Genomic DNA, 71,033 nt, shown 5'->3' on the forward strand with positions numbered 1-71,033 from the left:
AAGGGAAACTTGGTTCTTCACCGTGTGCGAGCAACATGTAAGCATACTCCTCCCGATAGGGAATCCTGGATATAATTAATCATATTCCTCCCAAAAGGGAAGTTCAATCCACCATGTGGAATACATTTTGTTTGGCTCAGCCCTTGATTCTGCTCTCTCGCTGCATCAATTCCCGAATCCTTCCCTGGGAGATGGGTGACTCTGGTCTTGGGCAAGTCACTTCACCATACCTCAGTATGATCATCTGTAAAATGGGGATGGAATACCTGTGAGTCCCATGTGGGATAGGGTCTGTGTCTGACCTGATTGTGCTAAGAACTAGGTAGGTATAAGACAGTGTTTGGCAAACAGTAAGCACTTAAATACCACAGGTATTAGGAATAGTTTGTGCCCCTGTTCCCTTGGATAATTGTAGTGAGATTTCAAAGAGCAGAAACAGAAAGAAAATGTGGGCAGGGAATGTGTCTACCAGCTCTGTTGTATTGCACTCTCCCAAGAGCTTAGTATAGTCCTCTACACACAGTAAGTATTAAAAGAATACGATTAAAAAGACATTGAACCAAACCAAATGACCTTTATTCTTCCTGCCAGAACAGTGAGTCAAAGGCTGGCTTCATTGTTCAATACATGCTCTTACTGGAATTCCAAACATTCCACCTGAAACTTTTCCTGACAAAGCCCCAGCTGACAACTTGGCTGACCCTCACCCTTCAGAGCCCTAGGAAGCAGTGGGAAGCCACTGTGAGCCTGGAGGAACCAGTCAAGCCTTGGAATCAGCCATAGGGCAGAGAGGGACCAGGCCTCAGTCATAGGGCTCTCCAAGTCCCATACCTTTGATGCTCAAAGGACGGACTATTCCCAGGATTCTGAGGAAACAAAAATCTTTCTTCCGGGAACTACTGGGCACACACCAGTTGCCCTTCTGGACCCCAAATCCCTGGATGAGAACACTTTCCCCAAGGGAGGCACGAAGCAGCTGCACAGCCATGAGCAGGTCAGGGCCGGCCTGGCCAGTAGGATAGTGTGGAGTGGGCGGGAGCGAGGATGACCTAGGGAAAGAGCAATGCCCAGGAAGCGGGTCTTCCAGGCCATGGCAGGACTGGGCAGTGTGGTTGTGTTCCCTGTGGCCCAGAGTTGAGCACTCGCTGCTCTTCACACTCCGGGAACTGAACCTTGGCTGGCCCAGACCTCTCACCCAAGGCAGCAGAAGCAGAGCACAGAACCAGAGCACTCTAGGAGCTGGGATACCCAAGATCAAGCTCAGGGAAGACTTCTTAGGAAACTGAAGCGTTTAGCTTTCCAGTGGTCAGTCGACAAAATATACATCTTTTACCAAATGCATTCAAAATAGTAAAGCGCTCTAAAGGAAACAATAGCAAAGGAATAGCCATCTCCATAGATCCCATCCAACTTTTCTCTCCTTTTGCAGAGGAAGTGTTTACTGATCATCTCATTTCAGCCTGTACAGGTATCTGGGGGAGCTTTAAAAAAATTCCTTGGGGAAATTCGTTGCCTGTCATTGACCAAAGGGGTAGGGGTCTAGATTTTGACTGCCTGGCTGCTTGTATTCCAGTCACCAGGGTTTGCACCCCGACCCTTGCCTTAAGCTTTATAATCGGTTTCTCAGCCAGAAAGCTGCCTGTTCTCCTGGCTAGACAGAAACGAATACTGGAGAAAAGGCAGAGAACCATCACCAATTCTGATCAGTGTTTGTCTCTAGTTAATCCCCCTTTCAGTTTCAAATAGAGTCAGTTTAAATCAGATGGATGAGCTTCTAGTGAACCATTAATTGGGCCTCAAAAGCCTGAAATACATATTCCCCGCATTCTCCTTTCTGCCAACAAACTGTTTGCCTTTCCTCTTTAGATGTCGGAAGCAGAAGTTTAATCTCTTCAGTGCAGATAAACACAACCACGAGGGGATTAGATTGTAGAAAAGGTCAGTTATACAACTGCAGGGTCTGCCCTGAATTTAGTGAGAAGGCATCAGAGCAGGTTAGCCAGCAGACTGAGTGATCCCAGGTGGCCCAGGGGCAAGCTGCAGGGGGTGGAGGGATGAGAAGGGCTTGGCCTTCTACAGCTCAAAAGCTGGAAACTTGGCTTTGGGTGGTACCAGCATGTCTGCAAGGAAGTAGATCGTTCCGGCCATTCCTGGGGAGAGATAAAGAGAAAATCAGAGTCATTCTCTGTCTCCATTCTCAGTCTCCTTCGCAGGCTCCTCCTCTACCTCCTACCACCTAACTCTGGGGGTCCCTCAAGGTTCAGTTCTAGGTCCCCTTCTATTCTCCATCTACAGTCACTCCCTTGGAGAACTCATTTGTTACCATGGCTTCAACTGCCATCTCTATGCAGACAATACCCAAATCTCTATCTCCTACTCTGATCTCTCTACCTCTCTCCAGGCTCGCATCTCCCTTTGCCTTCAAGACATCTCTACTTGGATTTCCTTGGATGTCCAAAACAGAGCTCCTTATCTTCTCAGCCAAACCCTGTTCTCTCCCTGACTTTCCCATTACCATAGATGGCACCTCCCTCCTTCCCGTCTCACGCCTGTAACCTTGGTGCTATCCTTGCCTCATTTCTCTCATTCCACCCACATATTCAATCTGTCACCAAATCCTTTCGGTCCTGCTTTCACAACATCGCTAAAATCTGCCTTTTCCTCTCCATCCAAATTGTTACCAAGCTAATAGTTCATCCTATCCCTCCTAGATTACTCCATCAGCCTCCTTACTGACCTCCCTACCTCTTATCTCTCACAACTCCAGTCCAAACTTCACTCTGCTGCCTGGATGATCTTCCTACAGAAGCGTTTAGGATGTCACCCCCGACCCTCAAAAATCACCAGTGGTTGCCCATCCACCAAATAAATCAACCAAACCCAAACTCTACATCATTGGCTTTAAAGGACTCCACCATCTTGCCCCTTCCTACCTCACCTCACTTCTCTCCTTCTACTATCCATCCTTCCTTTAGTGACAAACTTCACACTGTGCCTCTGTCTTGCCTGTCTCTCCACCAACCCCTAACCCACATCCCTTTTCTAACCTGGAAGGCCCTTCCTCCTCAAATCTGCCAGAAAATTACTCTTCCCCCACCTTCAAAACCTTTATTGAAGGCACATCTCCTCCAAGAGGCCTTCCTTGATTAAGCTCCATTTTTCCTCATCTTCCACTCCCTTCTGCATTTCCCTGACTTGCTCCCTTGGCTCTTCCCCCCGCTTTCCAGCCCCACAGCACTTAAATATATATCTGTAATTTTATTTACTTGTATGTATCAATATGCCTGCCTTCGCCCTTCTAGATTGCGAGCTCATTGTGGGCAGGGAATTTCACAGTTTACTATGGTATAGTGCTCTGCACATAATAAGAGTTTAATAAATATGAGGTCACACAGCAGACAAGTGGTGGAGCCAGGATTGGGACCCAGGTCCTTCTGACTCCCAGGCCTGAGCTCTACCCATTAGGTCACACCTCTCCTCCATACAACGTCTTCCCTAACCCCGCGTTCCTGCGCTTCAGGAGATGGAGGGGTGTGGGGTGGCGAGGCAAACCTACCTTCAAAGAGAGAGAATGGAGTGTCTGGAGTCCGACAACCATGTTCCCCGTAATCCAGGCACCATTCTGCAAACTGAGCAACCAAGGTGAGCAGTCAGCTCATTGTCTTCGCTGTTTCCCATTATCGGCAGAACCCTTTCCCATCCCGTCCCTCAAGCGCTGTCGTAGCCAGAACCTGCTTCCCCTGCATTCATTCAACTGTATTGAGCACTTACCATGTGCAGAGCACAGTACTAAGTGCTTGGAAAAGTACAATATAACTCTAAAGAGACACATTCCCTGCCAACAGTGAGCTTACATCATATGGACACAGTGGGGAGAAGAGAGGCTCAAATAGCTTCTGGGAGAGGAAAGTGGCACAAATGCTGTCAATTGTCACTTGAGAAGTGGCATGATCTAGTGGAAAGAGCATGGGCCTGGGAGTCAAGAGTCCTGGGTTCCAAACCTAGCTCTGGCATTTGCCACTGTGTGCCTTTGGGCAAGGGAATTCACTTCTCAGTGCCTCAGTTTCCTCATGTGTAAAATGGGGGTTCAAAACCTGCTCTCCCTATTTTGAATGTGAGCCCCATGGCTCACGTGTTCTGATTATCTTGTATCCACCCAGTGCTTACTTCAGTACTTGGCAGCTACTAAGCCCTGAATACCAAAATTATTATTATTATTATTATTATTATTGTCTGAGTGGCAGAAGGAAAGAGGTGCAAATGAAAGCCACAAGAAGACTGCCCGGTGCCTCGTCTTTCCCACCCTCCTGCTGGTCACGATCACCTACTTTTCTCCATAACTAGTTCAATCGGAAGCGGCCACTCCGGGCCCTTCCTGGTTTGGGTTTTCAGGGCCGATGAATCGAGAGGCACTCCAAAGGCGAACGAGACAGGGACTTCCTTATTGGACACTGACCTTGCAAGCCCTGTAGAGGAACTTGACATCCTGGGTCAGGTTGTAGAGCGCCAGGAAGGCATAAGCGTTGCCCGCGGCCCCGTGGCACAGCCCGTAGCCTTTCTTCAGCAAACCAAACTTCCAGATGACCTCGGAGCACTGCAGTGCGTCGCTGAGATACTGCGGCTCATTGAACACCTGGGAGGAAGGGGCGAGAGGGGGGAAAAAGAGATGCCCCAGCCGCAATGCCAATGTCTCCTTGAGGCCCGCCCGCAATCCTCCCTTGTGGCACAAGCCGGTGGGGGCGTTTCTGGGACGCATTTTGGGAAGGCTGAGACAAAGTCCCCAACGGTCCTTGGCTCGCCTTGCTAGGAATAAACGCCAGTGGGTCTGGTCAGGAGAACGGCACGAACACCACTTAATTCCCAATTAGCTGTCACGGGCAGCAGCCGCCGCCACCTTTTCCATGCTATAGAACCCGCGGCTGATTCCTTGAGCCCCAAGACGGTGCTCATCCGGCTCTGAGGCCGAGGGTGGAGGTAGCGCTTCTCCAGCTGGTGAGCGCTAAAGCGACGTTAGTTGTCAAGTGTCACTTGGGCATGACCCCTCCATGCCAATTCAGGCCAACCTCACTGCAAGGTCTGGATCTGGGGCCCACGCTGGGGCAAGGCCAGGCTCATGGGTGTGGTGCTAGTGGCCCCCTCCTTGCCCCCTTGTTCAAAGGAGCGGTCTCTGGGGCTTGGGGTGAGACTGAGTCGAATCCCCAAAGACCCCCAGTCCCGATTATTGGACGCAAAGACTTTGGTCCCCAACCAAGATGTGTGCCCGCCTTGCAGCTGGTTACCCTTCCCTGGAGGGAAGTGGGAAGGAGGGGCTGAGGTGGGGTCCTTTGCCCGTGGGAAGAACGGAGCCTATCACTTCCTGAGAGGAGTGAGCTCCTCTGCCCATTTCCTCCAGAAAAAAGCATTTTCAGGACATAGAGGTCAGATTTAAACAACTGGTATTGTTGACATTTTGCCCTTGCCCTACCCTTCTCACCTGCAGGACCGTGGTGTGTTGCCATTACGCTCCCCACCTGCGACCACTGCGATACGTTGTGGGAGGCTGGCGGTGAGGCCATTCCACTCCGCACTCCCCGGAGCCACTGTGGGACACTGCTAATGTTGACATTATGCCCCCGACCTGGGGCTACCGTCAGACGTCGGCAGTGTTGACGTTTTGCCCCTCACTTGGGGACACTGTGGGGCACTGGCAGTGGTGACATTATGCCCCCCCTTCCCTCCTAGGGGCTACTGAGTTAGGAGTCGGTGTGGCAGCAGCCGGTGCTGCCTGGCGGGCAGCCTCGTCCAGGCAGTGGGGGAAGTTGGGGCCCTGGTGCGGCTGCTTTTCCTTAGCCTTCTTAAGTTTCCAAGAGACCCATCCCTACTCTTAGGGGCAGAACTAGGGTGGCTTCACCAGGGGTGAAATACCTCGCCTTCCCTCTTCCCTAAGGGAGGTGCAAGAAACATATTCTCTCGATGCTGAGGCCCACCCTTTTTTTTCCAGTGTAGCTACCTGGGCCCGGGACAGTGGTCCAAATTCGTTGTCCCTGAATGCCGCTCTAAGAGCCGCTTCCAGTGAGGGCCTGGTCCGCGGGGAGGGGCTGGGGGTCCGGTACCTTGTAGGCCTGGGCCAGCATGTAGACCACCCCAGGGGCCCCGTGGCACCAGTGGACAAGTTGATCCCTGGTGTCGCCGACGCAGGGTGGGTAATTGCCGGAAGGGAATTTGAGTCGGCAAACGTAGTCCACGCTGGGCTTGACCACGTTGTGCAGCTTCACCTGGCTCACCCGGAGGCAAGGCTGGGGCAAAAGTGAGGAGGGGAGAGGGGGAGTGACACAGACAGACAGATGGCATCAGAACAGAAACATCTTGCCTTTCTGGAGCCCAGAGATCAGAAGCAGTTCATGTTGAGAGATCGGGGTGGGGTCGTGCCCACATTTTGACCTCTCAGCGGTTCTCTGTGCACCCCCAACCGGGTGCCAGCACCCCCAGAGGGTTCTGCCCCTCGCACCCATGGGCCGCTGGCTATCTGAATGGAAACTTCTGACCTGCTCCAGGAGAGATGAGTCCGTGCTCCAAGATCCCGTGACTGCAGGGGAGGTGTGAGGGCAGGGGGCATGGCCAGACCAACAAGAAAATGGAATCCCTGAGGAAATGCCCAAGCATGGGCCCCCTGAGTTGCTCCCTTCAAGCAAATTGAGAAACAGTGTGGCCTAGTGTATAGAGCACAGGCTTAGGAGTTGGAAGGTTCCAGGTTCTAACCCCGGACCACCACTTGTCTGCTGTGTCACCTTGGGCGAGTCACTTCACTTCTCCATGCCTCAGTTAAATCATCTGTAAAATGGGGATGAAGACTGAGAGCCCCATGTGGGAACTGGACTCTGTCCAACCTGATTACCTTGTATCTACCCCAGTGCTTAGAACAGTGCCTGTAAATTGGAGAAATAATAATACTGATACTTTAGTGCTTTCTATGTGTCAAGCACTGTTCTAAATGCTGTGGTAAATGCAAGATAAGTTGGGCACAGTCCCTGTCCCACATGGGGTGCACAATCTTGGAGGGAGAACAGGTTTTGAATCCCCATTTTTACAGTTGAGGAACCTAAGGCACAGAAGTTAAGTGACTTGCCCAAGATTACACAATATAAACAAATGGCCGAGCCAGGATTAGAACCCTGGTCCTCTGACTCCCATGCTCTTTTCACTAGGCCAAGCTGCTTCTCAACAGGTATCCCAATTTTTCTGACAAGGAAACTGGGGCCCATTAGAAAGAGCACAGACCTGGGAGTCAGAGGCCCTGGGTTCTAGTCCCGGCTTTTAGGCGAGTTACTTCACTTCTCTGTGGCTCAGTTGCCTCATCAGTAAAATGGAGATTAAATCACCAGTTCTTACTACTTCTTTGATTGAGCACCCCTTTCAGCTGGGATTGTGACCAGAATCTACCCCAGTGCTTAGTATATTTGGCACACATAGTCAGCATTTAACAAATACCATAGTTTCTAAAAGCAGGGTGGTCTAGTGAAAAGAGCAGAGGCCTGGGAGTCAGGAGACCTGCATTCTAATCCCGGCTCCCCCATTTGCTTTCTGGGTGACCTTGGGCAGGTCACAACTTCTCTGTGCCTTAGTTTCCTCATCGGTCCAATGGATTTTAAACCTCTCCTCTCCCACTTAGACCGTGAACCCCTTGTGGGACAGGGACTGTGCCTAATTATCTTGTATCCATCCCAGTGCTTAGTGCTAGTGCTTGGCCCAAAGCGAGGGCCAAAAATCCCCCAAATTCATGTTATTATTGTAGGTACCCCGGAACTTATTCATTCATTCATTCAATTGTATTTATTGAGCTCTTACTGTGTGCAGAGCACTGTACTACCGTGCTTGACACCAAGTAAGTGCTTAATAACTACTACCATTATGATTATCAACTAATTGATCAACAGTATTTGAGTCATGTGTAAAACACTGTACTAGGTGCTTGGGAGAGTACACTAGAACAAAGTTGGCTTACACATTCCCGACCCACAACGAACTTTATCATTATGATTATCATCATTATTATTATGTGACTTATCCAAAGGTGCCCTGCAGACCACAACTGCGTTGGGCCAAGAACACAGTCTCTGAACCCCCAGTCCCATGGGTCTTCCATCAGACCAGGCCACCCCGCAAAACTGGTGGTGCACTGCTGAGCAGATATACCTGGCCCAGACCCTGACTGTCAACATCCCCCTGGAATTCTCTGCTCTGCCCAGTTCAGGTGACGGAAGAAGATATAAAGAAAATTAAGGGTGAACTGTGCAGGTGGTCCCCCGATACTGCCCTCCGCCCCCTGTAACTTGTCTGCTCTGTGACCCTGGGCAAGGCATTTAACTTCTCTGTGCCTCAGTTACCTCATCTATAAAACGGGGATTAAGACTGTGAGCCCCATGTGGGACAACCGTGTATCTCCTCCAGTGCTTGGCACATAGTAAGTGCTTAACAAATACCATAATTATTATTATTACTGTCCCCCTCCTCCCATTCAACACAGTTACCCCAGTGTATCAGAGCAAGGCACAGGGTCTCTGAAAACGCCATGTACTTGACACCTGGCCCCTCTGGGTGACTGCTAGGCCGGGAGTCTCTCCAGGCTGCTCTCCAGGGTGTCGCGGGGACCTAGGTGGTGGGCTCCTGGGGTTGATGAGAAGGCAATGGGAGGCAGAACTGGCTGCTGGGCTCCAGGTGGTCATCAGAAAACTGGATTCTAAATGCCCCCAGCCCTCCCCGCTCACCTGCATCAGGTAGTAATAGATTCCAGCCAGGCCATGGGCAGCCCCGACGTAATACTCCTGGTACCACTCATACATCAGGGGGGTCTTGGCTGTGAAGTTCCTCTTTTTGGCCAGGTTCTCCCCAGACGCCAGGATCATGTCACACACCTGTAGGGGAAGATGGGGTGGAATCAGCTGGGGAGAGTTCATTCATTCATTCATTCATTCAATCATATTTACTAAGGGTTTACTGAGTGCAGAACACTGTACTAAGCGTTTGGGGAAAGTACAATACAACGGTAAACAGTGACATTCCCTGCCCAAAATGAGCTCAGAGTCTAGAGTGGGGCTATAGACATTAATAAAAATAAATAAAATTACAGATATGGACTTAAGTGCTCTAGAGTCAGGGTGACACAGAAGGGTGTGGGAGATGAGGAACAGTGGGGCTTAGTCTGGGAAAGCCTTTTGGAGGAGATGAGCCATCTATAAGGCTTTGAAGAGGGGGGAAGAGTCATTATCTGTTGGATTTGAGGAGGCAGGGAATTCCAGGCCAGAGGCAGAAACGTGGGCCAGGGGTGGGTGCGAGATGAAGGCACGTGAGAAGGTTAGCACTAGAGGAGCAAAGTGTGCAGGCTGGGTTATAGAAGTAGAGAGGCCAGGTGAGGGAGGAGGGGGCAGAGTGATGGACTGCTTTAAAGCCAAGCACTCCACTTGGGGGAGATGTTGCAGGGGGTGGGCAGAAGAGGGCACGGGGATTTGGACACTGTCCTGCTCATCCAGCAAAAGGGAAGTTCTCTGAGTGGAGGGTCTGGGCCTTTTAATTTTTATTCTACTCTCCCAAGAGCATAATATAGAGCTTTACACACAGCAGGTGCTCGGTCCAGTGGGTCACACACAGCAGGACCCCAAAATAGTGGTCTGTACACAGTAGGAGTCCAGTACGGTGCTCCCCACACAGTGGGTATCCAGTACAGTATACTATTAAGTGACTAGCAAGGCCCGGCCCCTTTGTGTTCTAGGTGTTTGGAAGCAGCTGACATGCTTTTCGGTCCAGAACAGGAGCTGGGGGGAGGCATGCAGGTCCTTGAGTTCTGCAACCTGGAAGTCGACGAGGGGGAACCCATCAAAGGATCTGATCTCTGTTCCCTTCCGCCGCCACCGCCAATGATGCCGGCAGGATGTCTCTCTCGTTTGGGCCCAGACAGCCTCCCCGGGAAGTGGGGGGTGGCCAGATGGGGCAGCGGGGTGGGGGAACCTGCCCCTCGGGGAAGGGCTGGGGCACGGCGGCGGGATGGAGGGGCGGTGCGACCGCGGTACCTGCTGGATGTGGCTTTGGGGGACCCTCTCCTGTCCGAAGCTCCGGTTGACGAAGAGCAGAGCGTAGATGTAGCCCACCCGGCCGTAGAGCAGCTCGTCCGCCGCGCGGGGATCCAGCTTGTTCAGTTGCAGCAGGCTGCAGGCCAGGAACACACACCAGAGGGGGCGTTGGACGGCGCAGGGGTCAGCCTCTCGCCCGGGGGTTGCCCCACTTCTTTGCTCATTGCCCCCTCTAGCACGCAGCACTCATCCGGGTTCCTGGTGCATTGGGGAGGTACTCCCCTAGGGTTGCCCCTTGCCCAAATGAGGCTTGGTTTCCTGAGGAGTGACCCCTCCCCCCTCACCAAAGACCAAACAGAACACTAGACGGCCAGCCGATGGCAAGAGCAGGCCGGCATCCCCCAGGGCCCAGAAATCGGTTGGCTTCAGCTCTGGCTTGATGCCAGTGGGTGGAGCGAGGGCCGAAGATGTCTGCCAGGAGGGAAGCTCCTCTTCCAGGCCACCATATGACTGACATTCCCCAGGGAGTTCTTCCTTCGAGTCAGCCAATCTGGCCAATCAAGAAGCCCAAAGAGGAGAAGCAGTGTGGTCTAATGGAAAGGACAGGGGCCTGGGAGTCAGGAGGACCTGGATTCTAATCTCCACTCTGCCACTTGTCTGTGTGTGACTTTGGGCAAGTCACTTCACTTCTCTGGGCCTCAGTTCCCTCAAATGTAAAATGGGGAGTAAGACCTTGAGCCCCATGGGGGACAGGGACTGTGTCCAACCTGGTTAGCCTGCATCTACCCCCATGCTTAGTATGGTGTCTGGCACATAGTAAGCACATAGTGAATAACATTAAAAAAAAGATATTTACGTTTCTAATTTGGGGCATGAGAGAAGGAAACACAGGTGAAATTTACGACGAGTACCAGACTAGGGCTAATCTGTGCTCAATCCACAATCTGGGTTAAAAATCTGGTCCCAAATTGCTGTTGCTGTTAGTTTAAGGACATTTTAAGAGTCTGACTTTGATACTCTTGCATAGAGGGTAAAGATTTTTGATCTCTTTATCTTCCGAGAGGGCGTCTGAATTCTGTTGGGAATTTCACGGATAGCACATTACTACTTTGGCGAGGGGTCTGAGCTAATAGGCTTTCTTCCTTACTGGCTACTGAATTCACTAGGTGGGGGGCCAGCAGCAACCCCCCTCAACTCCACCCCCAACAAAACATCCCATGCCCCAGGGGCCGATCTCGATCAAGACATGGGGCAGTGACAGGAAATTACATGGACATTACTGGGCTGAAGCTTTTTCAGGATGGGAGAACAAAGACGAAGCATCTGAGTGTCCCCTCCTCCTACCCACTTTCCCCCTCTCCTCCTCCCCCTCTTACCCAGGATAACTCTTCTGACCAGGAAGACCAGCTGACTGCAGGCTGCAGCCTGGCAGTAGAGTCTGGAGGGATTGGGTTGAAGCTCCCCCTAAGCCCCATCGATCCTACAAGGAGCAGACCCGTGTATTTCTGCCTCAAATATCCCCTGCAAGCCACTGTCCAACACCTCCTGTATGTGCCCAGGTGTTAAACTTGGAGCAAAACTCCTCTACTTAAGGTTATAATAATAAGGATGGCATTTGTTAAGCACTTACTAAGCACTGTTCTAAGCGCTGGGGCAGATATAAGGTAATCAGGTTGTCCCACGTGGGGCACAGTCTTAATCCCCATTTTACAGATGAGGTAACTGAGGCACAGAGAAGTTAAGTGATTTGCCCAAAGTCACACAGCTGACAAGTGGCGGAGCCAGGATTAGAACCCACGACCCACTTCCAAGCCCGAGCTCTTTTCCACTAAGTCATGCTACTTCTGGACACACCCTGGGTAGAGGCAGTGGGGCTTTACTTCTCTGTGCCTTGACTCTGGGGGCGCCCAGTGTCAGAAAGAGGACAGGACTGAAGGTTACAAAACTATGAAAGGCTGCGGGCAAAGCAAAGACAGGATTGTTGCTCACCAGGATGAGGGGGTACCCATTGACGGCTAAAGTTGGCAGGTTCACAACAAACTAAAGGAAATGATTCTTCACTCAGGGGAACTCTTGCAGGGAGAAAATACCAGGGTTGGGTAAATTCATGGGCAAGTGTCCAGAATAGGGATGTGGAATAGTACGATCGATCAATCGTACTTATTGAGCTCTCGCTATGTGCAGAGCACTGTATTAAACCCTTGGGAGAGTACAATGTAACAATATTAGCAGACAAGTTCTCTGCCCATAACAAGCTAAAAGTCTAGAGGTTCCTAACTTTTAAAAGGGTGCCCTGGACAGAGACCAAATGGAGCCAAGTGGCCTCTCTTATGATGATGATGATGACGACTGTGGAATTTGTTAGGGGCTTACTAAGTGCCAAGCACTGTACTAAGTGTTGGGGTAGATACAAGATAGTCAGGCCCCAAATGGAGCTCACAGTCTAAAACAGGAGGGAAAACAGGAATTGAATTCCCATTCTGTAGATAAGGGAACTGAAGCCCAGAGAAGCTAAATGTCTTGGCCAAAGTAACACAGTAGGGAAGTGGCACAGCCGGGATTAAGACCCAGGTCCTCTGACTCCCAAGCCTGTAGTCCTTCCACTAGGCCATGCGGCTTCTTGTGGACCTATATTCTCTTTCTAGTTGAGAAACACGGATTTTTTTTTTAAAGCATGATGTCTGCATAAACTGAATGACCACTTTTTTTAAAACCCAACGATCTCTCATAAGAGGGAGAGAGAGAGAGAGAGAGAGAGTATGGCAAAAATGGTATGAGACGGGATTTTAGGAATCAAAAATTCAAAGAGAAAACAGTTGTCTTTCAGCAGCTCAGGGCTTCTTCAAGAGCTCTTCCTCTGAATACATCCAGTTTTCTTGGACTCTTGGAAGGACAGCAGCACGGGAATGTTGAGGCTCTAGACTGTAAGCTCCTTGAGGGCAGGGACTATGTCTACCAATTCTGTTGTAATAGTACAGTGCTCTGTACACAGCAAGGTCTCAATAAATGCCATTTATTGATTGATTTGATCGAGGCATCGAGCTACTCTCGTGGCCAAATTTTCAGCTATGTCATCATTTGCAACAAGGAAGAGAAAAGGAGCAGTTGTCATGCCAAAGGTAAGAAATGTGGGGAATTAAAAGGAAGAATTCACTTGGAGATGCTTCCTCAAGAGGCTTGCAACATTTGTGAAATGCTTCATAGCCAGAAAGTACAGTACTTCCAAGATCTACTGCAGGATACACCCATGTGTACAGGCAAGAAGAATTGTTTGGCTATGGTATTTATCTGTCGATGGTATTTTCTAAGCACTTCCTGTGTGCAAAACACTGTACCAAGCGCTTGGGAAAACACAATACAATAGAGTTGGCAGACGTGAACCCTGCCCACCAGGATCTTACAGTGTACAGGGAGAGACAGACATTAAAATTAATTTCAGATAGGAGGAATGGCAGAGTGTAAGGATATTAAAATCAAAGAAATACATTGTGGTATTTGTTAAGCACTTACCACAAGCTTGGCACTGTAGTAAGCGCCAGGGTGGCTACAAGATAATCAAGGTTCCTCATGGGGCCCACAGTCTAAGTGGGAAGGACAACAACGTTTGACTCCCCATTTTGCAGATGAGGGAACTGAAGCACAGAGAAGTTAAGTGACTTGTCCAAGGTCACACAGCAGAAAAGTGGCAGAGCCAGGATTAGAACCCAGGTCGTCTGACTCCCCGGCCCATGCTCTTATCACTAGGCCTCGCTGTTTCTCAAGTACTGCTTGCCCCGCGTGGAGCTGAGGGTGGTTTTCCCGACACGGTGCATGCCTCGGAATCTGGCACGGCTTTTCTCTTCTCTCCCATTTACAGGATTCACGAAGCTTTATTGCTTCAAGCGTAATCAAGCACTTCTGCACACTGGTTAGCGGTGTGGCCTCAGACTGGCACCAGGGAGCAGGGCTCACTGACCTCACCTCAGCCCCATGGCTGGGAGCGAGGGCAGAGGCCTGCCTTCCAGGACGCTGTCTCGACACTCTACCAGAGACTTTGCCAGGAATAAAAGGTGCTCTCTGTGCTCTCCGAACATGAAAATGAATTTACTAAGCTCCTCGATCAGCTCCAATGATTGCTGAGAGCGGCGATTTCCCTCTAATTGCCGAGTCCGTGCTGATTGACTGAAGACACGATGGCATTTACACAGCCTCATAGCTATTTTAAGTTTTCTGACAACCTTAGCCTCCAGGAGCGCTCATTCACTTGTTTCAAAATGTTCACATTGATTGAAATACGGCCAACTTTGGAAGGGAGAGAGAGAAACTGACTGAGTAAGTACTGCTGGAAAAAAAAAAATGGCTGAGGAGACAGTAATGGTTTCCAGGGCCTCTCAGTCATTCCCAGGGTGTGTTGGGCATATGGGGGAAAGAAGCTATCTCAGGGAGCTCTCCGAATGGGCTCACAACCGCTTTCCTCACCCCTCTGAGCCCCGCCTAGGCTCGGGGAAGTCCTCGGGACTCAGAAGCCGGGATCTCCATCTTTGAATGAAAGAATTATCGAGGAAGGCTACCTGCTCTCGCTGTTTGGAGGAGGAAGTTGGGATCCATCTGTAGATGGATCTGAGGAGTTAAACAGAAATTACCATGCCCAACTGCGCAGCCCGAATCCCCGGGGATACATACAGATTTTCCATTGAATTGTAGTCCTAAATCTCCACTCCCCTTAAAAAGATCATTTTATTTTTTACCACTTACTACGTACCTGGCACTACAATATGCACAAAATAATCAGGCCGGACCAGGTCCCCTTCCCATGTGGGGCTCATAATCTAAGCAGAAGGGAGAACAGGTACTGAATCCCCATTTTACAGATGAGGTAATTTAGGCCCGGAGAAGTTAAGTCATTTGCCCAAGATCTCACAGCAGACCACTGATTTGGAATTCTGGAGGGCTTTATGGCGCAGAGAAAGCACCAGCACTTTTCAAGGTGGCTCAAATCAGAGAGAGGGGTGGGGTGGAAACATCACCATGACTGCAGAAAATCATCTTTTAAACAGCCAACTTTCAAGGCATGACAGGCAATGTGTTCAAAAGGCTTCCTTTTAAACTGGGTTACACAAAGCTTTGGGTTTCCTTTTCATGGGACAAAAAGGTGATGACACGGTTCCTTCCTTTTCTCATGTTCTATTATGACCTCCAAAACCTTCACACATGGATGAGAGAGATGAATAAAGGTATCGCCAAGTCGCCAAGGCTTGTGAGGATAGTGCTGTCTATAGTGCAGTGATGGGAAAGACAGAGGGAGGACAGGTTTGGGTGGAAAGACAGAAGTTCTGTTTTGGCCACGTTAAGTTTAAAGTGAGAGCAGCATATTCAAGTAGAGATCTGCTTCTCAGCGAACGCCAAGGCTCCACTTCTTTACCTGAACAACTGTATGAAGCACAACCCCCTCCATTCCACACAAACTGCCGTCTTCAAGGTCACTCATTCAACAATATTTATTGATCGCTTATTGTGTGCAAAGCACTGTACTAAGCACTTGGGAGAGTACAACATAACAACAAAACAGACACATTCCCTGCCCATTCATGATCCCCTTCTGGATCAGGAATTCTTCTACTGCATCCATATACACTTTGAACTCTCAGCTGCCTTAGACACTGTGGACCACACCCTTCTGGAACCATCGAACCTTGGCTTCACTGACACTGTCCTCGCCTGGCTCTCCTCCTTTCTCTTTGACTGCTTCTCAATCTCTTTCATTGGATCCTCTTCTGCCTCCCACCTGCTAACTGTACGAGTCTCTCACTGCTGAGTCCCTTTCTATTCTCCATTTACCCCTACTCCCTTGGAGAACTCATTTGCTCCCACAGCTTCAAATTCTATGTGGATGATTCCCAAATACACATCTCCAGCCTTGATCTCTCTCTCGATCTTTCATTTCCTCCAGTCTTCAAAATGTTACTACTTGGATATGCTGCTCTCACTTGAAACTTAACGTGGCCAAAACAGAACTCCTTCCTTTCCACCCAAACCCTGTCCTCAGTCTGTCTTTCCCATCACTGCACTGTAAACAGCACCATCCTCCCTGTCTCACAAGCCTTGGCGTTATCTCTACTCATCGCTCTCATCCAACCCACATATTAAATCTGTCACCTAATCCTATCTGTTCTACCTTCACAACATGGCTAAAATCCATCCTTTCCTATCAATCTAAGCATTTATCATATTCTGCCCTAACTACTGCGTCAGACTCCTCGTTGATCTCCCTGCCTCCAGTCTCTTCCCACTCCAGTTCCATATTTCACTCTGCTGCCTACACCATTCTTCCAAAAAAGGTTGTCCATATCTCCCCATTCCTCAAGAACTTCAAATGACTGCCCATCTCCTCCTATCTCTTTGACTGCTCCTTCTCAGTGTCTTTCACAGGCTCCTCCTCTGTCTCCCACCCCTTAACTGTGGGAATTCCACAAGGCTCAGTTCTATGTCCCCTTCTATTTTCCATCTAGACCTACTCCCTTGGAGAACTTATTTACTCCCACAACTTCAACTACCATCTCTACACAGATGATTCCCAAATCTACCTCTTTTCCTCTCTGCGGTCTTGCACTTCCTCCTGCCGTCAGGATATCCCTACCTGGCTGTTCTGCTGACACTTCAATTTAACATGCCCAAACAAAACTTCTTATCTTCCCACCAAAACTCTGTCCTCCCCTGACTTTTCCATCACTGTCGACAGCATCACAGTCCGCCCTGTTTCACAAGCCCTTAACCTTGGCATTATCCTTGAGTCACTCTCTCACTCAACCTCCATATTCAGTCTATCACCAAATCCAGTCAGTTCTAATTTCACAGCATTGCTAAAATCTGCCCTTTCCTCTACTGCTTCCATTCCGATTCAACCACTTATCATATCCCATCTTGACTACTGCATTAGCCTCCTCACTGAGGAAGCAGCAAGGTGCAGTGGATAGAGCATGGGCTTGGGAGTCAGAGGTCATGGGTTCTAATCCCAGCTCTGCCACTTGACTGTTGTGTGACCTTGGGCAAGTCACTTCGTGTCTCTGTGCCTCAGCTATCTCATCTGTAAAATGAGAATTGAGACTGTGAGCCCCCAAGGGACGGGGACTGTGTCCAATCTGATTTGATTGTATCCACCCCAGTGCTTAATATACTGCCTGGCACGTAGTAAGTGCTTAACAAATACCATAATTATTATTATTACTGACCTCCCTGCTTCCTCTCTCCCCTCTCATTTTTCTCCCCCCCAAAACCACCACTCATCCACATCCAGTCTCTCCTCAAAAACCTCCAATGGTTACCCATCCATTTTCACATCAAACTCCTTACCATCAGCATTATACTCAATCAGCTCTCCCCTTAGTCTGCTGAATTCCTATTATATCCCAGGCTGTTTACTTTGCTCCGCTAATACCAAGCTTCTTTCTCTATCTCAATCTTATCTCTTTCACCAGTGAAGGGGACGTAATCTTTTTCGTTGCCCCGTCACTGCTCTGGCTTGGAACTCCATCTCCTCAACTTTGCCTCAGTTCCCTCATCTGCAAAATGGAGATTCAATACCTGTTCTTCCTCCTTAGACGGTGAGCCCCATGTGGGACCCGATGATCTCGATTCTACCCCATGGCTTAGTACAGAGCTTGGCACTTAGTAAACACTTAATACTACAAGTATTAGATTAAGCATCCAGTGCTAAGGATTGACCGATATCGGACCCCACAGTGGAACGGGAAAAGGAAAGGGTTACCGAGAGATGCAGTCTTCGGCCTGCTTTTCATTCTGCAGCTTGTGGAACACGACAGCCGCCACGGCCAGGGGCCCCGCGTCCCCACACAGGAAGGTGATGGAGCGCTTCGTCAGGCAACTCAGACTCTTCTTCACGTAGTCATGCGCTGTGTGTAGATAGCCAGGGTCTCCGTACACGTTGTACAGGTGCAGGTAGAGTGCCGCGATGCCTGAGGCGGGAACAAGCAACGAGCCGTCCTAAAATCACATCTCCAGGAATCAATCAGTCAGTGGTATTCACTGAGCGCTTACAGTAGATAGAGCACTATACTATACTAAGCATTTGGGAGAGAATAACAGAGTTGGTAGACATGTTCCTGGCCCACCAAGAATTTACAGTCTAGAAGAGGGGTCTGAGATTAAAATAAATTAGGGATGTGCATCTATGTGCCGGGGGGCTGAGAGTGGGGTGAATATCAAGTGCTTAAAGGATACAGACCCAAGTACTTAGAGGATGCAGAAGGGGCAGGGAGTAGGGGAAAAGAGAAGGTCTCTTGGAGAAGATGTGATTTTAATCAGACTTTGAAGGTGGAGAGATTGGTGGTCTATCAGATATAAAAAAAAATAAAATAAAAATGAAGAGGCAGGGAGTTCCAGGCCAGAGAGAAGCCTTTCCTGACCATCCTCTCATCTTTCTATTCTATTCACCCTCCCTTCTTTTTTATGGTATTTGTTAAGCACTTACCATGTGCCAGGCACTATACTAACCCCTGGCTGGTTCAATCAATCATATGTATCGAGCACTGACCACTTACTGTGTAAACAGCACTATGCCAAATGCTTGGGAAATACAATATAACAGAGTTGGTAGACACATTCTCTGTTAAGCTTACAGTCTAGAGGGGCAGACGGACAGTTATACGTGAATAAATGATGGATATGTACAGAATGCATCACATGAGGCACATAGCATCAATCCCCATTTTCCAAATGAGGTAACTGAGGCATGGAGAAATTAAGTGACTTGCCCAAGGTCACTCAGCAGACAAGTGGCAGAGTCAGGATTAGAACTCAGGTCCTTTGACTCCCAGACCTGAGCTCTTTCCACTAGGCCCCGCTGCTTTTCCTATCTGTAATTTATTTTAATGCCCGCCTTCACCCACTAAACTGTAAAGTCCTTGGGGATCATGTCTACCACTCTACTGAAGTGTATTTTTATTCCATCATTCCTTCAATCATATTTATTGAGTGCTTACTGTGTGCAGAGCACTGTACTAAGTGCTTGGGGGGACAGTACAATAGAACAATATACAGACATAGTCCCTGCCCGCAATGAGCTTACAGCATTCTGTACAGAGTAAGTGGTCAATAAATACCATTGATCAACTGACCGGGAACAGGTAACAGGGGATACCTACTGGGAGCACTTGGGCTCTCCCCATGGAAGCCACAGTATCACAATGATCAAACAATCGGTAGTATTTTCTGAGGGCTTACTGAATGCGGAGCACTCTACTAAGTACTTGGGAGAGTACAATACAATAAAGCTGGTAGACACGATCACAGCAGTGATGGGGACTTAGAGACCAGCTGTTCACAGGCCAGGGTCTGCGTCGGGACCCCCAGGGCCACACTTTCCTTGTCCCGAGGGTGGGGTTGGAAACGAGCACTGCTCTGTCAATGCTTTCCCTGGGCACTGACGATGAGGCTGGATCTAGCCCTTTCCCAGAGAGGGCTTCCCTACTCAGCAGTCATCAGCCTGTCCTCTTCCCACCCAGTGTGCCCCTGAGGACTGTGGGTCAAGTCAGGTTAGGGGCCTAGTCTCTCGGGGCTCTATTTGTGGGGTTATTTAACTTATTTATTCATATTAATATCCATCATCCCCCTCCAGCCTGTAAGTTCATTGTGGGCAGAGTACACGTCTACCAACTTGGTTGTATTGTCCTCTCTCGAGCATTTGGTACAGTGTTCTGCACATGGGAAGTGGTCAATAAATACCACTGATGATGATGATGTCCCTGAAGGGATGCCCTCTGCTCAATGCAAACAGGCAGGGGGCAAGCCCAGGGGTACTGGCGCAGAGATGTCAATGGCCTCCAAAGCCCCTGAAAGCTCTCGTCTTCCCCTTACGGTACAACACCTGTCCCTTGAACATTTTTTTTATGTTTTTATTTGTTAAGTGCTTGCTATGTGCCAGTTGCTGTTCTAAGAGCTGGAGAAGATACACGGTAATCATGTTGGACACAGTTCATGTCCCACATGAGGCTCACAGCCTTAATTCCCACAGAGAAGATAACTGAGGCTTAGAAAAGTGAAGTGATGTGCCCAAGGTCACACAGCAGACAAGCAATGGAGCTGGTACTAAAGTTGGGTCCTTCTGACGCCCAGGCTCATGTTCTGTCTACTAGACCACGCTGCTTCTGTTCCCCAGAAGGGGTCGGCCCCGTGTTTAAGTGTAATTTAAAAGAGCACAGCTCTTTGTGGATTTCAGTGCTGTGGGAAAAAAAAGCAGCTGGTAAAATCCCTTTCTGCTGTACGAGGGGGCAATTTATATTGCGATCATTTTCTCACCTTGCCTGGGTAATCTCTGAAGCTCTGTGCTACCAACAATTCAATTTTGCATGTATATTAAGGACCAATTACCATTTCCTGCCAAAGTGAATAGCCTTGTCAGTTCCCTTAGCACGGCCCACCGCTAGCCACGCACCAGGGCCAGGGTTCTCCTGGCCCAGGTCTCGCTAGGAGACACGACTGTGTGTAACTGGGTTTTGGGAGCAGAATCAAAATTGGGAGAGAGACAGAGAATCAGAGACACTGGTTTGGAACGGTAACTTTTCAGCTAGCAGGTAGCCCTGGTCCCCTCCCCATCTGTACAGCCCTAATCAGCCAGGTTAGCACCCGGCCAAGAAACTGTACCCACCTGGTGACCAGGAAATCAAAAGCCGATGACATTCATACCTCAGGGTTGCTTTCTCCCACTGTCTTTTCCTGTCGAATTTTTGAGCGATTTCTGCTGTTCAAGTCTCACAGCCCACTTGTTTTAGTCTGTGGAAAGAGGCCTTCTGAGGTGGATCCACCTAAGGCTGGAGGTTTCCATAATCAAATGCGGGCTCCTCAATTCCAGCTCCTCAATTCCTCATGGGGCCCAAGAACACAGGCCCAATACCATTTCTCTAGTTCCACCTCAGCAAAGGGCTAGAATGAGCTCCAGAGCTCTTTCCCAGTCCTGGTGTCTGCTGGAGCAGAGAGGCTTCTCAGGGTCAGGCATCCCCCTGGCCCTGGGCCCAGCTCTGAGGCCGAACTGGGGAGGGGTAGGGGATGTTGGAAAAGGCAAAGAGGGGCTTGGGGGATAGCAATCTTTACTCTGCGGGCACGAGTCTGTACACCAATATGGGACGAGGCAGGAAACCACATTGCTTTGTACCTCTTGATGTCATCTCTTGTTCTTAGATTGGCAAGTACAACGGGGGCAACAAGCACGTTCTTTCTCTTACACGACCCCCAGGACGTTGTTGATGGAGGGTGATTGTCAGCCAAAGGGAGGGAAAATAAGAATTCTGCCCTTCACTTTTCCAAAAAGCCGACAAAAAGTTCAGCATAGCATATTATCAGCCTATAGAGACTAGTGCAAGCGCTTAATCAATACTACTGCTAGTGACCAACACCTCCCACTGGACAAACACTGACCTAGGGACAGGTAAAGCCAGATTTAATACTTGAAATGGTGTCAAGTTCTAATTTAATATGGTTTAAGGGGGGTAGATGAGGCAGGTAGTGCCCAGCGTTCATTCACTCTCCAGTGCTCACCCCCTATGGAATATAGGACTCAGGCGCTTGGGAGGGGCAAGAGGCTTTGAGCAGAGGCCCAGTTTCTGCCCAACAGAAAAGTGAGCCCCCACCTCCATTCCAACACTCTCTTTACCTCAATTCCATCTCTCCTGCCACCCAACCCCTTGCCCACATTCTCCCTTGGGCCTGAGACTTCTTCCCCTTCCATATTCAACAGTTCCCCACGCTCCAATCCTTCAAATCCCTCCTAAAACCACACCTTCTCCTGGAAGCCTTCCCCCACTAGGGCTTTCCCCTCTGTACCAACTATGAACCTGGCTGTGAGCCCCTTCGCCCCCTCTATACTTTCCCCAGTCCCATAGCACTTACGTACATAACCCTATACTCTACCGTTTCCCTCCCTGTAATGGATTTTAAAGTCTGTCTCCGCTGAAGAATGTAAGTTCCTTGTACGCAGGGATTGGGTCTACCCACTCTATGGTATTTTCTGAAATGCTGCATTTGGTTCTCTGCCCACAGCAAGCCCTCAGTAAAGAGCAGTGATTGATTGACTGATTGAAGTGAGGAACTCAGGACTGAACTGCTCTTGGGCTGAGGGAGAAGCTGAGCCCGAAGAGCATGTGTAGGGTCTGAACCCACGTCCAGTCACGATTTAAACTTTCCTGTTGCCTAGGCTCCTGCCGGGAGCCCCTTAATTCCAATTTTTTTTTTTTATGGCATTTGTTAAATGTTTACTACGTGCCAGGCACTACCCTTAGCGCTGGGGTAGATACAAGATATTCAGGTTGGACAAAGTCCTTCCCACATGGGGTTTACAACCTTTATCTGCATTTTTCAGAGGTAACAGGCACAGAGAAGTTATGTGATTTGACCAAGGTCACACAGCAGACAAGCGGCGGAGCCGGCCTTAGAACTCGGATCCTTCTGACTCCCAGGCCCGTGTTCTATCTACTAGGCCACGCTGCTTCTCTAGGTTTCTTGGTTAACAGACTGAAGGGACCCTACTGTGACTGTGTTGTCCCTTTAGCAATACAAGATGAGACGTGGGGCTCAGGAGACCACGTGGAAGAATGGAATGTCATGATCTAGGAAAAGATCTGAGAAGAAGATTGGGTCTGCCTCTTGTCTCTGTGACTTTGGGCAGGTCACTTAACTTCTCTGTGCCTCAGTTTCCTCAACTGAAAAATGGGGATTTATAACTTCTCTCTCCTACTTAGACTGTGAGCCCCATGTGGGATGGGGACTAAGTCTGACCTGATTAACCTGCAACTATCCAGAGTCTAGAAGAGTTTTTGACACACAGTGAGTGCTTAACCAATGTCATTAAAAAAAGTCCTAACACATCACATTAGAAACTTTCATCCATATAAGATCCTGAATTTCCTCTAGCCGCTTCAGCACTCGAAAGCATGCTGTGACCCTATTTATCCATTTCTCCTTATTGCCTCTATCCTTTCTTAAGCTCTTTGAATCACTGGCTAGTCTTTTCTGTCCACTTGTCCGTCTCACTGAAAAGTAGCCTTCTTGAGGACAGGGACTGTGTCTTAGACATCTTCTACCAGTCCACGGGTTTATTCACAGTCCCTGTGGTAGGGACTCAGGTCACTCAGGGCAGGGAATGTGGCTCATGATCTGTTGCACTTCCTAAGCGCTTAGTACACTGCATTGCACCAACTGGGTGTTCAATAAATGCCATCACTAGTACTAGTAATAGTAGTACGTAATAGTAGTACTTTCAGGCTTACCGTGTGCAGATCACTGTACTGAGTGCTGGGAGAAAATACACAGGTGGGAAATAGATGCATCCCTCCCTCCTGGCCAGCCTCCTCTCTCCTCTCTCTCTGCCGCTCTCTTTCTCTCAAAACCCAACTCCTCGCCAGTCTTTTGCAGTCGTAGAGGACACTGGAAACAACCCATTCATCATGGCTGGCTGAGGTTTCCTTAGGTTTCTCCAGGACAGCTTCAACACTGAGAGGGGAGAAATCAAAGCTTTGGGCTCATCATTCCTGACATCCAGATTTACCGAAGGCCTACAGAGTGCAGAGCACTGGACTGGGCACTTGGGAGTATATGACAAGAGTGGAAGCAATTCTTCATCATTCCTGATGTGTCTGTCTCCAAACCCTTCTTGCCACAAACTCTTAGATTGTTAGCCTCACAAGGGACAGGGATCAGGTCTAATTCCCACCTGTGTATTCCAGCCACGCTGTTTTGCACACAGTAAGTGCTTAATAAATACCATCACTTCTAGCAACAGATGCTTGCTGAGGAGGAGCTACAATCTAATGGGGCAGACAGGGGACACACACGAGATTAGGAACATGGCCTATTCCTACTCCCAGGGATGATGATGACTCAACCGCTGGTCTCATGAGAACCCGACTATAATCAACTGAGGAAATTTTATTCCTGTAGAAAAGTGCCGGCCATCTCATTCGATGATTCAGAGAGCTGAGTCTGCAAGCAGAACCCAGTGTGGGGGACTTGTAAAACACTGAGGTTGGGGGGCAGAGAGGAGGGGGTGACGTGGGGATTTGGGACTCTGATGTTCAGAATCTGGTCTCCCTCCCTCAGACTGTGCACCACGAGTGAGGCAGGGGTGCGCCGTCTGATCTGACGATCTCAAATCGATTCCAGTGCTTGGCCCAGTAGGTACTCAATAAGTGCCGTAATGATTATTCCTCGGGAGCAGGAAAGGAGCTTGCCCTTATTGAGGTATGGAGCACTGGGCTGTGGGGAAAGTCAATTCAATTGGGCGATAGGGGCGAAAGAGGGCCACACCTCTCCTTCTGGGCTTCCCTGGCCCACACCGGCTTCAGCCTAACCCAGCTCTGCGGGGGTTCTGCCACCACAGCCTGCGACGTAAGAGCACTGGATCCCCAGTGGGCGGCTCACAGCTCCGGCCTCAGAGTGCCGGATCCCGAGAGGGCGGCTGGGAATCTCACCATTTTAGGGTCAGAGCCCTGGATCCCTGGCAAGTGGCTGGTTGGCTCGCAGCTGCGGCATGTCCCAGCTCTGGGGCCGGAGCCAACTGTATCCCCAGGGAGCTCGTGTGTCCCCAGGGAGCTTGCATTTTCAGGGTTTCTGCTGATCCTCGCTTCCACTCATCCTCAGCTGAAATAAGGCTACTGCCCACCCAGGTCAGGACAGGGAACAATGTCTACTACGTAAAGCCTTATTTTCCCAGGTTGTTACTATCTTTTTATTTCCAGTGGTATTTGTTAAGCATTTACTTAAGTGCCAGACACTGTATTAAGCACTGGGGAAGACACTTAGGTTGAACACAGTCCCTGTCCCACTTTGGACTCACAGTCTGAACCCCCACTTAGCAGATGAGGGGACTGAGGCCCAGAGATTTGCCCAAGGCCATACAGCAGACAAGTGGCAGAACCGGGATTAGAACCCAGGTCCTCTGACTCCACGGTCTATGCTCCCATCTACTAGGCCACGCTGCTTCCCTGAGCTCCCAGTTTCTTCTCACAGAAAGTCCACCTAGCCCACACTGCATACACAAAACTACACTGGTCACCAGGAGCCAGGACCCTCTAGTGGACCAACTCCTTGTGGGCAGGGATTGTCTATGCCTACTCTTTCGTACTGTGCTCGCCCAAGCATTCATCCAGTACTCTGCACAAAGCTCAATAAATATCCCAATGACCAGATTTCAAAAAGCTTTCTTGCCTTTGAAAGACCTTATTTCGTGTTTACGTAAGTGTCACATAAGGAACCTACAGAGGGAAGGGGGAATCAGAGGCAATCACTGGAATCAGCCATGACATCTCATTCTTGCTCAATGGCTTAAAAAAAAAAGGATGGTTTTTCTTAGGCAAAACTGTTGTAATCTAAAGCCCCAATAAAACTGATAGCCGTGGACTCCACACCTGCATTTACTGCTTTACTTTTTCAAACTTCCCTAATATAGACTCTAAGCTCCTCAAACTGTGAATTCCTTGTGGGCAGGGATTTCATCTACCAACTCTATTATATCGTACTTTCCCAAGCACTTAGTATAGTGTTCTGCACACAGTAAGTGCTCAATAAATGCTATGGATTAACTGACAGTGGAGATTGGTCCTACCCTATTTATGTCTGGAAGAAAGAGAGAATTCTGTGGGAATCAGTGTGGCCTAGTGGAAAGAGCATGGGCCTGGAAGTCTTAAGACCTGAGTTTTAATCCTGGCTCCATCGCTTGCCTGCTGTGTGACCTTGGCAAATCACTTCTCTGTGCCTCAGTTCCCTCATGTGCAAAATAGGGATTCAATACCTGTTCTTTCCCCTACTTAGACAGTGAGCCCCATGTGGGATCTGATTATTTTTTATCTATCTAAGCAGTTAAACACCATTATTATTATTACTATCAATACGTTTTAGGAACAAGAATCATTTCAACCATGTATATAGCCTCTGATGACAAAGAACTCCAGCTCCTTTGGGGTGGGTGTTTCAGCTAAAGAAAAAGAACCATTTCAATTGGCTGGCAGAGAAAAAAAATAGATCTCTTCCACACACTGTTTAAATTTTGCATGGCTTGAAAGCTTCTCTGAGAAACTGTGTGATTTCTAGTCCAAGTTTTCTTCTCTCAACAAGTTACGCTAATTCCTTGGGCTGTGATTACTTGTAATTAAAGAGAGAGTCTTCTGTCAAATCATGGCATTGCACAAGTAAATTCTCCGACTGCACACCAGAACCAGAGAAGGCAATGAGGAATTAGGAAGACACAGCTTCTGGTTTTCTCTCCCTCTCTCCTGGCCTACACCCTCAGAGCAAGAAAGAGCTGATTTTAAGGGTCCTTAAGTGGCCCGGTCCCTCCTGTTTCAGGTAAATGCCCCTTTTCAGTTTCGGCTCACTATCTGTCGAGGTTAAGCCATGCCGTGGTTAGTTATGAATCTGCCATCCAGAAATTCTTTAACAGATTCATTATGAACAGGGAGAGGTTTGTGCCATCTGCTCCGAAGGAAAACAAATGAAATCTTCCCCTTATGAACCTTCCCTCAGCCCGCTCCTTGAAACCCATTACTCTAAGGCAATGCAAATCAACACACGTTTTTCTTTCTGTATTTTAGCCATTGGGCTCTATTTGTACAAATGAAAAGGGACTGAAGGAAAACAACCAGCAGTTTTCTCCTCATACAACACTCCTGAGGAAAAATGGAAACAGGCCACTATTTTCATCCCATGGCAATCCAAGAGGAGCCTGAGGACAGAAAAGTAGTATTAATAGCATTTATTAAGCGCTTACTGTGTGCAGAGCACTGTACTAAGCACTGGGAGAGAATACATAGGTGGGAATTAGACACATCCCTATCTCTGATGGGGCAACTTGGAGGACACATCCCAGCCAGCCTCCTCCTACCCGTACATCCCTCTTTTGCTCTCGAAACCCTACTTCTCGCCACGGTCTTTTGTGATTGTAGAGGATATTGAAAACAATCCATTCGTAAAGGCTGGATGAGGTTTCCACCGGTTTCCTCCAAGACAGCTCTAACATTGAGCAGGGAGAAATCAAAGCGTTGTGCTGGTTATTCTCATCTATATTTACTGAAGGATTACACAGTGCAAAGCACTGGATTGAACACTTGGTAGCAATATGACAAGAGTGGAAGCAATGTTTCACCATTTCTGATATATCTGTCTCCAATCCCTTCTTGCCACTAACTTGTCACAAAGCTTGTGAGCGCCACAAGCGACAGGGACAATGTTTAATTCCCATCTGTGTATTCTCTCTCAGAGTTTAATACACTGTTCTGCACACAGTAAGTGCTTAAAAAATACCATCACTACTATTACCAGATCCTGTAGATTGAGGAGTTACAGTCTAACAGGGCAGACAGAGTAGGAGCATGGCCTAGTGGAAAGAACACAGGCCTGGGAGTTGGAGGATCTGGGTTCCAATCCCAGTTCTGCCATTTACCTGCTGGGTGACCTTGAGCAAGTCACTTACTTACTTTTGGCCTCAGTTCCCTCTTCTGTCAAGGGGATTTAATACCTGTTCTCTCTCCTATTTAGACTGTGAGCCCCGTGTGGGATAGAGACTGGGGCCAACCTGACTATCCTGTCACTAGACCAGTGCTTAGTGCAGTGCTTGGCACACAGTGACTGTTGAACAAATTCCACTGTTATTTTTTTTAACGTTATTTGTTAAATGTTTACTATTAACATGTAATAGTAAATGTTTACACTAAGCGTTGAGGTAGATACAAGCTAACTGGTTTGGACACAGTCCATATCCCAAATGAGGCTCACAGTCCTCAACCCCCATTTTACAGATGATCTAACTGAGGCACAGAGAAGTTAAATAACTTGCCTAAGGTAACAGAGCAGGTAAGAGGTGGAGCCGGGATGAGGACCTTGGTACTTCGGACTCCCAGGCCTGTGCTCTATATCCACTAGGCCACGCTTGTGCTGTGTATAGCAGGATGGTGGGGGGAAAAGGGGAGAATATCTTTTGAAGGAGGCAGCTTTTCAGGAGGGCTTTGAGGAGGGGAAGAGATGAGGGTCTGATATATTTGAGGGCAGTTAGAATCTGTTTGAAATGGCCACACAACAAGTCATCAACGGTCCAGCTCCTTTTCTCCATTACTCAGAAGCTGTGTCTTCTAGACTGTTAGCAAAGTGTGGGCAGGGATTGTCTCTATTGTTGAAATATACTTTCCAAGAACTGAGTACAGTCCTCTGCACACAGACCAACCTTCTTACTTCGATTGTGTTGCCAGGAGAAGCCCCACAGCACTTATGTACATATCTGTAATTTATTTATATTACTCTCCACCTCCCCGCCTCTGGACTGCAAGCTCATTGTGGGCAGGGACTGTGTCTATTCACTGTTGTCTTGTACTCTCCCAAGCGCTTAGTACAGTGCTCTGCACACAGTAAGAGCTCAATAAATATGACTAAATGAATGAATATGCACCATGGAGTTTTTGAATTCTCCTGCTAGCTCCCTCTCCTCCTTCTCAACCTTATCTAAGGCCTAACCCATGCCCAGCTGAGGTGGTCACAGTAGGTTCGTTTCGATTCTGGAAAAATCTCACTGTGGAATGAATTTTGACGACGGGACTCAGAGGCCTGACTTAAACACTTAGGTCCTCCACTGAAAGCCCATTCGTTTAAACGGTTTGGTGTTTAAGAATCAATTCATCAACTGTATTTACTTAGCGCTTACTGTGTGCAGAGCAGTGTACTATGTGCCTGGAAGAGCACAGTACAACAGGGTACTGCTCATAATGAGCTTACCCAGTTTAGAGGGGGGAGGAATCGGTGCCCTCCTGATGATTGGTATTGGAATACTTTTGGGTTTCATCAGTCACAGAGTAAATAACAGTTGGAACCATTTCGCAGGCTATACCCTGCTATGAGTTTGAATTACTGCTGTGCTGTCCCTTGGCTCCTGTTCCCTTCCCTTCTATTGATGATAAACCTCTCACCATCCTCAGGTGGTGGCAGGCGGGGCAATTTCTTTTCCCATTGCCCTCCCCCACTCCACTCCCACATAGACAACTAAGAGGGAACTTTCTGCATGAAAAATGGGTTTTGGCGGGGGTGCACGGTGACCTGGGCCAGCTTCTCCCACTCATGCCTTGTAAGGGGCCATTCGATTGGTGGAGCCCGTCTCTAACTCTCCTTCTCAGCCTGCCTCACTTCGGGGAGCCCAGTGTCCCCACCGGCCCCCAAAGGCCCCTGGAGTTGAAAGATGAAAACAACTGACTCAGAAGCCAGTTGGCTGCAGGTATCCTAAAAGTCTAGTTCAGATGGTGTGCGTTTTAAGGACTGATGTGGAAAGAGTGGGGGAGGGAGGGAGGGAGAGAAAGGAAGACAGGAAGGGGGAGAAAGAGATACTTCAGTGTGAGGGCTACGGCTATTCCTTCCACATATCTCCTGTTAGCAGCCCTGCTGGATTTCAGACAGGCCGGTGAACTTTTACATGACAAGTTTCTCAATGTGTTCCTCCCATACAAGCCATTAAGGGGACAGGCTACTGCCCTGGCCCAATTCATTATCTATTCTACGCCCACACTGAAAAAAATTTAACCGAGTGTGGATTAGGAGGAAGTAACAAAATATTACAAGAGAGTGCCAGCAGATTACACTTCTTTGGCTGCAAACTGAGGATGATTTTCAAGAGTCTGTTCTCATGTCAGTCTTCTCAGGTAAGTGAAGCAGTTTTTGGGGGGCCCAGAAACGCTAAAGAATGGGTCATTTTCAGGGATCCTGTTTCTGGCATTTAACATGGGAATATAGATACCCTTCCTCCCAGTCAAGCACTCTCCCCGAGATGGAGACCCTTGGCTAGTCAACTCTCTAGAACAAGGCCATGGAACAAACTGTTATTCCCTTTCTAGAACGCTGACGTGGGGAGTTCATTGGATGTCGAGACCCTCAGTGCAAACCACCTCGATTCCAAGATTTGTATTATTCCTAACCTCAGGAGCAGGGGACCTCTTTCCTCTGCTGTTTCTTGCCTAGTCTGTTGATCTGGAAGCTCGCTGTGGGCAGGGAATGTGACTACCAACCACTGTATTTCATTCTCCCAAGCACTTAATACAGTGCCCTGCACACAGTAAGGGCTCAATATCATTGACTGATTCATTACAAACTCAGTGTGCAGGAATAGTGGGTATTTTTAGATTCTGTGCTAGACACTGAAATTATGAAAATAGACAACGTACCTCTCCTCCCTCTTTTCTTAGCAAGTGTTCATGCACAAATCATGTTGCAGTGGCTGGAGACAAGACAAATTTTTATTCCCCATCACTTTTTCTTCTGTTAGCTGTTTAATAAATGAAAGTCTGGACTTGAGCCCTCCAAACCAGTCAGATAAACCAGTACTGTTAAGGAAAAAAAATCCCTCCGTATTTACTTTTATAGAGAAAGTGAAAAATTGATGCTGGGCTCTACCACTTGTCTGCTGGGTGACCTTGGGCAAGTCACTTACCCTCTCCGTGCCTCAGTTACCTCATCTGTAAAATGGGGATTGAAGCTTTGAGCCCCATGTGAGATAGGGACTGTGTCCAACCTGATTTTCTTGTATCTACCCCAGCACCAGATGTAGTTCCTGGCACATAGTAAACTGCTTAACATATAAAGAAAAAAGTGTCCTCAAGCTGGCTAGCTGCAGCTCCTCGGTCCTAGTCCTGTAGGAGTGACCCAACTCCCACCCCGGTGGCTCGTGAGAAAACCTGCCCTAAACCTTCTCAGCGAGAGGAGTCTTTCCCACTCGTCTTACTGGAGAGTCAAGAAATTCACTTATACTTTGCTCATCCCTCCGGAAATTCTCCCCCGAATGGAAACAAAACCCACTGTTCCCCTAGAGTGCCCTTCCCTTGGCTTGGCTTCAGGGGGTGGCCTGACTGCACCTTAGGAAAAACCGAAGTAGGGATCCCCACAGGTGTCTACTCGAAAATCAACACGATCAGGTCTGAGCTCCCCAAAGTCACCCCTCTGCCTCTCCCCTCCCCCCCACCAACCCCCTCCCCTACTTTCCCATCCTTCCCTGCAGTATCCTCAGAGGAGATCTTCTCCCTCCTCGCAAGTGCCACCCCCTCCACCTGCGCCTCGGACCCCATTCCCTCTCACCTTATTAAAACCGTCGCCCTGCCCTCCTCCCTTCCTTAACTTCTATTTTTAACCACTCAATCTCCAAGGGCTCCTTCCCCTCTGCCTTCAAACATGCCCACGTCTCCCCCATCCTAAAAAAACCCGCTCTTGACCCCACTTCCCCCTCCAGTTATCGCCCTATCTCCCTACTACCCTTCCTTTCCAAAATCCTAGAACGAGTTGTCTACAATCGCTGCTTAGAATTCCTTAACTCCCATTCTCTCCTAGACCCCCTCCAATCTGGCTTCCGTCCCCTCCACTCTACCGAGACTGCTCTCTCTAAGGTCACCCATGACCTCCTTCTTGCCAAATCCAACGGCTCCTACTCCATTCTAATCCTCCTTGACCTCTCTGCTGCCTTTGACACTGTCGACCATCCCCTCCTGCTCCATACCTTATCTCACCTTGGCTTCACGGACTCCGTCCTCTCCTGGTTCTCCTCTTACCTCTCTGGCTGATCATTCTCGGTCTCGTTCGCTGGAGCCTCCTCCCCCTCCCATCCTTTAACTGTTGGAGTTCCTCAAGGGTCAGTTCTTGGCCATCTTCTGTTCTCCATTTACACTCACTCCCTCGGTGAACTCATCCGCTCTCACGGCTTTGACTACCATCTCTACGCAGATGACACGCAGATCTACATCTCCGCCCCTGTCCTCTCCCCCTCCCTTCAGGCTCGCATCTCCTCCTGCCTCCAGGACGTCTCCACCTGGATGTCGGCCCGCCACCTAAAACTCAACTTGAGCAAGACTGAGGTCCTCATCTTCCCTCCCAAACCCGGTTCTCTCCCAGACTTCTCTATCACCGTTGATGGCACGACCATCCTTCCCGTCTCTCAGGCCCGCAATCTCGGTGTCATCCTTGACTCGTCTCTCTCGTTCACCCCACACATCCTATCCATTACCAAGACCTGCCGGTTTCACCTCTACAATATCGCCAAGATCCGCCCTTTCCTCTCCACCCAAACGGCTACCTTACTGTTACAGGCTCTCGTTATATCCCGGCTAGACTACTGTGTCAGCCTTCTCTCTGACCTCCCTTCCTCCTCTCTCGCCCCGCTCCAGTCTATTCTTCACTCCGCTGCCCGGCTCATCTTCCTGCAGAAACGATCTGGGCATGTCACTCCCCTTTTTAAACAACTCCAGTGGTTGCCTATCGACCTCCGCTCCAAACAAAAACTCCTCACTCTAGGCTTCAAGGCTCTCCATCACCTTGCCCCTTCCTACCTCTCCTCCCTTCTCTCTTTCTACCACCCACCCCGCACGCTCCGCTCCTCTGCCGCCCACCTCCTCACCGTCCCTCGGTCTCGCCTATCCCGCCGTCGACCCCCGGGTCACGTCCTCCCGCGGTCCTGGAACGCCCTCCCTCCTCACCTCCGCCAAACTGATTCTCTTTCCCTCTTCAAAACCCTACTTAAAACTCACCTCCTCCAAGAGGTGTTCCCAGACTGAGCTCCTCTTCTCCCTCTACTCCCTCTGCCATCCCCCCTTTACCTCTCCACAGCTAAACCCTCTTTTTCCCCTTTTCCCTCTGCTCCTCCACCTCTCCCTTCCCATCCCCACAGCACTGTACTCGTCCGCTCAACTGTATATATTTTCATTACCCTATTTATGTTGTTAATGAATTGTACATCGCCTTGATTCTATTTAGTTGCCATTGTTTTTACGAGATGTTCTTCCCCTTGACTCTATTTATTGCCATTGTTCTTGTCTGTCCGTCTCCCCCGATTAGACTGTAAGCCCGTCAAACGGCAGGGACTGTCTCTATCTGTTGCCGACTTGTTCATCCCAAGCGCTTAGTACAGTGCTCTGCACATAGTAAGCGCTCAATAAATACTATTGAATGAATGAATGAAATGAGATGAAGAATCCCATTCCTGGACACTTTCCATGTGGTTTATTTCCTCAATCCCTAGTTGTCTCTAAAACGCTCCTAAAAGAAGGTGAGCAATGGCCCTTTGAAGCACTACCGGGAGGGGACTACTGACCAGGCCAAACCCCCCAAAACCCCCAAGATGAGTGGTCCGGGTTGGGGGCGTCAGCAACTCCTCCCTTACACTTGGCCGCCTCCCTTCTCCTTCTCCCCACTCCGCTCTGACTCAGATCTCCGTGGGCTGGAGCTCAGGGAACCCAGAAAAAGCCTCACAGAAACAAAGTCAGGCAATGTGACTTCCAGATCGATTCCTGCCTCATTGAATCTGGGGTGGGAGTGGGGGGAGGGTCTTCGTACCTGCCCAGCCGGTGTAAACTGTGCAATCCCGAGGGTCAGCTGACTTAAGCCCTCTTTCCATCTGTTGAAGAAGATCCCGGATCTTATTGTTCAGGCGCTGCGAAAACTCTGGAGTAAGCTGTGGGTACGGAAGGAAAATATGCAAGAGATGAGGCAGTGTACTGGACACCCAGAAGAAAAAAACCAAAAACAAAAGGTGTTTACCTGCTGCGGACAAGCATGCTACCTTGGGGAAATGGGAAACCCTCTTTCGGCATACCTGGCCTATAAATGGATGGAGGTGTCCTCTGTATTCAGAATGGATGTCACAGTGGTGCCATCCAAACTACGCTTTCAGGCACGGCTGCCAAGATCAACATGCAGCCAACAATTCAGTCCATTCCGTCTGTCCATAAAGATGAGCGGGAAGGGCTAGTCCCTTACAGACACTGCAGCTCATTCCCTAGTCCTACCACTGCAAACTGAACTCGTCTTAGAGCTGAACGAGCCTTCCCTCCTAAATCCAGCACTTTGCCTACCTTTCCCACCACCATCCTCCCTGTCTGTCCCCGAAGACTGCAGCTTTGTGGGTCATCCTCAACGCCTGCCTTTAAACCCTCCCATTCAATTTATTAACAAGATTAACTCTTGTTAATTCTTCCTCCACAATTCTTCCTCCATTCTCCTTTCTTTCTACCCAAACTGCCGCTACCTTGGCCCAAGTTATTGTCATGTCGCAGTTTTTCTGCAGTACGGCTCTCCCCACTGGTTTGCCAGCCTCCAGGCTGGATTTTCTTCTTGGAGTCACTCAGCACACAATCCTCCACTCTCCCAAATCCTCCACTGGCTTCCTGTTTTTTTATGGTATTCTTTAAGCACATATGATATGCCAGGAACTAAGCACTGGGATAGATACAAGATAATCGTGTTGGACACAATCCACGTTCTGTATGGGGCTCAGTCTTAATCCCCATTTTATAGATGAGGTAACAGAAGTTAAGTGACCTGCTTAGGTCACACAGCAGACAAGTGGTAGAGCCGGAATTAAAACCCAGGTCCTATGACTCCCAGGCTTGTGCTCTTTCCACTCGGCCACATAGCTCCCCCTAGAACACGCAAAAATGCTACAGGCTTCAAGGCTCTCCACCAACTTCCCCCATCTCACTTGCCAGTCCTCTTGAACCCGTAAATCTGACAGACAGGAGCCCTCCCTGGATTCAAAGCCCTTCTCAAATCTCCCCGACCACCAATAAGGTTTGTCTGTCTCCTACTTTCCTGAGTCACTTTAGTGCAGCGGCCCTTCCTCTTTACAACTGTATAAACAACTGTAGAGTCAATTACTTAGCGTTCGCTCTATTTGTACATGCTTTTACGTCTGCCCTCTCCCTGACAGTTAAGTTCACTGTGGGAAGGGAACGTCTCCTGTTTCTCTTTTACTTTTCCAATAATTAATAATTATGGTACCTAAGCGCTTAATTGATGGAACAATTGCCTCAAAAATACAAATTGTCAATTCTATGGTGTTTCCAGTGACGATGTATGGATCTGAAAGCTGGACAGTGAAAAAACAGGATAGAGAGAGCATCGATTCTTTTGAAATGTGGTATAGGAGAAGGCTTTTGTAGATACCATGGATGGCCCGAAAACCAAATGGATTTTGAAGCAAATTAAGCCAAAGTGGTATTTGGAAGGCCAAATGACTCGACTTAGATTAGCATATTCTGGACACCTAATCGGGAGGACTAATTCTCTGGAGAAGGCACTAGTGCTAGGAAGCAGTGTGGCTCAGTGGAAAGAGCACGGGCTTGGGAGTCAGAGGTCATGAGTTCAAATCCCACTTTGCCCCTTGTCAGCTGTGTGACTGTGGGCAAGTCACTTAACCTCTTTGTGCCTCAGTTCCCTTATCTGTAAAATGGGGAGGAAGACTGTGAGCCTCATGAGAGACATCCCTGATTACATGTATCTACCCCAGCACTTAGAACAGTGCTCTGCACATAGTAAGCTTAACAAATACCAACATTATTATTATTAGGAAAAGTCCAGGGAAAATGTGGAAGAGGCAGACCAGCAGCTAGATTCATTCATTCATTCAATCGTATTTACTGAGTGATTACTTTGCGCCGGGCAAATGGATGAACAGAGTCCAAAACAGTGATAACGGAAGAACCGTTAGGAAGGTTACGGATCATGGCAAAAGACGATGTTCTGGAGAAAATATATCCACTGAGTTGCTATGAATCAGAAATGGCTTCACGGCACTTAATAAAAAACAGTAAGCTCTTAATTATCTGTAAAGTGCTGTTCTGAGTGCTGGGGTAGATGCAAGTTAAACAGATTGGACACAGTCCTGTCTAATATGGGGCTCACCGAGTGGGAGGGAGAAGAAGTATTTAACCCCTGGGCATGTACTACAGTTCACTGTACCCAGTGGACGCCCAATTGATACTATCACCACCACTATTAGTAATGGGGGAAAGAACATGGGCCTGGGAGTCGGGAGATGTGGGTTTTGATCCCATCTCTTTCACCAGCCCGCTGGCTGCCCTTTGGGTAAGACACTTAAGTTCTCTGAACCTCCGCTTTCCTTATCTGTAAAATAAAGATAAGCTATTTGCCCTCCCATCTATTAGACCTGTGAGCTCCATCTGGGACACTGACCGCTGCCCAATCTGATTTAACTTGTATCTCCACCAGTGCTCCACACAAGGTCAACCCTTAACAGAGACCACAACGGATGGACTCCCAACAGTCTTTTGTGTATCACACTGTTGGAGACGGTGCGTCATTTGTAAAAGCAGGGCTAGTGTTTACCGCGCACCCACTCGGTACAGGTACCTATACGATGCACTTGGGAAGTAGAGAATAAAGCTGTGACACGTTCCCCCTGAGAAGGAGCCTATACTCTAACAGGGGAGAAAAAAAATTTTTACAATGGATAAAAATCAATAATCGAGTCCACACATATGAAACGAGTGCCACGGAGAGTAGGAATACGTTCTTAAGTACTAGAAGCGGCTGAAGGGACCCTGACCAGACCCTTGTGGTAAACACCTCCAGTGAGAGGATGTGAGGTAGAGGAAGAGCCAGCGAATAGATCCAGTCAAGTCTGTCAGAAAAACCAAGTTCTGATAACAATAATAATAATAACAGTAATGGTATTTGTTAACTGCTTCCTATGTACCAGGCATTGTACTAAACACTGGGGTGGATACCAGCACAGCCAGTTGGACAGAGTCCCTGTCCCATATGGGGCTCACAGTCTCAATCCCCATTTTACATGAGGTATCTGAGACACAGAGAAATGAAGTAACTTGCCCAAGGTGACACAGGATACTACTGGTGAAGTCAGGATTAGAACCTGTGACCTTCTGACTCCCAGGTCCATGCTAAGCAGCGTGGCTCAGTAGAAAGAGCCCAGGCTTAGGAGTCAGAGGTGGTGGGTTCTAATCCAGGCTCCCCCCTTGTCAGCTGTGTGACCCTGGGAAAGTCACTTCACTTCTCTAGGCCTCAGTGACCTCATCTGTGAAATGGGGATAAAGGCTGTGAGCCCCACTTGGGGCAACCTGATTACGCCCCACTTGGGACAACCTGATTACCTTGTATCTACCCCAGCTCTTAGAACAGTGCTAGGCACATAGTAAGCGCTTAACAAATACCAACATTATTATTATTATACCATGCTGCTTCTCACATCAGGGAAGGCCGGGGGGTGGTGGGGAGAGAGGCAGAGGAGTCCACAGTATCAAAAGCAACAGAGAGATCAACGAGGATCAGGGTGAGTTAGGGCACTTTAAACATAGTAATAAGGAGGGCACTGATGACCCTGGAGAGATCAGTCTTGGCGGGATGATATGGTCGAAAGCCAGAGTGTCTAGAAGACAGCTAGTGGGGAGAAAATGACAGCATTATCATCATCATCATCAACTTTGGAGGTCATTAGTTGACGTTGTTGATTCCCAGTTGTCACTCTGCTCATTTTATCAATCTCAAAGGATTTACCAGTCTTTTGATTCCGTTTTCTTCCTTTCTATCTAGCCTTGGCTTGATGGGTTTCAAAAATCTGGCCTCAACGCCTACTGAACATAGAAATGACTACTCTTCCTTCTGTATGCCAAAAGCGAGAGTTGTGTGATTTTTATTATCCAAGGGATAATTTCAAAATGTTTTCAACTGTAGGACTGAGGTAGACGTTTTAAAACTGCTCTAGCAAGACGCACTAATCTTGATGAATGTGTTCAGGCGTGCTGGGGCAGCGTAGCATCAATTTTTTAAGAAGTGCATAAGGGATTATCTTTGGAAGCCTCTGCTTTATATAAAGAGATTTCCCTAGGAGAAAGCCATTCACGGTGAAAACTAAATCAAAACTAGAACACCTCTTCCGATTTTAAAAACACATGCAGACACAGGTGACTAAAACATGGGGTAAAATTTCCTGGCAAATTCAAAACTGGTTCCTGGCCTGATACCTGTTTGTGTAAAAGCAGAAGAATTGTTTGCTAGTTACAGCATGATATTTGAGAATTGGGTTTCATAACCTTAAATAATAATAATCGTGGTCTTTGTAAAATGTGTACTATGTGCCAGGCAATATTCTAAGCATGGCGATGGATACAGGCAGATTGGATTGGACACAGTTCCTGTCCCACATGGACTTCACAGTCTTAATCTCCACAGGCACAGGGGAGTTAAGTGACTTGCCCAAGGTCACGCAGCAAACAAGTGGCAGAGCCGGACTAGAACCCAGATCCTTCTGACTCCCAATCTGAGATCTAAGATTAGCTAGGCTGCTTTAATAGCCTTCCAATACATTATTAACTGCTTGAGTGCAGAGACCATGTTTTTCATCATAGAGAAACTTGTTCATTCAAATGTATTTATTGAGCACTTACTGTGTGCAAAGCACTGTACTAAGTGCTTGGGAGAGTACAATATAGCAACAAAGACACATTCGGTGCTCACAATGAGCTCACAGTCTAGAGGGACCATCTCAACACTTTGAATCTCATTCTCTAGTAGCATACTATAGAAATCCCTGACATTATAGTCTTGTGACCATTACTCTAAGGAAGGCGCAGCCGGGAACAATGAGGAGCTTTGAAACCGAGCCTTTGAATAGAGATGCACTGCAGCTTTTAGGATAATCATTATTTGTTCTTGCTGCATTTATCTCCTAATTTCTTTCCCTGCATGCTTGTTGCCAGTTTCTCCACTTTTAGAATATAAGCCCCCATGCTGTGAGCCGGGGAAATGTTTTCAATTACTATCCTTATACCCACTCCCAGGGCTTAGTGTATTGTTTTGCATAAAGTAGGCATTTAAATGTGTTAAATGTACAGACCTCTGCACGCAGGAACTCAATAAACAGTGCAGGCGGGGAGGATGACAGAAGATTGTTGCCTGGGTAGCAGAATTCAGGTAGTGCATTCGCTACCTGTCACATCAGTGGTGATCACTGGCCAAGGGTAGCACCTTCCTGAGGTAGGCACCTTGTCTCGTTCACATCACTTTGGCTAATTCCACGCTGCAAATAGCCCTTGCCTACCCACCTTTTTGTACAGATGTTGCTCAAGAACCCAGGCATCCGGCTAGAGCAGGATCAGAATATTTGTCTCTCAGACTGTCGGTGATGTCTGCTTGCTTGTTTTATGATAGTTGTTAAGTGCTTACTCTGTGTCAAGCACTGTTCTAAGCGCTGGGATAGATACAAGTTAATTGGGTAGGACACAGTACCCATCCCACATGGGGCTCACGTTCTAAGTAGGAGGGAGTAGGGCTGAATCCCCATTTTACAGTTGAGGAAACTGAGGCACAGAGAGATGAAGCGACTGGCCTAAGGTCACAGAGAAAGCAATGAATTTGGCAGTTAGGATTAGAACCCAGGTCCTCTGACTCCCAGGCCCCCGGCTTTTCCGCTAGGCCATGCTGCTGTGTTGAAAGGGTTACTTTATTCCTTATACAGGTAGTATCAATATTCAAAACTATAGCTTTACTTACTGCTGATGAGGGTTGAGCTTTGTTGACCCCCAACCCCTCCACCCCTGCCCCTTCGAGTCAAAGGGTGGGGTGAAATTTTCGGACGAGTGCTTGGAGATGACAGCACCTTTTTCACTTGGATTTTTTGTTGTTGTTGATGCAATTTAACTAAAATGCTTCCCGGATTCAAATCCAGACCAGCCAAGCTGCTGATAATGAAAATGGTTTTAAGGACCTTTGCACAAAATGGCATTCATCCACCACGTAATCCTCAAATATTTCTCCATTCTATTAAAACCAAGCCTAGGTAATGATTTTTTAAAAACCAAGTGTTAATCAGGGGATGTGTACTATGCTTTCCCAGGAGGCTGGGTTTTATTATACAACCTGAAACACTGCTAGGCCTCCTCTCCCCACTCCAAAGGGATACTTTAATTGCTTTTGTTATATAAACTGGATAACAGAGTTGAGCAGCAAGATGAAAAAAATGAAATTAATCCCTGGATCTCATTTAAACTCTGATTACTAAAACCACACTGCCCTTCAATTATATCTGGATCACTTCCTCCGGAGTACAGAACGGAACTGTTCAGAGCCCACCCAGGCTGCAGGGAGAGAGTAGGATCCAGGCTGAACACCGTTATCTGCATGAGTGACTTACATCCCAAAGGACTCACATTCCATCTTAGACCCGATCAACCTTCCACTCTGTCAAGCAACTCCACTGATGACAGAGTTGAATTCCGTCACGGGGTTCTGCTACAAGGCCAGAGCGTTGTTTGAGAATATCATATTTATTCAGACGCCCTTTCTGGGTCCCACTGATCCTTCCAGCTGCCGCCCCATTTCCCCACTCCCCTTTCTGCTCAAGCTCCTCTTCTAATAGGTTCCTTCCGCCCACTGCCAGTACTCCAATTCCCTCGACCTGTCACAATCTGGCTTCCACCCCCTTCAGTCTGCTGAGATTGTGCTTTCAAAGGACCTGCTCTTTGGCAAATCTAATGGGCTTCTTCTCTTGCCTCACCTTCTTGGCCTTCTCTGCTGCTTTCGACTCTCTTCTCCTGGAAATGCTTTTCCACCTGGTTCCTCTGACAGTTCTCTCCTCTTACTATTCCTTCTGTTTCTCTTAATGGCTCTTCTTTCACCTCTCACCTCCTACCTGTGTATGTCCTTTAAGACTGTGTTCTAGGTCCGCTCGTCTCATTTTTCACATCCCCTCAGAGAGGTCGCCTGCTCCCACAGCTTCAGGTACCACCTCTAGGTGGATGACTTTCACATCAATCGCTCCAGCTCTGTGTCTCACCTGGCTCTGCCACCTCATATTTCCCCTTGCCTCCAAGCTATTTCTACGCAGGGGTCTTGCCTGGATCTCAAGCTCAATATGCTTCACACGGAACGCCTCATATTCTCTCTCCAACCCACTCCTCCTCTCACATTCCCACCCAGCGGCAACACCACTATCTAACCTGCCCTCGTAGCCCATGACCTCAATACCATCCCTTGGCTCTTTACCATCTTTCAAATCTCCCATTCAGCCTGTCGCTAAAACCCAAGTTTTTCCCCACCACATCTCTCGGATCCACTGCCTTCTCCTCCACGTATACCTCGGCTAGATGACCGTATCGGCTTCTGCTCTGGTCTCCTGGTCTCCACCCTTTGCTTTCTCCAGATCACAGTTTTCTCTGCTCCCGGGGGTTACCCAGAAATGGAGAGAAGAAGGGTGGCCTAATGGCTAGAGTGTGGGCCTGGGAGTCAGAAGGTCATGGGTTCAAAACGTGGCTCTGCCACTTGTCTGCTGAGTGACCTCGGGCAAGTCATTTTACTTCTCTGGGCTTCAGTTACCTCATCTGTAAAATGGAGATTGAGACTGTGAGCCCTATGTGGGACAGGGACTGTGTCCAACCTGATTTTCTGGGATTCAACCCATTGCTTAGTGCAGTGATTGGCACAGAGTAAGCACTTAACAAATACCATACTACTACCCATAATGGTGTTCTGCACACATGAATCGATGGTGTTTATTGAGTGCTTACTGTGTGCAGAACACTGTACTAAACACTTGGGAGAACACAACAGAAATCTCCCCACTCGTCCAAAACCTGTTACCCACATTCTTCTGTGCATCAAGAAGAAACTCCTGATGACTGGCTTTAAGGCACTACATTATTTTACTCTGTTGGTCAGCTTCCCTTTAATCTAAGATCCTTGAGGGCAAGGATTGTGTCTATCAACTCGATTATCTTGCAGTCTCCCAAATGTTCAGTACAGCACTCTGCACACAGTAAGCCCTCAGTATCACTGATTGCTTGACTGTCTCCCTAAACAGGTTGTAGGCAGCGTGGCCTGGTGGAAAGAGCATGGGCCTGGGAGTCAGAAGGCCTGGGGTTTCATCCTGCTGTGTAACCTTGGGCAAGCCATTTAACTTCTGTGCCTCAGTTTCCTCAGCTGTAAAATGGGGATTTACCTGTTCTTTGGTCTTCTTAGACCGTAAGCCCCATGTGGGACAGGGATTTTGTCCAATCTGACTGATTGGTATCTATCCCTGTGCTCGGAACAGGGCTGGAAACACAGTAAGTGCTTAACAAATACTATTTAAAAAGGCCCTTTGAGGGCAGGGAGTGTGTCTTACTGTCCCCGCCTAAGCAATCAGTACAATGCTCTGTACACTAATTAATACCCTGTGTCCTAATCTTAATTTATCTCAATTTTGTCTATCTCACCACCGACCTCTCTACCTCCTCCTGCCTCAGGCCTGGAACTCCCTCCCTCTTCAAAGCTGACGTACTTTCACTCTCCCCACCTTCATAATAATATAATAAACTCCTTAATAATAATGATAATAATGATGGTATTTGTTAAGCGCTTACTACATGCGGAGTACTGATCTAAGTGCTGGGGTAGATACAAGGTAATCAGGTTGTCTCATGTGGAGCTCACAGTCTTAATCCCCATTTTCCAGATGAGGTCACTGAGGCCTAGAGAAGTGAAGTGACTTGCCCAAGGTCACACAGCAGATAAGTGGTATAGCCGGGATTAGAACCCACGACCTGACTCCCAAGGCCGTGCTCTTTCCACTAAGCCATGCCGCTCCTCCAAGAGGCCTTCCTTGCCCACGCCCTCATTTCCTCTTCTCCCACTCCCTTCTGTGCCACCCATGCATTTCGATTTGCATCGTAATTCATCCCACAGCACATAGGTACAGATCTGCACTAATGTCTACCTCCCCGTCTAGACTGTAAGTTCATCGTGGGCAGGGAACGTCTACCAACTCTGTTGTACTGAACTCTCCCAAGAGCTTAGAAGAGTGCTATGCTCAGAGTAAGTGCTCCGTATATAAGACTGACTGATGGACTGACACCACAGTCCTTCCATAACATCAAAGCTTATATCCTAACAGAGCAACACGCAGAATGCGTGAGAAGCCTAGACAGAAGAGACCCAAACAGCCACTGTCTGTTGGGTAGAACTGAAGAAACCCTACCTAGGGAGGACAGGGAAATCACATGAGACGCAAAATAACGAAGCAGCACATCCAACGATGTGGCACAACAGCGGGCAGCAGCAGATTTGTCAGCCCGGAGGTTGGCAACTGCAAATGTGGATGCAGCTGCCGTGTGACCTCGGGTAAGTCACTTAACTTCTCTGGGCCTCACATACCTAATTTGTCAAATGGGGATTAAGACCATGAGGCTTATGTGGGAAATGGCCTGTGTCCAACCTTGTTTATCTTCCATCTACCCAGGATTTAGTCCACTGCCTGGCATTTAGTAAGTGCTCAACAAATACCATAAACAAAAAGAAAAATCCCACCTAAGAGGCAGAGGCTTTGACAAGATCATAATATACAGAGAGAGAAGAGAGCACGGGCCTAGGTCTTGTAAGTAGTAAAGACAGCAGAGGCCATCTTTATGGGCATATGATCCAAGACTCTTATCACCCAATGGTCTGATCAAGAACATCACACACCTGCAGAAAACCAGCCATCAAACTAAGGGGCCTCCATACCACATGTAATACCACAGCGGTGGGGTGAGGAAAAACTCCCCTACCTACTGGACACACCCTTCCTCTGACAAACAGTTTCTATCATAAGATGCAGCAGTGAAAAATACTCAGAGACCCCAGATCGTCACTTGGCATCTGGCACACTAAGATTAGGGGTACTTGAAGCTCCCCTAGATGGAAGGAACACATTTACATAGATGGGCAAACTCAGGAACATACGTACTCATGTGTGTAGAAAGTGTTTAATGCCCCTTCAGGAGACAGAAGGAGCAATGGGAACTTGGGGATCCTAAAAAAACCCGCTCTTGACCCCACTTCCCCCTCCAGTTATCGTCCTATCTCCCTACTACCCTTCCTTTCCAAAATCCTAGAACGAGTCGTCTACAATTGATGCCTAAAATTCCTTAACTCCCATTCTCTCCTAGACCCCCTCCGATCTGGCTTCCGTCCCCTCCACTCTACCGAGACTGCTCTCTCTAAGGTCACCCGTGACCTCCTTCTTGCCAAATCCAATGGCTCCTACTCCATTCTGATCCTCCTTGACCTCTCTGCTGCCTTTGACACTGTTGACCATCCCCTCCTCCTCCATACCTTATCTCACCTTGGCTTCACGGACTCTGTCCTCTCCTGGTTCTCCTCTTACCTCTCTGGCCGGTCATTCTCGGTCTCCTTCGCGGAGCCTCCTCCCCCTCCCATCCTTTAACTGTTGGAGTTCCTCAAGGGTCAGTTCTCGGCCCTCTTCTGTTCTCCATTTACACTCACTCCCTCGGTGAACTCATCCGCTCTCACGGCTTTGACTACCATCTCTACGCAGATGACACGCAGATCTACATCTCCGCCCCTGTCCTCTCCCCCTCCCTTCAGGCTCGCATCTCCTCCCGCCTCCAGGACGTCTCCACCTGGATGTCGGCCCGCCACCTAAAACTCAACATGAGCAAGACTGAGGTCCTCATCTTCCCTCCCAAACCCGGTCCTCTCCCAGACTTCTCTATCACCGTGGATGGCACGACCATCCTTCCCGTCCCGCAGGCCCGCAATCTCGGTGTCATCCTTGACTCGTCCCTCTCGTTCACCCCACGCATCCTAGCCGTTACCGAGACCTGCCGGTTTCACCTCTACAATATCGCCAAGATCCGCCCTTTCCTCTCCACCCAAACGGCTACCTTACTATTACGGGCTCTCGTTATATCCCGGCTAGACTACTCTGTCAGCCTTCTCTCTGACCTCCCTTCCTCCTCTCTCGCCCCGCTCCGGTCTATTCTTCACTCCGCTGCCCGGCTCATCTTCCTGCAGAAACGATCTGGGCATGTCACTCCCCTTCTTAAACAACTCCAGTGGTTGCCTATCGACCTCCGCTCCAAACAAAAACTCCTCACCCTAGGCTTCAAGGCTCTCCATCACCTTGCCCCTTCCTACCTCTCCTCCCTTCTCTCTTTCTACCGCCCACCCCGCACGCTCCGCTCCTCTGCCGCCCACCTCCTCACCGTCCCTCGGTCTCGCCTATCCCGCCGTCGACCCCCGGGTCACGTCCTCCCGCAGTCCCGGAACGCCCTCCCTCCTCACCTCTGCCAAACTGATTCTTTTTCCCTCTTCAAAACCCTACTTAAAAATCACCTCCTCCAAGAGGCGTTCCCAGACTGAGCTCCTCTTCCCCCTCTACTCCCTCTGCCATCCCCCCTTTACCTCTCCGCAGCTAAACCCTCTTTTTCCCCTTTTCCCTCTGCTCCTCCACCTCTCCCTTCCCATCCCCACAGCACTGTACTCGTCCGCTCAACTGTATATATTTTCGTTACCCTATTTATTTTGTTAATGAATTGTACATCGCCTTGATTCTATTTAGTTGCCATTGTTTTTACGAGATGTTCTTCCCCTTGACGCTGTTTAGTGCCATTGTTCTCGTCTGTCCGTCTCCCCCGATTAGACTGTAAGCCCGTCAAACGGCAGGGACTGTCTCTATCTGTTGCCGACTTGTTCATCCCAAGCGCTTAGTACAGTGCTCTGCACATAGTAAGCGCTCAATAAATACTATTGAATGAATGTTTTGCTAGGTGCTGACTTAATAAACTGATGTCAGGGCCCAGAAAATGTGATTTGTTGGGACAAGTTCCTGAATCATTCCCACCTTGACAGCCATGCACAGTTGCTGGGAAAGGCTAGTCTACAGACAGTAGTCTCCGCCAAATACCAGAAAACCACTAACGAAAGCAAAGGCTGGAATCTTTAGTGCAATCTTTGGTCACCTCCAACAGGGAGCAGATCTCTGGGGACCAATCCCTTAGCACCCTATTAAATCCAGGTCCTTTCCCTACTGACTCTGAAAACTCCTTGAAGCTTACTTATTACAGCGCTCTGCACAAAGTAGGCACTCAATAAACATTACCGATTAACTGATCGAGGGGCAGCCCCAGAGTCCTTGCAGGAAAAGAAAAGATTAAGCTTTAAAAGCAGAGGAAAAAAAGCTAATCTCCGTGGACTGGATTCCTCCATTACAGCACCCACCCTACAACCCCTGGGGGCCTCGAGGTGCCAAACCTTAGCCCAAATTTACCCCTCCCTTCAGATGAGTCACCTTCAGAGGCCTGTGAAGCATGCCAGGGCGTTCCTCCTTGGCCTCCTGCAAAAGTTGGCCAGACGGCCAGCCTTAAAGACACCCAAGTGCACCTTGACAACACGTTCCCGGATGGCACATTTGTCCCCCTCCTGCACCAATACTTTTCAGGGGCAATGACTGGTTTCCGGGCCCAGGGGAAGGTCACCAATTTCACCAGTTTTGCAGGGCCGGAGCCCATGGGGAACTGCAGGCCCCTTGTGAGTCCACCTGCCTGACCTACATTGGAGGCAGCAGGAGAAGGGTCCTGGGAGGGGCCCAACCTGCTCTTTGAATCTCGCCTTGGCCTGTCCGAAGGGTGGGCTCGTCTGAGTCGCCTTTCCTCCCGGCACTTTCCTCCTTGGGCTCATTTCCTGAGCAAACGGGTTCCTTAGAAAGGCAAACCACGAGGCTGGGGGAGCGGCCCCTGACAAAACCGGATGGACAGAGCCTCCCGCCAAGTGTGATGCCTGGGCCTGATCCCAAGACTTCAGAACCGAGAACCTGCAGAGAAAATGGATCCCGGGTTGGCGGCTGGCACAGTCAATTTCATTTATTGAGCACAGCGCTTCTGGCGCTCTTGGGTTCCTGACTCTATCTGCAATTAGCTGGGGTGGGGGATGGACGGACAGACCCCCTCACCCGAGGCATTCTACCATGGGCAGAACGTGGTGATGCCCATTAACTTGTATTTTCTGTCTCCCCCGCCTCGAGATGGCGAGCTCCTCCAGGCAGGGATGCCCAGCGGATAGAACACGGGTCCGGGAGTCAGAAGGTCACAGTTCTGATCCCGGCTGTGCCACTTGTCAGTTGTGTGACCTTGGGCAAGTCACTGAACTTCTCTGTGCCTCGGTTCCCTCATCTGTAAAATGGAGATTAAGACTGTGAGCCCTGTGTAGTAGGGGGACTGCATCCAACCGGATTATCTTGTATCCTCTCCAGCATTTAGAAGAGTGCCTGGCACATACTGCGGGTTTAAGAGATACCGTCATGATTATTATTGTAGTTTTATACTTTCCCAAGTGCTTACTACAGTGCTCCGCACACCATAAGCGCTCAATACATTCTAGGCCAGGCTCTGCCACTCATCACTTGTGTGACTTTGGCAAGTCACTTCTCTCCTCTGGGCCTCAGTGACCTCATCTGTAAAACGGGGATGAAGACTGTGAGCCCCACGGGGGGCCACGTGATTACCTGGCATCTACCCCAGCACTTAGAACAGTGTTTGGGACATAGTAGAAGCAGCATGGCTTAGTGGAAAGAGCACGGGCTTGGGAGTCAGAGGTCTTGGGTTATAATCCTGGGTTTGCCAGTTGTCTGCTGTGGGACCCTGGGCAAGTCACTTCACTTCTCTGTGCCTCAATTACCTCATCTGTCAAAATGGGGATTAAAAAACGGGAGCCCCCTGTGGGACAATCTGATTCCCCTGTACCTACCCCAGTGCTAAGAATAGTGCTCAGCACATAGTAAGCGCTTAACAAATACCAACATTATCATTATTATTCTCTGGACCTCGGTTCCCTCATCTGTAGAATGGGGATGACGACTGTGAGCCTCACGTGGGACGACCCGATTCCCCTGTATCTCCCCCAGCGCTCAGAACAGGGCTCGGCACAGACTAAGCGCTGAACAAATACCAGCATTATTATCAGCAGGGCCGAAGGAACGAACGAACGCCCAACGTGGGCGTCGGCGCTGTGCGCATTACTAGTCCTGGAAGCCTAAACTGGTCCAACCTAGGGCTTTCTCTCGGGTGCTTGGCACAGTGCTGTGCGGAGAGTGGGGGGGGGCTCGGCCCGCCGCCGCCGCCGCCCGCAAGCCGGGCACTGTAGTGAGCGCCTCCTCCGCCCCCTCCCCCAAGGCGTCACTGCGGTGCGGGCAGACCGGGAGACAGACAGACAGACAGACCGACCGACCGACCGACCGGCGGCGCCGACTCACCCGCCCCGCCGCGTCGAAGAAGGCGGCGGCCAGGGACTTGTTGTAGTCGGCGTAGGGGTTGGGGAGGGCCCGCTGCGCCATGACGCCCCGCAGCCCCCGCAGCCCCCGCAGCCGCCCCGGAACGGCCGTTCCCCGGGGAACCGGCACTTCCGGGGCCGCCCCCGGGCCAATGGGAGCGCGCGCCCGCCCGCCCGCCCGCCCGCCCGCAGGCCGCGACACGCCCCCTCCCCCACAGCGCCCCCTGTCGAGCCGTCTCCCTCTCTGCGGCCCAATTGTCCTTCCCCAGCGCCGACTTGGGCGCTCCGCGCCGCTGCACTGAATAGGTAGGGTGCGAAGGAGGCTGGCGACGGCGCCCCCCGGCCGCCCCCCCCCCTCCACTTCCCTGCGCCGCGCGGCTTCTCTTTTTGCAGAAGCGCCCCGGGCCCCGCGCTCCCCTCCTCAAAAACCCGCCGGGGCTGCTCAGCGACCTTCTTCATCGGAAAAACCTCCTCGCTTTTGGCTTCCGACCTCTCCACCCCCTTCTCCACCTCACCTCCTTCTGGCCCTCTACAGCCCAGCTCAGCGGGGCTCAGTGGAAAGAGCACGGGCTTTGGAGTCCCGAGTCAGGGGTTCGAGTCACGCCTCTGTCACTTGTCAGCTGTGGGACTGTGGGCAAGGCACTTAACTTCTCTGGACCTCAGTTACCTCATCTGTAAAATGGGGATTAAGACTGTGAGCCCCACGTGGGACAACCTGATTCCCCTGTATCTCTCCAGCGCTTAGAACAGTGCTCTGTGCATAGTAAGCGCTTAACAAATACCAACATTATTATTATTATTAATTATTCATTCGATAGTATTTATTGAGCGCTTACTATGCGCAGATCACTGTACTAAGCGCTTGGAATGGACAAATCGGCAACAGAGACAGTCCCTGCCCATTGACGGGCTTACCGTCTAATCGGGGGAGGCAGACGAACAAAAACAATAGCACTAAATAGAATCAAGGGGATGAACATCTCATTAAAACAACAGCAATAAATTGTTAATAGTTCACACACCGTGCCCTTCGACCGCTCACCTCCTCGCTGGGCCTCCTTCTCGCCTGTCCGGTCGTCGACCCCTGGCCCACGTCCTACCTCTGTCCTTTCCCTCCTCACATCCACCCAACTAGCTCTCTTCCCCCTTCAAACCCCCACTGAGGGCTTACTTCCTCCAGGAGGCCCGCTCAGACTGAGCCCTCCCTTTTCCTCTGCTCTTCCTCCTCCTCTCCCCATCACTCCAACTCCCTCCCTCTGCTCTACCCCCCGCAGCACATGTCTATATGTACATATTTACTATTCTATTTATTTTATTAATGCTGTGTGTATATCTATAATTCTATTTATTTATTTTGATTCTATTGATGCCCATCTCCTCGTTTTGTTTTGTTGTCGGTCTCCACGCTTCTAGACCGTGAGTCCATTGTTGGGTAGAGACTGTCTCTATCGGTTACCGAATCGTATTTTCCAAGTGCTCAGTACGGTGCTCAATAAATACGATTGAATGAATGAATTTAGTAGAGTGCTTGGCACATAGTAAATGCTTAACAAATCCTATTTAAAACAAACTCAGAGGCCTCTTTCGCCTCCTGCTTTGGGGTCATTCACTGCAGAAAAGCACCCCTCCGCCCCCCTTCCCGGCCTCATTCAGTCTGGAGATAATCGAGATTCATTCCCACCTTGTCATCAGGCCCTTTTCCTTGGGCCCCTGTGGACAGAAGAGCAGGCCTGTGTGGCTTAAGGGAGGTCATTGACCTGGCTCTTCTCTCCAAAGAATCTTGTCAGGTCTTCATGGGCTTTTCTGTGGCTCGTGAATCAATGTTTCGGAACTGGAATAAGTGACTTATTTGTCTTTAGTTTATGAATTACAACATGAGAGGCTTGCCTAATGCCACCCTCTAGTACCCGATCCCATGGATTGATTTGGGGATGGGGCCGAGTGCAGGTCCCCTCCGGACCCACGGAATCGGAGGGTTGGATGGAGGAATTCTACTGGGCCTGCGGCTTCTTTAGCACGGGGCCGAGGAATGTTCTGCTCAGCTCCACTATCCCTGAAGAAGTTCCTCCAGGACCCCAAACTCCTCAGGTCACCTGGAAGCCTCCCTGGCCTGGGAATGCCCAACCTGCCCTACCTGCTCCTCTCCGCTGCTCCAGGTGACCGCCCCCACCCCCACCCCTTCCCATCCTTTCATTTTCCCTCTCCCTCAGCCTGCCCTGACTCCACAGTGGAGATCACAAAGCAGGTGTGGCTGTCTGTAACCAGGTGGCAAGGACCAGGATTTTTACATAACACAGCTGCCTGTCTTTACAGCGATGCACCCCTCTGTTCACTTCTAGACATAGGCCTCTGCCCTCTGAAGGGCCCAAGGATCTGCCTACAATTCAGCAATTTCATTTGGAACCACAGGATTAAGCTGTTATTGCTGTTAGTAACCTCACCTCCAACACTTAAACTTCTCTGACCTCCCCATGTTCCCTTAATCGCTTCCCTCCAATCAGCCCATCCCTGTCTTCCCTTCCTAGCAGCCCCCTCCTCCAGCCCCATAGTAATCACGATAATAATAATGGTATTTGTTAAGAGCTTACTATTTTCCAGACACTGTACTAAGCACTCAGGTGGATACAAACAAATTGGGTTGGACACACTCCCCGTCCCACATAGGGGTTACAGTCTTAATCCTCATTTTATAGATGAGGTAACTGAGGCACAGAGAAGTGAAGCGACTTGGCCAAGGCCACATAGCAGACAAATGGCAGAGCCGAGATTGGAACCCATGACCTTCTGACTCCCAGGCCTGTGCTCTATCCACTACGCTGTGCTTCTCAGGGATGCTTTTCCATCTGAACCCTCCCCACCCCTTGCCATGCCCCCATGCCCCCCACAACACCCCGTCCCTGTTATCCTGTCTTATCCTGTCCTCATTCCCCCTCCCCACCCCCTCACTGGCCCCCATCAGCTCACTCCCATCCAACCCCTGTCCACCCCTGGCGCTATCCCCTCCCCAACATCCCCCAAAGTCTCAGCCAAGTGTGGCCTGTGGAACCTCCACTCAATTATGGGAAAGCCTCCCTTCACCCTTGACTTCTTTCTGACCCAGTCACTGCCATCTGCCCACACCCACTCTGCCATCAGAGAGGCAGCATGGTACAGTAGATAGACCACGGGCATGGGACTCAGAAGGTCATGGGTTCTAATTCCGCTTCTGCCACTTATCTGCTTGGTGATCTTGGGTAAGTCATTGCACTTCTCTGGGCTTCAGTTCCCTCATCTGTAAAATGGGGATTGAGACTGTGAGCTCCACGTGGGACAGGGACTGTGTCCAACTTGATTTGCTTGTATCCACCCCAGCCCTTAGTACAGTGACTGGCACAGAGTAAGCGCTTAACAAATACCATCATTATTATTTATTTGATACTTCCAAATGCCAAATACCAACACACTTGAGTAGAAACTCAGTATATGCTACTGTGCTACTGTTCCAAGTGCTGGGGTAGATCCAAGCTAATCAGGATGAACACAGTTCACGCCAGTCAGTCGTATTTATTGAGCGCTTACTGTGTGCAGAGCACTGTATTAAGTGCTAGTGAGAGTACAATATAACAATAAACAGGCACGTTGACTGCCCACAACTAGCTTACAGTCTAGTGTTTACAGTCTAGTCCGCATGGGGCTCAAAGTCTTAATCCCCATTTTACAGACGAGGTAATTGAGGTGTGGAGAAGTGAAGTGACCTGCCCAAAATCACACAGCCGACACATGGCAGAGCTGGGATTAGAACCCATGCCCTTCTGACTTCCAGGCCCATGCTCTATTCATTAGGCCACGTTGCAATATCACCTGCCTCTACCACCTGCTCCAGACACGAGTCATCTACCACCATCCCCAGGCCCTTCCTCCAACTTTTTGAACGATTTTGATCTCTTTCTCAGACTCCTTCTCTTTTTCTCCATCCCTACATTGATCCTTGGGGACTTCGGTATCCACACAAATGTTCCCGATGACCCTTCCCCTGCCTGCTTTCTTTCACTCCTCAACTCCACTGACCTCCTGCTCCACTCCAGCTCGCCCACTCACTCATTTGGACACACGCTCGATCGCGTCTATCCTCATCAATTCTGAAATCCCTCTATCTGACCCTAACCTCCTCACCTGCCTTCTCTTCCCCCTGCATACACCTCCGCCCCCCAAATCTGTCCTGTTCCCCCTCAGAGATCTCTGAACTTTTGACTCCCTCCAATTTTCTCAAGTCATCATACCCCATTTAGTCTCCTTACCCACACTAGCTTCCCTGGATGACCAAACTGATGCTCTCAAACACGACCCTCTCTACTGAGCCCAACTCACTCGCTCCCCTATCCCTTCATTGATCTTGTTCCATTAACCCACTGTCCTGGATTAACTCCGAAATCCGCTTCCCTCCTCCTGTGCACGAGTCGCAGAGTGCAGCTGGCGGAAATCCAGATACCAGGCCGACCTCGGCCACTTCAAGTTCACCCTTGCGGTCTTTAACTCTGCCCTCTCCTCGGCCTGGCAAAATAATTTCTCCATGCTTATTGACACCCATGCCTCTTGTCCTTGCCATTTGTTCCAGACATTTAACTCCCGCCTCGACCTTGCTGCTCCTTAAGTCCCCCACTTCTTGCTCCTAATGACCTAACCATATACTTTATTGAGAAACTGAAACAATCTAGCAAGCCATCTTCCTAAAATATCCCCGGCTCCACCTCCTCCTCCTGGCCCTTCTTCAAAGCTCCCATCTTTCCCAGCAGTTTCTCAAGACAAGATCAATACCCTGCCTTCTCTCCAAATTCATTCCCTCCACCTGCACCTCTGACCCCATCCCCTCCCCACCTTATCAGCAAAGCACTTGCCTCCTCTGTTCTTCCCTTCCTGATCATCATCTTCAACTGTCCACTCTCCCAGTGGCTTTTCCTGCACTGCTTTCAAACATCTGTCATATTTATTGAGTGCCTATTTTGTGCAGAGCACTGTTCTAAGCCCTTGGGGGTGTACAATATAACAGAGTTGGTAGACACATTCCCGGCCCAGAATGAGCTCACAGTCTAGAAGGGACAAACCTCATGACTCCCCTATCCTAAAAAACACCCCCCTTGACCACACGGCTCCCTCCAGTTATCACCCCATCTCCCTCCTACTATTCCTTTCCAATCTCCTTGAGAGAGTTGTCTACCCCTGCTATCTCCATTTCCTCTCCTCCAATTCACTCCTTCACCCCCTCTAATTTGGCTTCCAGCCCCTTCACTCCACAGAAACTGTCCTCTCAGTGGTCACAAATGATCTTCTTATTGCCACATCCAATGGATTCTACTCTATGCTAATGCTCCTCAGCCTCTCAGCTGCCTTCAACACTCTCGACTTCTCCCTCTCCCCTCCCTGCTGCTCCTGGAAACATTATCCAACCTCGGCTTGACTGACACTGTCTTCTCCTGGTTCATTCTTTCATTCATTCATTCGATCAAATTTATTGAATACTTACGGTGTGCAAATCACTGTACTAAGCATTGGGAGAGTACAATATAACAATGAACAGGAACATTCCCTGCCCACAGTGAACTTACCTAGAGGACTTATTCCATCTCCTATCTCTCCAGCTGCTCATTCTCAATCTCTTTTGTGGGCTCCTCTTCTGCCTCCCACTGCTAATTGTGGGTGCTCCTCAAGGTTCAGTCCTCGGGCCCCTTCTAGTCTCCATTTACACCCTCTCCCTTGGAGAACTCCCTCACTCCCTTGGCTTCAACTACCATCTCTAGGTAGATGGTTCCTAAATCTACATCTTCAGGTTTAATCTCTCTCCGTTTCAAGTCTCAAGGTTCCTCCTGCCTTCGGGTCGTCTCTTCTTGAATATCCCACTGTCGCCTCGAACTTAACAAACAGAACTCTTTATCTTTCACCCAAACCCTGTCCTCTCCTTAAATTTCCTGTCACTCTAGACAGCACCACCATCCTTCCTGTCTCACAAACCCGTGACCTCAGCACTATCCTCGTCTCATCTCTCCTATTCAACTCACCTGTCATTCATTCATTCATTCATTCATTTGTATTTATTGAGTGCTTACTGTGTGCAGAGCACTGTACTAAGCACTTGGGAGAGTACAATATAACAATAGACAGACACATTCCCTGCCAACAGTGAGCTTACAGACTAGAGGGGTAGACAGACATTAATATAAATGAATAAAGTAAAAATCTGTACATAAATGATGTGAGGGAGGGAGAAAGGATGAATAAAGGGAGCAAGTCAGGGTGATGCAGAAGGGAGTGGGAGAAGGGGAAAAGAGGGCTTAGTCAGGGAAGGCCTCTTGGAGGAGATGGGCCTTCAGTAAGACTTTGAAGGCAGGGAGAGTAATTGTCCATCAGAGAGTCTGTTACTAAATCCTGTCAATTCAACCTTCATGGCATCATTAAAATCAACTCTTTTCTCTCCATCCAAACTGCTACCATGTTAATCCAAGCACTTATCCCTCCTTAATTACTGCATCAGCCTCCTTGCCGACCTCTGGGCCTCCTGTCTCTCCCCACTCCAGTCCCTACTTCTCTCTGCTTCCTGGACATTTTCCTACAGAAATGCTCAGGAAACGTTCCCCCACTGCTCAAGAAACTCTAGTGGTTGCCCATCCACAACCACACCAAACAAACCCCTTACCGTCAACTTTAAAGCACTCACTCACCTTGCCCCCTCCTACCTCACCTTTCTGCTTTCCTATTACAACCTAATGCCAATCTACTCACTATACAAAAATTTCATCCATCTCACCACTGACCTCTTGCCTATGTCCTGCCTCTGGCCTGGAACTCTCACCCTCTTCATATCTGACAGAGAGTCACTCTCCCCACCTTCCAAGCCTTATTGGAGATGCATCTCCTCCAAGATGGAAGCCTTCCCCGATGAGGCCCTAATTTCCTCTTCTCCCATTCTCTTCTGCCTTGCACTTAGATTGGTCCCCTTTATTCACCCTCCCCCCGCCCCGCCTTACAGCACATATGCATGTATCTGTAATTTAATTATTTATATTAATGTCTGCCTCCCCCTCTAGACTGTAAACTTGTTGCAGACAGGGAATGCATCTATCAACTCCCTAGTCTCTAGACTGTAAGCCTGGTGTGGGCAGGGATTGTCTCTATTTACTGTTGAATTGCACTTTCCAAGTACTTAGTATAGTTTTCTGCACACAGTAAGTGCTCAATAAATACGATTGAATGAACTCGTTATATTGTACTCTCAAGCGCTTAGTACAGTTTGCTGCAGTGTTCAATAAATACAATTGACCGATTGCTTGTTTTCCCCAGGGAGTGTGGTCTTGGGTTGGGATTGAAAGCACCAGGAGGAGGTCATAGTGGCTGTTGTGGGGCTCCAAGTTGGGGATTCCAAAGGCCATAGAAGTGGCAGGGCTCCATCTGGGGCTTGAACTATGGCTAGGCAGAGCGGCAGAGGGCTGGAGGGATTGAGCGATTAGAGGTGGATTAACCCAAACGTGAAGCCAACTCACTGGTCCCCTACCAGGAGCCTGGCCTGTTGGAGCAGTGACAGACAGAGTTAGATATGGTAGGGGGCCGGGGAAGAGACAGGGAGCAGAGAGATCTTAGCCGCCCATCAGTCGATCAATCAATCAGTGGTATTTGAGGGCTTACGGTGTTCAAAGCACTATCTAAGCCCTTGGGAGAGTAATATACAACAGAGTTGATAGGCATGTTCCTGTCTGCAATGAGCTTTCAGAGTAGGCCTTCCTTCCAGCTCGCTGTAGGCAGGGAATGTGTTGTTGTATTGTTATATTGTACTTACCTAAGTGTTTGTACAATGCTCTGCACACAGTAAGTGCTCAATAAATACGATCAACTGAGTGACTGAGGGAGAGGCTCTGGCCTCCAGGACAGGGGACAGCAGGATTCTCCCAGGGCATAGGGATAGATCTGGTTTGCAAATTTCTCCACAAGCTCTGGTCTCTTCCAACTGAGTTTGTTGTCATATATGAAGCTCCCCCCTGCCCCGCCCCCAGGAGACAGAGACCTGGTCAAAGCTTAGGTCCAGGAGAGACCTCCAGGAGAGGCCTCGTGCCCCCTCAAAGGCTTCCTTCTCTGTCTTGCCAGAAACTAGGGCTTAGTCACCACTCCTGTGTCTATTCAGATGTACCTGGAGGAAGTGATCCAGGGATTCTTTCTCCCACAGCCTCAGCACTACCAGATCCACCAAAGTGCCTGCATGGCCACTGAACCATGACATTGCTATAGAAACACTCTGGGCATGTCAGCCCCCTGTCCTCAAAAATCTCCAGTGGTTGCTTATCAACCTTTGTATCAAGCAAAAACTCCTCACTGTTGGCTTCAAAGCTCTCCAACACCTTGCCCCCTCCTACCTCACCTCCCTTCTCTCCTTCTACAGCCCAGCCCACACACTCTGCTCCTCTGGTGCCGCTGACCTTCTCACTGTGCCTCATTCTCATCTGTCCCTCCATTGACTCCTGGCCCAAGCCCATGGCCTGGAATGCCCTCCCTCCTCACATCCGCCAAACTAGCATACTTCCCTCCTTCAAAGCCATACTGAAAGTTCATCTCTTCCAGGAGGCCTGCCCAGATTAAGCCCCCCTTTTCCTCTGCTCCTCCTCCCCTCCCCATCGCCCCGACTCCCTCCTTCTACTCTATCCACTTCCCCGCCCCACAGCATTTGTGTATATATGTACATATTATTCTTTTTATTTTATTAATGATGTGTATATATCTATAATTCTATTTATTTATATTGATGCTATTGATGCCTGTTTACTTGTTTGATGTCTGTCTTCCCCCTTCTAGACTGTAAGCCCATTGCTGGGTAGGGATTGTTTCTATTTGTTGCCGGATTGTATTTTCCAAGTGTTTAGTTCAGTGCTCTGAACACAGTAAGCGCTCAATAAATACTATTGAATGAATGAATGCCTATTACCCCATCTAATAATAATAGTGGTATTTGTGAAGCACTTACCATGTGCCAGACACTGTACAAAGTGCTGGGGGCCAGTCTATCACCAGCACCTGGAAGAGAGGGTGTATTTTAACATGCCAGTGGCCTCTTCATACTCAGCCCCCTGCGCCCAACAAGTTGTCTCAGGGTCTGTGCCCTCCGCTAGACACCAAACTCTTTCAGGACAGGTATCACATCTACCTGCGTTGTTCACTTTAAACTCACTTTGGGTGGGATAAGTGCCTGCTAACTCTGTTGTATAGTACTCTGCCAAGAGCTTAGTACAGTGCTCTACACCTTTCTGATCTCCCTTCCTCCTGTCTCTCCTGTCTCCATTCTCTTATCTTCGATTTCCGCTGGCCGCTCGATCATCCATCCTCCAGCAAACACTGCTGGGGGCCATGTCACTCCAAGCTCCTGCAAAAAGACCTCCAGTGGTCCGTTGTCTATGTAAACCCTTTTACCATTAATGAAACAAAAATGCTCTCACTTTTGGCTTCAAAAAGCCTTTCCCATCACCTTGCGCCCTGCCTACCTCACTCCTCCCGTTCTCTTTTTTCTACTGGTTGCCATCCATAGCTCCTGCTCCGTCTGCCGAACTAGCACTCTTCACGGATCTCCCTCGTTTGTGTCCGGCCATTCGACCCACAGCCCACAGTCGCTAGCCTGGCTGCTCTTCGTGGACATGCCCTCTCCCTTCCTTCACAACTCTGCCAAACTACACTTCTTCTTCCCCTCTCTTCAAGACCCTGCGTATCTGGACGCGCTCACCTCCGGCCAGGAGGCCTTCCCAGGACTAACTGAGGCCCGTCTTGGTTCCGTCTGCTCCTCCTCCCCTCCCCATTCCTCCTACTCCCTCCCTCTGCTCTTCCCCTTCCCTTCCCCTCAGCATTGTGCATATTTGTATTTCATTAATGATGTATATATATATATATATATATATATGATTCTATTTATCTTGATGATATCTACAGCAGACTACTTGTTTTGTTCTGTTTCACTTTGCTGTCTGTCTCCTCCATTATTGGGCAGGGATTGTCTCTATCTGTTGCTGAACCGTACATTCCAAGTGCTTAGTACAGTGCTCTGCACATAGTAAGCACTCAATAAATACTATTGAATGAATGAATGAATGAATGAATACAAGGGGATTGGTTTGGACATATTCTCGATCATCACTTTACAGATGAAGTAACTGAGGTCTAGAGAAGTGAAGTGAGTTGCCCAAGGTCTCAATCCCCATTTTACAGATGAGGTAACTGAGGTCTAGAGAAGTGAAGTGACTTGCCCAAGATCTCACAGGAGACAAGTGTCAGAGCTAGAACACATGCTCTTCTGACTCCCAGGCCTGTGCTCTATCCACGACATCAAGCTGCTTCTCATCCCCTCCGGTTCTCTGCCAGCAAAACTTTATCATCATTATCATCATCATCATCATCATCTTGACACCTCATCATCTTCACTGCAATCTCCTTTTGGGCAGGAAACATGTCTCCCAACTCCATTCATTCATTCAGTCACATTTATTGAACACTTATTGTGTGCAGAGCACTGTACAAAGCACCTGGGAGAGTACAATACAATAATAAACAGACGCATTCGCTGCCCACAACGTTTATAGTCTAGAAGCGGGGAAGCAGACTTGAATACAAATAAATAAAATTTCAGCTATATACATGAGTGCTGTGGAGCTGGGAGAGGGGAAGAGCAAAGGAAGCAAGTCAGGGTGACACAGAAGGGAGTGGGAGATGGGGAAAAGTGGGGCTTAGTCTGGGAAGATCTCTTGGAGGAGATGTGCCTTCAGTAAGGCTTTGAAGTCAAGGAGAATCTGTCAGATTTGAGAAGGGAGGGCATTCCAGGCCAGAGGCAGAACATGGGCTAGGGGTTGGTAGTGAGATAGGCAAGATCGAGGCACAGTGAGAAGGTTAACACTAAAGGAGCAAAGTGTGTGGGCTGGGTTGTAGAAAGAGAGAAGTGAGATGAGGTAGGAGGGGGCAAGGTTTAAAGCTAATGATGAGAAATTTTTGTTTCATACAGAGGTGGATAGACAACCACTGGAGTTTTTGAGGAGTGGGGTGACATGTCTGAAGTTTCTGCAGAAAAATGATCCCAGTATGGACTGGAGTGGGGAGAGACAGGAGGCTGAGAGGTCAGCAAGGAAGCTGGTGCATCATCCAGGTGGGATAGGGATGAAATGATTGTATTAATGTGGTAAGTTCAGATGGAGAGGAAAGGGAGGATTTAGTGATGTTGTGAAGGTGGGGCTGAAAGGATTTAGTGGGAATATATGGGTTGAATGAGAGAAGGAGTCAGGGTTAAGACCAAGGTTACGGGCTTGTGAGACAAGAAGGATAGTGATACCGTCTAAAGTGATGGGAAAGTCAGGGGGAGGGCAGTGTTTAGGTGGGAAGATAAGGAACTCTTTTTCGGACACGTTAAATTTGAGTTGACAGAAGGACATCCAAGTAGAGATGTCTTGAGGGCAGGAGGAGATGCGAGCCTGGAGAGAGGGAGAGAGATCAGGGTAGGAGAGGTAGATTTGGGTATATTCTTCCAAGTGCCTAGTACAGTGTTCTGAACACAGTAAGTGCTCAATAAATACCATTGGTTGATAGATTATCTGCTAAGTGCCTATTGTGGGTTGGATGCAAGATAATGAGGTGGGACCCAATCCATGTCCAGATCAGTGCCCTTTCCATTAGGCCATCATACTTCCCTGATTTCCTCCCAGATACCTGCAGACACTGTCTTAGTGGAATGGCTGAGCAGTGAGAAGAAACTCTGCCCTGCCTAGTGCCCCGCCCTTCACCCCACCCACTCCCCTGCACATATTCCCTGCCCACAAGGAGCTTCCAGTTTTGGCAAGGAGGCAAACATAAAAGTAAATTACAGAATCAGTCGGTCAGTCAGTCAATCATATTTATTGAGCGCTTACTATGTGCAGAACACTGTACTAAGTGCTTGGGAGAGTACAATATAACAATAAACAGACACATTCCCAGCCCACAATGAGTTTACAGTCTAGAGGGGGAGACAGACATAGTGATGAGGGGCTGGGAGCAGGGATGAATAAAGGGAACAGGTCACTGTGATGCAGATTGGAGTGGGAAGAGAGGAAAGGAGGGATCAGCCAGGGAAGGTCTTTTGGAGGAGGTGTGATTTTACTTAGGTTTTGAAGTGGGGAGAGTAGGGAGAGTAATTGTCTGTTGGATATGAGGAAGGAGGGCATGCGAAGCCAGAGGCAGATTTATAAAATACTTACTATGTGCCAGGCACTGTACTAACCACTGGGGTAGACACAAGACAACCAGGTTGGATACAGTCCCTGTCCCACATGGGGCTCACAGTTTTAATCCCCATTTTACAGATGAGATAATGGAGGCAGAGAGAAGTCAAGTGACTTGCCCAGGGTATATACATACAGCAGACAAGTGATTGGAGACAGGACTAAGAACCCAGGTCCTCTGACCCCAGGCCTGTGCTCTCCACTAAGCCACGCTGCTTCTCTAGTTTTTCTTCTCTATCCTTTCCAAAACGGGATAAATGAGGAGAAAGAACAGATTGATTGAAACACAGTTCCCATGTGATTCTTATAGGTGTGAAGAATAAGAAAAAAGATGGTGAGATACACGGTCTTGTCTCGTCTTATGCTGCCGAGTCATCTCCCACTCATAACAACACCATGGACACATCTCTCCTAGAACACCACACCTTCATCTGCAATCGTTCTGGTAGTGGATCCATAGAGTTTTCTTGGTAAAAATATGGAAGTGTTTTACCACTGCCTCCTTCCGCATGGCAACCTTGAGTCTCCGCCCTCGACCATCTCCTATGCTGCTGCTGCCCGGCACAGGTGAGTTTTGACTTGTAGCAGATTGCCTTTCACTCGCTAGCACTGCTAGGAATGGATTGACTGTGCCTCTGCTTGACTCTCCCTCCCCTAGTCAAGACTGGTAGACTAGTGCCAAGCCAACCCACCCCTGGTCCACTCTGGCCCACGTGGTTACCTCCAAATCAGGATTTTCCCATTCTCTCAGGGGCCAGTGCAGCCCCAGTAATAACAGCAACAGTGATAATAATAATAATATTTGTTAAACTCTCACTATGTGTCAAGCACTGTACTAAGCACTGTGGTTGACGCATTATAAGCAGATCCTACACAGTCCCTGCCTGACCCACAAGGGGCTCACAGTTCAAGAGGGAGGGAGAAAAGGTATTTTATCCTCATTTTACAAGTGAGGAAACTGAGGCTCGGAGGAGTTAAATGATTTGCCCAAGTGTCACACAGGCAAATATCAGAGCCAGGATTAGAACGAGGTCCACTGACTCCCAGGCCCGTGTTCTGTCCCCTGGGTCATCCTGCTCCTATTTTTCCAACCAGTCTCACTGAGTTCAGCAGTGAAACCAGAACCGGGCAGAGTAGCCCTTACCCTGGAGCCACTGGTTGGTCATTTGGGAAATAATGGAATTGTTGAAATGCCTCATATTTTGGGGAAAAAAGGCAGGGGTGAACCTGAGATCACTTCCTGGAGGACCAAGTGCCACAACTACCGGGAATGTTTCCCTTCCGTATTCCTCAGCTCCGGGGACCCAGAAAGTGCCGACTATGTGCCACTGAGAAACCCAAGAAGGGACAATCGATACAGGACACTCTGTGGCCTGAAAGCTGAGAAATGTCTAACCACTCCATAGGCACCTGCTCATATTTCTTCTTTCCAGATAAAATCTAACTCAGAGACAAATGGAAACAAGGGGATGAAGAAAGGTTTAGGAATCAAAAATGGTTCCCAGTTTAGGGGCAGCGAATTTCCGAACACAGAGCTGGTACCTTGCTGTATGCAAATATATCAATGTCAATACCAGCATATTCATCGTATTAATTAATCAACCATGTTTATTATTATTATTATTAATAATGGTATTTGTTAAGTGCTTACTATGTGCCAAGCTCTGTTCTGAGCGCTATGATCGAAACAGGGTAATCAGGTTGTTCCACATGGGGCTCATGCTTTAATCCCCATTTTACAGATGAGGTACCTGATTGAATGAATGAATGACTGAGGCACAGAGAAGTTAAGTGACATGTGAGTACTTACTTTGTGCAAATCATTAGACTAAGCACTTGGGAGAGTACAATTTATTTCATCTATCTCACTGCGGACCACTCACCCATGTTCTGCATCTGGCCCGGGACACCCTCCGTCTTCATATCTGACAGTCACTCTCCCCACCTTCAGAGCCTTATTCAAGCTCCCCACCTTCCCTGACCAAGAAGCCTTCCCTGACCAAGACCTCGTTTCCTCTTTTCCCACGCCCTCTTGTGTCACCCTTGCACTGGATCTGTTCCCTTCATTCACTCCTCCCTCAGCACTTCTGCACTTCTGTACAGATCTTTAATTTATTTATCTCTATTAACGTCTGTCTCCCCCTCTAGTCTGTAAACTCGTAGTGGGCAGGGATTATGTCCATTAACTTTGTTCTCTTGTGCTCTCCCAAGTGCTTAGTACAGTGCTCTGCACATAGTAAATGCTCAATAAATATGATTGAATGATTGATATATGGTTGCATGTTTATGTAGGGGTATGTGAGTGCTTGTGTATGCATGAACACTGTACATGTGTGTATATAAGTGTGTGCGTGTCCATTCGTATGCATATTTACACGGGTGCATAGGTCAATGGGTGTGTGTGCCTGTACATAGGTGCATGAATGTGTACGTGGGGTGTATACATATGTGTAAGCATGAGTATATTTGCAATGGTGCGCAGGAGGGGATATGCCTACGTCCACAGGTGTATATTTGGGTTGTGTGTGTGTGCACAATTCTCAAATACCTCAGTTGGGAGCACAATTCCCCATAGAGCTCAGACCTATCGAGGTTCAGGTCCTGCTTCCTAACCCAGCCCCAGCCAACCTCTTACAAAACCAAATCTTACCCCTCTAGTGAAGCTCTTCAAACCAGACAGCTGCTGGGGATGGGGGTAGGGAATGGGAGTGTGTGTGGGGGTTTCGTTTTACCCTGTTCAGATGGAAGATCTAATTTAAGGGGGCCGCCTTCTAGGTTGTCAGCTCAGAGCGGGCAGGAAATATGTCTATAAACTCTGTTATTCTATACTCTCCCAGTCACTTAGTAAAGTACTCTGCACACAATAAGCACCGCTAATTGATTGCTTGATTGCTTGATTGATTGAGAAGGGGCAGCTGGGACTGCAAAAATGCTTCGAATGGCTGAGCAGTTCCTGGAGGCCAGCTAGAGTGGAATCAGGACCAGTGAAGAGCAAGAGCTGGGAGCTAGCCGTCTTCATTCCTCTCAAGCCAACCTATTCACTGGGCCAAGTTCTCACCTCTCCTGCCCCCCACCTCTTGTTCATGCCTTTCACCCTGCCCCTCCATGTCTGACAGATCACTGCTCTCCCCATCTTAAAAGGGCACAGGCCTGGGAATCAGAAGACCTGGGTTCTAATTCCAGCTTTGTCACGTCCCTGCTGTTTGACCTCGGGCAAGTCACTTAACCTCTCTGGGCCTCCGTTTCTTCATCTGACAAATGCGAACACAAACAAATTGGGTTGGACACAGTCCTTTATCCTACATGGGGCTCACAGCCTTAATTCCCATTTTACAGATGAGGTAACTGAGGCTCAAGGAAGTAAAGTGGCTTGCCCGAGGTCGCACAGCAGACAAGTGGCAGACCTAGGATTAGAACCCAGGTCCTTATGACTCCTAGGCTTGTGCTCTATCCAATAGGCTATGCTGCTTCTCTTTGGTCACCTGTACTCTAAAATTGGGACAACCAGGCAGGTCCCAGAAATTAATTAGCCCAAAAGTAATTCAATTACGCATGAAGCTAGGAAGCTGTACTAACTTTGTATATACCTACTGTTAAAGTTAAGTTGGCCTAGTGTAGAGGAAACAGCCTGTCCACCACCAATCCCTACTACCACTAGTAGAAATAAACTTGTCTCTGACATAACCCATTTAAGCACAATGAAGGGTTCTGAAAGTTTACTTCAACACTGTAAAGTGAGAAGAGTAGGGGACCTAAAATAGAACCTTCTTTATAATGATAATCATTAGGAATTGGGGCATTTGTTAAGCAATTACTCTGTGCCAAGCACTGTACTAAAGGCTGGGGTAGATACAAGATAATCAAGTGCCACATGGGCTAACAGGCAGAGCAGGTTATTGAATCTCCATTTTACAGATGAGGGAACAGAGGCCCAGAGATTCACTCATGGTCCTACATCAGGTACGTAGCAGAGCCGGCTTTAAAACCAGGCACCCCGACCCAGACCTGTGCTCTTTCGACTAGGCCACACTCCTTCCCTATGTGCAATGACACTCCTCACTCTGCTGTTTGTGCATAAAGATGTTTGCTTGCTTTCTCTTCAGTCAGTGAATCAATTGACAATTGGAATTTTCAGGGAATAGCTGTGTTTTCATGGCTACTTCCAAATATTCTGATCTCTGTGAATCCTTGGTTGGAGGAAAGTAACCCCTCTCTCAATTTCTGCCTGTTCCACTGGTAGGTGACCATATTTGGACTGTGCTTCACTTGGGCTTCAAATAATTTATTCTCCCCCCCATCCCACCATCTTAGCTGGCACCTGACCTTTTTAGGATCCCCACACAGCAGCTGTTTGGGAATTCTGCCAACATCCATTGTCGTCACGTCATTTTCCACTCACAGAGGCTCCTGTGGGACTGATTCACCGACTTTTTGTGGTGCTCTTTGTTTTGATGAGCAGGAATTATTTCCCAGAGAGTCAGAGCTGTATTCTGATTCTATCTTCCAGATTCCTGGCTGCATCCAATAGGTAGAACAGGCCTGAACTTGCACATGGTTTTATTAACTCTAATGTAATCCAATTTTTAATCGGTCAATCAGTCAATTCTATGCATTGAGTGCTTACTGTGTGCTGAGAACACCGCATTAGACATCTGGGAAAGTACAGTTTAATGGAGTTGGTACTCATGATCCCTGCTAATAAAGAGTTTATAGTCTACACAGGGAGAGAGACATTAAAAGAAATTACAGATACTTGACATAGAGTATAAGTGGGTTCTGGACATTAAATAAAAATAATTATGGTATTTTTAATTAAGCACTTACTATGTGCCAGGCACTGTACTAAATGCTGGGGTGGATACAAGCAAATTGGGATGGACACATTCCCTGTCCTACATGGGACTCACAGTCTCAACCCCCATTTTAAAGATGAGGTAACTGAGGCACAGAGAAGTGAAGTGACCCACCCAAGCTCACACAGCAGACAAGTGGCAGAGGCAGGATTAGAACCCCTGATCTTCTGACTCCCAGGCCCGTTCTCTCAATACTTTCTTCTGTTCATTCAGTAGTATTTATTGAGTGCTTACTATGTGCAGAGCACTGTACTAAGCACTTGGAATGAACAAGTCGGCAACAGATAGAGACAGTCCCTGCCGTTTGACGGGCTTACAGTCTAATCGGGGGGAGACGGACAGACAAGAACAATGGCAATAAATAGAGTCAAGGGGAAGAACATCTCGTAAAAACAATGGCAACTAAATAGAATCGAGGCGATGTACATTTCATTAACAAAATAAATAGGGTAATGAAAATATATACAGTTGAGCGGACGAGTACAGTGCTGAGGGGATGGGAAGGGAGAGGAGGAGGAGCAGAGGGAAATGGGGGGAAAAGAGGGTTAAGCTGCGGAGAGGTGAAGGGGGGGCGGTAGAGGGAGTAGAGGGAGAAGAGGAGCTCAGTCTGGGAAGGCCTCTTGGAGGAGGTGAGTTTGAAGTAGGGTTTTGAAGAGGGAAAGAGAATCAGTTTGGCGGAGGTGAGGAGGGAGGGCGTTCCAGGACCGCGGGAGGACGTGACCCAGGGGTCGACGGCGGGATAGGCGAGACCGAGGGACGGTGAGGAGGTGGGCGGCGGAGGAGCGGAGCGTGCGGGGTGGGCGGTAGAAAGAGAGAAGGGAGGAGAGGTAGGAAGGGGCAAGGTGATGTAGAGCCTCGAAGCCTAGAGTGAGGAGTTTTTGTTTGGAGCGGAGGTTGATAGGCAACCACTGGAGTTGTTTAAAAAGGGGAGTGACACGCCCAGATCGTTTCTGCGGGAAGATGAGCCGTGCAGCGGAGTGAAGAATAGACTGGAGCGGGGCGAGAGAGGAGGAAGGGAGATCAGAGAGAAGGCTGACACAGTAGTCTTGTTCTCCAGTTACCTTTTTATTCATTATTCTCTTTCTGTGGCTTCTTTTATTACTGCCCACAAGGGGATGCTCTAGACTCAGCCATGAAAGAAGCTCTTGGACTGGAAGGCTCTAATCTTTTTGCTCCAATCCATCTCAAAGGTTTTGTTTTCTCCTAAAGTCCATTAAGTGTTATCACTATTTACACTTGTGTTTTGTGTAAACCCAGGAATGAGAGAAGATAGATTGCCCTCTGAGGCAGTGCAACAAATAGTCACAGAATGATGCCTTCTGCATTTCCTGGTGACCCATGACTAGAGCGTGGACTTCTGAAAATAATCTGGCTCAAATAGGAAGTGCTCACTAAATACGATTGATTGATTGACATGTCTATCTGAAGCCTTACTTGAGAAGAACAGTGCTCATGGCTAGAGATAGGTCTTTAAGCAAGTGAAAGAATTTGTAATCTCAGCCTTGATTAAAAACAGTTAATCCACAAATACTGGGTAGCATTGGATGCCATAGGATTGCATAAGGACTCACTATAACTCTTAGACTGTAGAATCTGGAAATCTCTTCCACAAACCAAATGGAAGCATCTCCCCCACTGTTCTGTGATAGAATCAAAATAAATCTACTTACATGGGAAGCAACGTGGCCTAGTGGAAAGAGGACGGGCCTGGGAGTCAGAAGACCCAGATTGTCATCCTGCCTCTGACACTTGTCTACTGTGTGACCTTGGACAAGTCACTTAACTTCTCTTTGCCTCAGTTTCCTCAACTGTAAAATGGGGATTCAATACTTAGACTGTATGGGATAGGAGCTGTGTATGACCTGATTAACTTGTATCTAATTCAGTATTTAGAACAGTGCCTTACTGAAGGCACCTCTCCTCCAAGAGGCCTTCTGACTAAGCCCCCCCTTTCCTCTCCTCCCACTCCCTTCTGCATCATCCTGACTTGTTCCCTTTCTTCATCTCCTCTCCCAGCCCCACAACACTTACGCATATATCTGTAATTTATTTATTTTATTGTCTGTAAGCTCTTTGTAGGCAGGGAATATGTCTGTATATTGTAATACTCTCTCAATCACTTAGTACAGTGCTCTCTGCACACAGTAAGGACTGCATAAATACGATTGAATGAATGAATGAACAGTGCTTGCCACACAGTAAGCGTTTAAACAAATATAATTATTATTGCACAGCATCTTCTCTGAAGAGCTTATCGGTATTGTACAGAGCTGATATCAAGGTAGATATTCATTTGGCCATTGAAAACTGCATACAAAACTGAGTGAAAGGCTTTCTTAAAGTCACAGTGAGTCTACAGTGAAATTGTAAATTGAATGAAATGCAATGTCCTAACCACTGGTCAGAAGTAACCTTTCCAAAATTCTAATGTTGGAATGATCGTAGAGCCCCTTTCTAGACCTAAATGATATATATATCATATATATAAAAAAATCTGTTTTTAATTTCAAAAAAGATGATTCGTGCTCATCACCTGGTAAGGTTAGTTCCTTAAACACAAGTCAAGAATAATTGACTTGCCTGAGGTCCTGCTGTTAGGAGGTTACAATTCTCATCCACCATTAAAGGGTTTAGCTCATCAGTTTTGTGTGGCAGAGAACTGTAAGCTGTTTTTTTCGCATCCTACTGGCTCCTGACTTTCTGATTTGGAATTCTGCCTTTGCCAGTGACCAACCACACAGTGTAATAAAGTGTCCTTAATCCTGTAATCAAGGGCCCAAATAGTCATATCCATGATTCCAATCAATTAAAGGTATTTACTGAGTGCTTACTCTGTACAGAATACTGTACTAAGTGGTTGGGAGAGTACAGTACGATACAGTAGGTAGACATGATCCCTTCCCATGAATAAAAACTGTGGTTTTTATGAAGTGCTTACTATGTGCCAAGCACTGAACTAAATGCTGAGTTAGGTACAAGATGATCAGGTCCCAGTGGGGGCTCACGGTCTATGTAGGAGGGAGAACAAGAGAGCAGGAGAAGCAGCGTGCCGTAGTGGAAAGAGCACCGCTCGGGAGTCAGAGGATTTGGGTTCTAATCCTGCCCCCGCCACTTGTGCTGTGTGACCTTGGACAAGTCACTTAGCTTCTCTGTGCTTTAATTACCTAGTCTGTAAAATGGGGATTAAGACTGTGAGCCCCACATCACCTGATTACCTTGTAATAATAAGTGGAAATGAGCAGGCCTGGGCGTCAGAGGAGCCATGTATCTGCTGTGTGACCTTGGCAAGTCATTCACCTTCTCTGTCCCTCAGTTGCCTCAACTGCAAAAGGGAGATTCAATGCCCGTTAATAATAATTCAAAATGATAATTATGGTATTTGTTAAATGCTTACTATGTGCCAAGCACTGTTCTAAGCGCTGGGGTAAATACAAAGTAATCAGGTTGTCCCACATGGGGCTCACAGTCTCAATCCCCATTTTACAGACTTGCCCAAGGTCACACAACCAACAAATAGTGGAGCTGGAATTAGAACCCACTACCTCTGACTTTCAATTCCTTGCTCTTGCCATTAGGCCACGCTGCTCCTCGTATCTACCCCAGCATTTAGAACAATGCTTGGCACATAGTAAGTGCTTAACAAATGCCATAATTATTATTATCAATTATTATTAACAGGCACTGAATCTCCCTTTCGCAGATGAGGGAACTGAGGGATGGAGAAAGTGAGTGACTTGCCCAAGGTCACCCAGCAGATATGTGGCTCCTCTGACTCCCAGGCCTGCTCACTTTCCACTACACCTCAACACTTCCTGAAAGGATTCCTCAAGGATCTGATATACTAAGTGGACATTAAAATATATTACAGATGGATAAGTACAAAAGTGCCGTGGGATAGAGACCAAAGTGCATAGACAATGTTGAAGAGAGGGACTTTGAAAGTGGGGAGAGTGATGGTCTGTTGGATATGCATGGATGGTTCTAGGCCAGAAGGAGGAGGTGGACAACGGGTTGGCAGCAAGACACATGAGCTCAAAGTACAGTGAGTAGGTTGCTGTTAGAGAAACGAAGTGTGTGAGCTGGGCTGCAGTAGAAAATTAGGTAGGTGAGAGAGAGTTGATTGAGTGCCTTAAAGCTAATGGTATGGAGTGTCTGTTGGATGTGGAGATGGACGGGCAACCAGCGGAGGGTTCTTCGGGAGGAGGGAGAGGTGAACTAAACAGTGTTCTAGAACTGTAAGCCCGTCAAACGGCAGGGACTGTCTCTATCTGTTGCCGACTTGTTCATCCCAAGCGCTTAGTACAGTGCTCTGCACATAGTAAGCGCTCAATAAATACTATTGAATGAAAAATAATCGGGGCAGCAGAGTGAAGTGAGGACTGTGGAGGGGAGAAACAAGAGGTAGGGAGATCTTCTTTCTCATATATAAACAATTTGAGTCCTATCTGAATTTCCACCCCCTCCCTCTCCCTCCACTGGTGCTGGGGACAAATTAAGTTTGTTTTTCCTGGCCTGGATATGTAAGGAATAGTCAGTAAGCATGTCCAGAGGATGACCTTTCATCGTGGTTAGTGGAAAGAGGCTTTGTGAACCGGCAATGGTGTAATGACATTTTGCTAGTGACCTAAACGTGGAGCATTTATACAGGCTATCCACCTTGGAAGTGAGTCCTTCTGGGCAGAGTAACCTCCAAGGTAATGGTTCTGACCCAGGAAAAAGTACTGCCAGAAAAGGAATCGGAAGACTGTTAAAGAAGTACATACTGAGCTGGAAAACTCTAGGGCAGCCACTTTACGCAGAGGGAGCGGAGACCGAAAAAAGTACATAATGAATCTGGCAGATCAGGGAACTTTGTTCTCAGTTAAATTTGAAATAGGACCCAGCTGCCGGCAGTTAATCCCCATGGTTACTATTTAATGTTGGGTAATAGCTGGTCCCCACACAGTTATGTGATTTTAATGGTTATTTTAGGCTTGCTTTATCCGCTTGCTTATTCCTACTGAAAATTTGTCAAAATGGTAACTGATGTTCCTCTTCCTGGAGCACATGCGACAGGAGAACATTTTACAGGGACTAAGTAGAGTTAGCATCCATTGGAAGTTTAGAACCAGCCCCGGGCTCAGAGGTCCCCGGAGGCATACTGGGCTCCCAGAATGTCCTGCTCCCCTGACAGACAGAACGGTTCTTGGAGCTGGAAGCAGGGAAGGCTGGGACTGAGGTGATGTCTAGGCTATCTTGCTTTTCTTCCCCTCCCATCTTGGAGCAGTGAGGGGTGTCCAAGGTCAAGGAGGGGAAGGCCGCGGGTGGAGCCAGAGAAGGGGAGCTCCCGGGGGGCCAGGAGCAAAACCAATCTTCCTTGCGTTCAATTCTGGGGAAGACCTGATGCCAGTTAGTTCCAATTTGAAGTGGTCCAAGCTCACAGCACCAAGTTTGCTGGGGTTAATGAGCGAAGAATTATAATAAAACCACTCAGTGACCTTTCCTTTTCTTTAACGGATAGTGGGAGAATGTCTTTTCTGGAGCTGAGTAAATTCCAAGCCACATGCTGAATGATAAGTATGTTTGTTTGAAACTCACATCAGAAAGGGGTGGTAAACCAGTGATGATCTACCCATTTGATTAAATGGCCCTTTTATTTTGCAGCTGATGACATGACAATTAAGAATTTAGCCAAGATAAATCACATCCGTGTAACATGATCTAGCAGAAAGAACACAGGCCTGGCAGTCAAAACACCTGGGTTCTATTCCCAGCTCTGCCTCATAATAATAATAATAAGAATAATAACAATGATAATATTATAATTATGGCATTTGTTAAAGTGCTTACTATGTGTCAAGAACTGTTCTAAGAGCTGGGGTAGATACAAGCTAATCTTGTTGGACACATTCCTTATCTCAGAGCCTTAATCCCCATTTTACAGATGAGGTAACTGAGGGACAGAGAAGTTAAATGATTTGCCCAAGGTCACACAGATGAAGTTGTGCTAGTGGGCTCTCTGAATACAGACTGGAAAGTCGGGGTGGAAGGATGAGCCCCTTGAGAACACAGGTTCAGGGATG

General features: G+C 48.4%; 1 protein-coding gene across 1 annotated transcript; it reads right to left on the minus strand.

Annotated features, from left to right (window-relative positions):
- Nucleotides 1–550: 550 nt before the first annotated feature.
- On the minus strand, nucleotides 551–47,966 carry LANCL1 (LanC like 1). The gene is made up of 9 exons (XM_029068745.2): nucleotides 47,857–47,966; nucleotides 33,372–33,489; nucleotides 17,788–17,995; nucleotides 10,044–10,179; nucleotides 8,745–8,891; nucleotides 6,093–6,275; nucleotides 4,457–4,633; nucleotides 3,557–3,629; nucleotides 551–2,150 (listed from the first exon to the last, which is right to left on the minus strand). Exons 1-9 carry the CDS (start codon nucleotides 47,935–47,937, stop codon nucleotides 2,074–2,076), a joined length of 1,200 nt encoding a protein of 399 aa, XP_028924578.1. The 5' UTR covers nucleotides 47,938–47,966; the 3' UTR covers nucleotides 551–2,073.
- Nucleotides 47,967–71,033: the final 23,067 nt, after the last annotated feature.

This window comes from Ornithorhynchus anatinus, chromosome 7, assembly GCF_004115215.2.
Source record: "Ornithorhynchus anatinus isolate Pmale09 chromosome 7, mOrnAna1.pri.v4, whole genome shotgun sequence".
Taxonomy (NCBI): Eukaryota; Metazoa; Chordata; class Mammalia; order Monotremata; family Ornithorhynchidae; genus Ornithorhynchus; species Ornithorhynchus anatinus.

Excerpts from the sequence above, each read along its gene's own strand:
- LANCL1 (XM_029068745.2), bottom strand. The coding sequence starts at position 47,937 with ATGGCGCAGCGGGCCCTCCCCAACCCCTACGCCGACTACAACAAGTCC. Across the intron at positions 8,892-10,043 it reads CCCAAAGCCACATCCAGCAG|GTGTGTGACATGATCCTGGC; the intron begins GTACCGCGGTCG and ends CTTCCCCTACAG. Across the intron at positions 4,634-6,092 it reads TGCTGGCCCAGGCCTACAAG|GTGTTCAATGAGCCGCAGTA; the intron begins GTACCGGACCCC and ends CCTTCCTCCCAG.